This window comes from Nelumbo nucifera, chromosome 6 (assembly GCF_055504915.1).
Source record: "Nelumbo nucifera cultivar China Antique chromosome 6, China Antique-T2T, whole genome shotgun sequence".
NCBI classification, from domain to species: Eukaryota; Viridiplantae; Streptophyta; class Magnoliopsida; order Proteales; family Nelumbonaceae; genus Nelumbo; species Nelumbo nucifera.
In genome coordinates, this window is record NC_142654.1 from 4,252,995 (window position 1) to 4,310,795 (window position 57,801).

The 57,801-nt window shown below is 38.5% G+C and overlaps 4 protein-coding genes across 4 annotated transcripts; 1 reads left to right on the forward strand and 3 right to left on the reverse strand.

The window, feature by feature from the left end:
• Window positions 1-3,990: 3,990 nt before the first annotated feature.
• On the reverse strand, window positions 3,991-10,235 carry LOC104586649 (uncharacterized). Its single transcript, XM_010243942.3, has 3 exons — window positions 9,864-10,235; window positions 4,519-4,615; window positions 3,991-4,429 (listed from the first exon to the last, which is right to left on the reverse strand). Exons 1-3 carry the CDS (start codon window positions 10,123-10,125, stop codon window positions 4,357-4,359), a joined length of 432 nt encoding a protein of 143 aa, XP_010242244.1. The 5' UTR covers window positions 10,126-10,235; the 3' UTR covers window positions 3,991-4,356.
• Window positions 10,236-12,070: 1,835 nt separating this feature from the next.
• On the reverse strand, window positions 12,071-17,835 carry LOC104586648 (uncharacterized). The gene is made up of 11 exons (XM_010243941.3): window positions 17,719-17,835; window positions 17,228-17,541; window positions 17,028-17,122; window positions 16,699-16,766; window positions 16,566-16,609; window positions 16,247-16,324; window positions 15,982-16,135; window positions 13,066-13,209; window positions 12,860-12,970; window positions 12,555-12,620; window positions 12,071-12,444 (listed from the first exon to the last, which is right to left on the reverse strand). Exons 2-11 carry the CDS (start codon window positions 17,512-17,514, stop codon window positions 12,346-12,348), a joined length of 1,146 nt encoding a protein of 381 aa, XP_010242243.1. The 5' UTR covers window positions 17,515-17,541; window positions 17,719-17,835; the 3' UTR covers window positions 12,071-12,345.
• Window positions 17,836-30,850: 13,015 nt separating this feature from the next.
• EMB1789 (CCCH-type zinc finger family protein) lies at window positions 30,851-48,274 on the reverse strand. Its single transcript, XM_010243939.3, has 7 exons — window positions 47,927-48,274; window positions 46,241-47,712; window positions 38,431-38,496; window positions 38,153-38,281; window positions 33,784-33,834; window positions 32,019-32,159; window positions 30,851-31,825 (listed from the first exon to the last, which is right to left on the reverse strand). Exons 1-7 carry the CDS (start codon window positions 48,111-48,113, stop codon window positions 30,998-31,000), a joined length of 2,874 nt encoding a protein of 957 aa, XP_010242241.1. The 5' UTR covers window positions 48,114-48,274; the 3' UTR covers window positions 30,851-30,997.
• A 74-nt stretch (window positions 48,275-48,348) lies between these two features.
• Window positions 48,349-50,504, forward strand: LOC104586646 (uncharacterized). Its single transcript, XM_010243938.2, has 2 exons — window positions 48,349-49,001; window positions 49,711-50,504. The coding sequence occupies exons 1-2, from the start codon at window positions 48,503-48,505 to the stop codon at window positions 50,211-50,213; spliced, it is 1,002 nt and encodes a 333-aa protein (XP_010242240.1). The 5' UTR covers window positions 48,349-48,502; the 3' UTR covers window positions 50,214-50,504.
• Window positions 50,505-57,801: the final 7,297 nt, after the last annotated feature.

The window sequence follows — 57,801 nt, forward strand, 5'->3', positions numbered from 1 at the left end:
AATTGATGAGGGCAGATTTGGCCCTCCAGTGAAGTTGCGACACGTGGCACCTCGTGACAACTAGGCAAGCCCCCAGGCAACAACTTACCAAGTTGGTCCCCCCCCCGGGGAACCGGTCTGGCTGGCCTGGCACGACCTAGCGCGACCTGGCGCGGCCTGCGCGCGACCTGGCACAGCCCGCGCGCGACCTGCGCGACCTGGCCGAATGAGCCTGCCACATGCGCCAACCTGGCAATCTGGCCCGGACGCAGGCGCCAACCTGGCGACCTGGCCCGGACATAGGCGCCGACCTAGCGACCTGACCCGGACACAGGCGCCGACCTGATGACCTGAACCGGACACAGGCGCCGACCTGATGACCTGACCCGGGCACAGGCACCGACCTGGTGACCTGACCCGGACACAGGCGCCGACCTGGCAACCAGGCCCGGACACCGACCCGCCGACAAACAGGCGCCAGCCTGGCGACCTGGCCCGGACACCAACCCGTCGACTGACAGGCGCCGACCTGACGACCTGGCCTAGGCGCCGACCTGGACGCCTGAAACAAGCGCCAGCCTGACAACCTCGAGGAGTTCATCACCGTACCCCGGTTCTGACGGGATATGACGTCTTACCATTTGAAGGCTTTTCACCCACCTAACCCGCGAGGGCACCACTATATAAGGACTCCGACCCCCAAAACCAGGAGGAGAAAAAAAGAGGATGGTAACCCCCGCTCTCTAGCTCTCATTTCTCTCCAAGCCCTCTATAATCAGAATGCTAACTTAGGCATCGGAGAGTCCCCGCCGGGAAAATACCCCCGGGTCCTCTGATTCAGTTCCCGCAGGTCCCTCAGCTCCCGCCGTCTACAAAGGAGAGAAAATCACCTCACGCGGGGGGTAGTCGGGTAGCGCTGCACCAGGGAGCTCTACCATCCTCTGAGTTGCAGACCGCCTAGGAGTAAGTCAAGTGACGAGTTCGCCATCAGGGAGCACTACCATGTAGTTCGCCACCAGGCAGTTCGCCATCAGGCAGTTCGCCACCAGGGAGCACTGCCGGGCAGTTCGCCACCAGGCAGTTCGCCACCAGGCAGTTCGTCACCAGGCAATTCGCCACCAGGCAGTTCGCCATCAGGCAGTTCGTCACCAGGCAGTTCGCCATCAGGTAGTTCGCCATCAGGCAGCGCCACCAGGCAGTTCGTCATCAGGCAGTTCGCCACCAGGCAGTTCGCCACCAGGCAGTTCGCCACCGGGCAGTTCGCCACCAGGTAGTTCGCCACCGGGCAGTTCGCCACCAGGCAGTTCGCCACTAGGCAGTTCGCCACCAGGGAGCATCACCAGGCAGTTCGCCACCGGGAAGTTCGCCACCAAGTAGCTCATCACCAAGGCACGTCACCACCAGGTCAAACACGAGGTACTTAGCCAAAAAATTTTACACATCCCAAAAAATGGTACATGACCAAAAACGGTTACATCAACTCTCTTTCATTAATTTCATTTTGTTAGTGTAAAAACAAAAAATATTAACAATACGAAGCCTAGTCACTAGATTTTAATGCCCATAATTTCGCCACTAAAGTCTAAACCACTCCTATTTGTTTGTTGTAATTATATGCATTTTTTTGTTTTAAATCAATTTTCTCTTCTCTTAGAAGTGGTTATTAATAAATGTTGAAATTAATTTCTAAAGTTTATATACTAATAAATATTAAGATAATTATATTGGTTATTTGAAAATTGATGTATATACATTCACGTTTTAGTTTTTTTTTACATTTTAGTTATTCCATCATTTTTTAATGGTTACTAATTACATCTCGCTATGTCACATTTTATATAAACATTAAATTATGATTTTTACATTTAAATGACTTATTTATAATCATATAAAACTTATAAGTATTATTAATAATATATTTTTTATGATTTATTTAAATTTCTTAACATATTTACGCACATCTTGATTTTTCGTCTGTATGGCTGTATCCATACATATCCAAAACGTACCTGATACATCTCTCTTAAAATTGTCTTCCCTATACACCTTGCATTTTGGATACTTTGGACCTTGGCCTAAAATGTGCTCGTCACATTCACTGGCTAAAATTTTGACAAAAAAAAAGGGGGTAAATTACAAAGACCCCCTTGTACTATAGGGTCAGTGACAAAGACCTCTCTATACTTTAATTTGCGGCAAAGACCCCCTGAACTTTTATATCGTGACAAATACCCTCTCAGCCATATAGTCAAATCATGAAAGACATTAAATTATCAAAATACCCCACTAAACTTTCTCTATTTTCTTTTTCTTGCCATTTTCTCTTAATATCTAACAGGCTTAAAAATACCTTTAATGGTCGCCAAAAACCCAAAAAAAAAACCTTTAATCATCACAGAAAAGGAAACAATCTGCGGCAAATTTATTGGTGACTCAAAAATACTTGTATACTCGTGTTTTTCTTTTAATGATAACGTAAATATAACTGTTGTTGAACTCAGAATTCACATAGACAACCTCAAATCAGTAGGAAAAGTGCAGCTCTGACCCTTTCTCCAGTGGCTTACAAGACTCAAGTGTGAAACAAGTGTAGCTCTGACCCTTTCTCCACTTTCATTTCCCTTCCCATCAAACAGAGGAAAGTTCTGTTCCATCAAATAATCCTCAGTTTCATCTGGTAGCAGCTCACTCTGCTTGGCAAGAAAAGTATGCAGTAGATAATCCGTAATAAATAACAAATGGGAAGGACTCGGTGCATTTTTCTTCGAATTCACAGAAAGAAGCCGCCAGCGTGCCCTCACCCTCGCAAGCTAACCAATTTCATTATGTGATTATGAGCAGAATTAAATGCCACTTTCATAGAATTTGAACCGTCTCCGTCATCCTTGCGTGGCTTGCTGAAAGGTGTGATAACCCAAGGTAAAAGAGGACAGAAAGAGCCCCCCAATACATATTGAGGAACCAAATTGCCCTCACTCAGCTTAGTGGGAGTTCCATTCAACAGTTCCTTGGATTCCTCAACCTACAAAAAGAATTTCGTCTGGCGTAAAATGGTGCATGGATTCATTGAAATTGGCCAACTAGCAGAAATGTCCAAGAACCTACCTTCAGAATCCACCAACACATGTGCAATAATGGCCCCATCCTTCCCTAACCCATTTACATATGAAATTTATTGAAGCCCAGAACGCCACAACAATTGGGGAGAAAAATCCAACTAAAACCTTCAGTAGTTCTCTTAAAACCAGAGGTTAATTCAAGCAAATAAGGAAGCTGATTGCTCACCAACTTACAGACCATGTAGAAAGCACGATAGGAACCAACTGAGTCAAGACCAAATCGCCTCTCAAGAGACTTGAATGGAGCGGCGTGAGCCAACCGGAAAAGATGAGTAGGCGGTGGTGATAGCAGAGGCCATGAGAGAAATGAGTGGGGAGAGATGCTTGTGGTCTCGAATTTTCTTTTTACGTCTTTTGCTGGCGGTGCCTCTCTTCCCTTCCTTGTCGGCCATGCTGAGAGCTGACACCGTTAGTCTTACCAAGCTAATTTGCTGGAAAGGGTAATTTAGGGATTTAAAAAAATTAAAATAACTGAATGAAAATATTTTTTGAAGTTAATTGACGGAATATCAGTGAAAAGGAGTTCTTTGTTGCAAATTAAAGTATAGGAGAGTCTTTGCTATTACAGAGGGTTTTTTGTAATTTACTCAAAAAAATCAGAGTTTTTCATTACCCTTTACCTTTCACTTTCCCCTTTACCCCTTTCTTTTTTCAAAGTGCTGGTCGTGGGATTTGATTCCACGTCGATGTTGGGATAACACAGCCAACACACCAACGAGCCAGTCCTCGATTGGTTGAGAGCGTGCTGTCATGTCAAGTCATTCCTACGACCCAATGTGGTATTGAAGGACACCAAATTCAGACCAGAGCTTATATATCAATATTTGGTGGCACATACAATCGCCACAGACCCAGTCAGGTTGATTACCAACTACCATCCACTAGGAAATCCTGATCGCGAATCAAATTCATCAGCATTCAACCACCCACATTGATATCCAAGTAACAGACTAGGCTCACTATATCAAGATTTTGATGATCCCGGGTAGGGAAAAACTTCCACCAGAATCATAAACGATTAAACATGATGCCCTAGTTATTTGGACAAATTCCAAGGATAAAGGGTAAAGGAATTCTTGCAATGTCTAATCAAACACCCAGGAAAAAAAAAAACAAAAAAAGCAAGGTTATCTTATCTAATTAAGCACATTCCTTGGAAGCATTGAAGTATAAGCTGAGACACTACAAAAAGAAACAGGCTTCTTCTGGCCTTATGAATAGAGAATGTGAATGTGTTGTCAAGAAAGTTGGCTTGTTCTCATGGCGTGATTCTTGCTCGACCTTTTGCAATCCTCCTAGCAATCACTTTCCGTCCACCCTTAGTCTCCTTGCTGTTTATAAACAGCAAGAACATCAGTTACAGGATTGTCATTTTACTTGCAAAGATACATATGATAGAGATGAAAGGAAAAATATTTACCGAGCAAAGAATCCATGGGTTCTCTTACGCTTGATGTGGCTGGGTTGATACGTTCGCTTGGGAAGTAAGAGCATCGGTTCCCTTGAAGGAACATCCCCTAAACAACACAATGTGCACAAACTTAAGCTACAAACACTAATTGAGAACCACAAGATCAGAAGTGTCAAAGGCAACATGAGTAAACATGAAGGGGATGGACAATTGAAGATAGAAACTCTTGATCATTCTGCATAATGTAAACATAAGCAACCAGAATTTTACTTCAACTGGTTGCTTTGTAAGCTGCAAAATATAAAGTTTTGATTTTGCATCAATGTGATTCACCCAGCTTCTGGCCCTTTTGAATGACTTGTTTGCTTCTGTTTAATTCTTGCCTGAAAGCTTGAACCACTGATTTTTAGGTTCAGATCAGTTCAAAATATGAGTATATCCATCAAACCATGATCTATAGTTTAGTCAAGCACTAGTCAGGAAGGACTAACCTACAAGTCTACAACCTTTGTCCTGGTTGCCTTTCTCTGGCCAGAGTATAAAGTAATAATTGAATTAATTTTAAAATAAATGTTTAAAACCTGGCCTTTATAATGCTGTAAAAAACACATCTATCTTGTAAACATTTCAACATCACAGAGCCAGTTTATATCAAGGTTTCCGAACCGTCGTTGACCCGGACAGTCGGACCGTTTGGCCCGGGAACCATCCAGGCAACCGGTTCCGTTTTACCCCAAACCCGGTTTTTGGCCAAAAACCGTTGAAAAAGCAAGCAGTCCATTGACCCGGGCGGTCGACCGATCGAACCGTCGACCCGTCGACCCATTCAACGGTTTTTTACCATTTTTTTAATCTTTTAATTTGTTTGTCAGAATGGGCCATCCATTTGAACCAGATGGTCGGACCGTCGACCCAGAAACCGGTGGCCAGAACGGTTCCGATTCCGGGTTGTTTTTTAAAAAGTTGGTTTATATAATACTAGTTGAGTGGCCTGTGCTTTTGCACATGCAAGAGGTGGGGGAGGGAGGATGAGAGGGGAAATAGATGGAATAAAGTTTTGGGGTGGTTGTCTAGATGTGAGCCCAAGGCATTATGTAGTAAAAGATACTACTAGTACATCTTCTTTTTCTTTCTATAAAGTTACATATATCCATCTTGGGTCTCTGAACTATACTTCAGCTTTTGCCCTTCTTATTTTTGTATTAGTGAAGCCCTTGCATGCTAGGCAAGTGGAGGGCCTCTTGACTTACTTTCTTCAAAATTTATCTTCAATCACAGTTATCCGCTAATAGTAGGTTGAGCAAAAGTGTGGAGCGTCAAAATCTAATAGGTTATGTTAAAAATAAGACAACTTAGTACTTTATTTAATTTGAAGACAAAATCGTAGATACAAAATTTAGGAGAATAATTTAGTCATATCATATGGTGCAATAATTAAATTTAATGTAACATGTACTTTGAGCACAAATTAAATTCAGATGTAATGTAAGAAGGGAATCAAATACAAAACCATTAAATGGGATGGCAAAACAATCCTTAAAAAATAAGGACAGGATGCAACTAACTGCCTCCATTTGTGTCAAATGAAGGAATAGAAAAGCATTTTCAAGGCAGTTCCCTAAGCAAACAAGTACCCTATGGGGACCCAGTTGTGCTATGTCTAGACTTGGAGATTTTAAGTCAAGGAACAAGCTTGCACTTCTGAGATGTTAACTAGGCAATGCCTTGACCACATAGGCACTAAAAACAGGAAAAGGCTTGCTTTAGAATTCTTTATATATAGTGGGCAAAGAGAGTGTATGATGTTGAGCCCAAAAGGTCCAAGCATATTCACCTCTTCACCCTCTATTCATAGCAGAGATTTCAGCTTCAAACTCAAAGCCTTAGCCCTGTTTCCAAAAAGACGTTGACCATTAGGTTAGTTTTCAAATATAAAAAGTTTTAACATTGGGCAGCTAATATCACTTGAAGGCAAAAACAAAGTGAGGTATAGGGTCAACATGGAACAAGGGACTAAATCAAAAGCAAGAAATGCAACTAAAGCAGGAGGGGTTTCTAGAGCCTGAGGCATGATTAACATGCTGAGGCAAATACCTTAATGAAGTGATTTATGGAAAATTAAAATGCAGACCCAAATTCTGAAAGAAATAAAACCTGTAAGTTTAATTGGTTAGTGTAATAAAGGTTGTGGCCATGCAGGTTCTATTCCTACATGGGCTTAATGTTAGACTCTAAAATCAAACTACAACTTATAATATAGTAACTTATCTATTAAAGCATCAAATTCAATTAATCAAAGTATAGCAACATGAAGTGAGGCACACCTAGGTTCAGGTGAAACACCCTACAAATTGAGCCATACCTTTGAGCCTATGCAGGGCAAGGCATGCCTTTCAAAAGCATAGGACTGGGGGATTCGACACTTGGAAAATCCAAACAATCAACAACTTGATGAATAGTTAAGCTCAGTGACACTGTCCTCAGTGTGACAAAAATAGAGATTAGGGAAGTTGCTTGACCTTCTCTTATTGGTAACTGAAAACTTTTATTGATCATTTGATTGTAATACATACTGAGGTACTAATCTATATTGTAGATACCAATTCCATGCCCTTCAAGGGCATATTGCAGATCCCCCCCCACCATGTACCCTTAATTCTTTACCCTGGAAGTGTTATTTCCAAGTACATCCCTTCCCTTGTAACCCCAGACCCTGACAACAAATCTGCCAGATTGTTTGCTGATTCTTTTTTCCTGATCGGTGAGATTGTTTGCTGATCTTCTAATCCAACAAAACAAAAAGTTCCCCAATGCTATTAGTGACCTAGCCTACTTGACCTAATTATCATTACAGTATGTTTGAAGAAGAGAACAAGGAAAAGGAGAGATCAGCAGCATTTACAAAGAAAGGCCAATGGCAGCAAAAGTGTGTTGATGAAAAATATAAAGGAAAACTAAAAGAGGTATATGCTTATGGTTTTCTATCAGTAGGCACATCTAGTTATGTGAACTTACTTTCTTAAATGAGTTAACCAATGACTGAAATTTAAACACAACTGTGACTGGAAAAATCAAACTCTAAGGCCTGACCCCACTGACGACATATAAAATGAACAAAATATGCCTAATAACTGAAAATACATAAAAATTCAGAAATTTCCAGTTTTAACATGCTTGCTCTTGCACCAATTTATCAGTGGGTACAAATCAGACTGCATATTATTATTAGAATTGAATTGTAATTGATTCCTCTTTCTATGCTCCCTTTTGTAAATCACTTGACAGGTTTTATTATGACTCTTAATTGAAACTTATGACACTGGTAACCCAAATCCCTTCCCTCGTACTATAGTAGGGCTTATTTCTAACCAAATAACTCATGTGTATACCTTGAAACATATTCCCCAGGCCAAAGAACTCATATACACATCATTATCATTTCCCGTCCAATCTCCCCATTCAATGAATTCAATGCACCACTCTGATAATGCATCCTTACATCAACCACCTACATTCCTTACCAAGTTACTATTGAGTAAACCTCCTCCATAATGACCAAATTCTTCCATAAACTCTCCGGATGTTTTGTTCAGAGTCACCCCATCAACTTTTGTTAATCAACAAACAAGAAAAGAGTCACCATCATTTAAAACTATTTTGAAATGTTGGTCCAATAGGTAGAGAGTAGAAGCTGCAGCAGCAGTCAAAAACAGAAAACATAAACAATAAGCAAGAAGACAAGAAAACAAAAGCATTTTCAGTCCTCAACATCCTGCAGACCTGGTACAACTTATCACTGAAGCCCCCTGAATTTGATTGTAACACCACCTACCTATCACCACTTCCAGCATGCAGCAACCTCTAGCTTGCATCTGTCTCCTCTGCTCCTCCCAGGGAGTGCTTCCACCAAGTTTCTCACAGTATCACATTCCAAGAGAGGATTCCTTACTGTTATACTCTGTCAACCATCACATTGGGCACAACCCCCTATTTATGCAGATAAGTCACCAGGAATGGTAATTAGCAACCATTAAGATAGTTTTCATATGGCCAATAGTTATCCATGCCTTATCTCAAGCATTCAATTTTTAAGTTTCGTAATGTTCTTCATCTTTTGTATTAACCAGTAAGCTGCAACCCCAACAAATAGTATAGTTGTCTGTCTTTCTTTTTCAAAAATAATGTCACAAATTTTCTGTTCATTAACCAGGATTACAAATCTTTCTTTTTTTGATAGATTATGAAAATTAGGATTATGCCACGGGTTTTTGTTCATTAAGGAGGAAAATTAGGATTATGAATCTTAATTTGGAAAAAGGAAAAGGAAAATGCACTTCAAAAAATATATGCCACAAGATGCTAAATGGCTTACTTAGCTTAGTATGATACAATTTTATAAAACATCGCACATAAAATTATGGTCCAACAACCATGAATCATCACCACTCATCCACAATAGTTCAATACAATGCCATACTGTAAATTCTCAGAAGTCATTTCAACAATGCAATACCCTTGTTTTCCCTCTGTGATATTTTTCAATTTTGTTTGTAATGTTGAGTATTGGAGTTGTGATTTGTGGTGGGTAAAAAGTTTTTTTATTTTTTCTTTTGGGTGACTTCTCGTCACCTTTCTTCTATCTTCTCTTTTCTTTTAATAAATTTTATTTTTATTACTAAAAAATAATCGGTGAGCTTCAAACCCAACAAATAGCATGGTTTCTTCCTTCTTTTTCATAAATAATATAAGAAGTGTCAGTTTATTAAGCAGGAAAGTTAGGATTACGAATCTTAATTTGAACAAAGAAAAGCAAAACACACCTCAAAAATATAGGCAAGAAGATTTAGTATGATACGATTTTATAAAACAATCCACCTAAAATTACTGCCCAAACAATGAATCATCGTTACTCATCCACAACAGTTCAATGCAATGTCATTCTATGAATTCTCATAAGTCTGTTTCAACAATGCTATACCCTTTTTCTCTCTATGATATTATATCAAAACTGCGAAGAAAAAGGTTTCTTTTTTTTCCCTTTCCCTTTCACGATATGCTTCACAGTACTTGAAATTATTGAAGTACAACCCTATGTATTCAACCAACAACTTTAGAAATAAAGAGAATTATTTCCCATCTCTGGAGTCCGGTGCTTCTCAGAACCAACAAAGAGTTGAAATAAAAATCTGGGTTTCGGTAAAAACAGTTAAAACGTAATCGAATCCCACGTCTTGAGGCAAATACCTAATAAAATAAATCGAATGGAGGACAGCAATGTTTCAAATCTCCAAATGAAAAAAAAAAAAAAATCACAGACAGGAAAATAAAAGGCGACAAAGAGAATGAAGGATTACCGTCCGGTAAGAAAAATCGTAGTGAAGGAAGGCCGCATGGATACAAAAAACTTTCAGAAGCTACCTTTTGTGGGGTTGCATCGCTGCTTTCCCGCAAATGGAGAGAGGCCTGGAACTTGGAAAAAGATGGACACAGTTGTGGGCATATTTCAGAGCTCTGGACGACGAGGCTGTGAGTTGAACTTGGTTTCTGGTGAAGCAATGGATTGAGGAAGCGAGTGAACAGAGAAGCGCCAGTCCGAGCTAAGGTTTTGGAAGACATTTTTCTTCAAAATCTGTTGTACCATTAAACCCTAAGGCGGATGAAAGGAAACTGCAGAACCTACGGTCCAGGTCCAACTGCTAGTTTTTGGAGTATTTTTTTAACTGGTTTAACAGACCATAACGGTTCCCGTTGTGGTTGAGAAATAGAAAATACATGGGCCAGCTTGGGCTTTACCTTGTTGTATAGAGATAGATACGTGACAAGCCCAATCCAGTACGTCTTTTGTGACTTGGGCTCAGTAGAAACACAATCCATATGGACGGTGCCAACCGTGAACGATCAGTTGGTATTGGTAAGGTCACTGGCTCACTGGGTGGTTATGCCGTTATGGGTAGGGGGACGGGGTTAGTGTTATCCCCATTGTGTAGTAGTCACTAGTCAGTAACCCCATCAAAGCAAGAAGAAATCTAGTCCCAATACACAGTCTCAATAACGTCCCAACAAGCCATTGCAGCCATACATTGAGAATCCGCATGGACGGTCCCAACAACCGTCCCAAGAGCCGTTGCATCTGTACGTCAGGAACATCTTGCCACGAATGACAAGGGAGATGTTCCCAATGCACAGCTACAATGGTTCTTCAGACCGACCGGTTGTTGGGACTAGATTGCCCATGGATCATGTTCATGGCTATCTTCGTCAGAATTCAAGTACTCTAGTCTAGTTTTGGATGTCGAGTAAAGAAGAGAATATATATAACGTTGTGAATCATGGAATCAATATGATGGAGAGACTGGGTTGAGCTGTGCCTGTGATACATGATAATTCATACAAGAGGTAGCTTTGGCTTATGGGAGATGGGAGTGTTCAGGATTTTGGGTTTACATTACAGGATCTAAGGGCTCCATGGTGGGACTCCCAGTCCCCATACTCCTATCCTATGGCGATAGGCGATAGCACTCGCAAATTCTCAACTTTCGATTTGTAGTTGTTATCTGTAATTTGTATAGCAACCAACAAGAGGAGTTGGGGCTGCCTAATCGTACTGTTGGTGCCAAAGTGAGAACCTTCTGACCCAGACCAGGGTTCTGTAGACCAGAACCAGATCTGACCTGATTAATCCGCCTTCCAACTTCTTTTTATTTCAAAACGAGAAAGTTGAGAACGAAACCAGTTAACAAGTACGAATGCATGAATATGAAAATGACAAGACTACAAGTTCTGGTCAAGGCTCAAAGTATATCAAGAATTTTTGTTGATCCAAACTCCATTTAACTTTTTAATTTCATAATCAGAGGGAAGTCCTGTCACATCTTTTTAACATTTCAAAAGAGTAAAATCACCTAAATCCTCTATTTTTGCATACAGCAGATGACCCTGAAAACCAATACGTACCAAGCATATCATGTTTATACATGAAACCTTGTTACTGCTTCAATTTTACATCAAGTTCATTCTATTTTTTACCCTTAATCCACACTGCAAAGTGCAAACCAATGTAAAAGCTAAATCAATAACAAAATAGAATTCCACACTCCCATGCTTTTGCACCGGTTACGAATGAAATGCAGTGCAAAAAAAAAGGCCTACATATAACAATTTAGGTCATTAGATTGGTAAAGTGATGGATTCAATTACAATGTGATCATGCCCAATAACTAAAACATTGGGATCCATGTCCTGGTCATGAATGATGGTATAAGCCTAAACTCACAAGTAAATGGTATAAGCCTCAGAAGAGAACAGAATGAACAGAACAGAAGAAGCAATTATAAATGCAATGCATTGATCCAGGAAGGAAGAAAACAAAGGAAATGAACGTGGACTCTTTTAGCCCAGCCGTTTGTGAGTTTTAAGAGGAATGAAAGGAACTCGTTTTAAGAAACCAAAGAAGTACACAAAGCATGCCATAAAGGCAACACTTGATTTCAATTCGTTAACACAGACCCCGCCATATCCAAAAAAAAAAACTAGAAAAGCAAACCAACTCAACCCATCCAGATAAAAATAAATAAGATATATAATAAATAAGAAAAAAGTTACACGCTTGTTTCAATTGAAACTGAATAGACCGGGCATGGTGACCACAGCATGCCAACCTTTTTAAGTTAAAATTTAAGAGGAAGCTTCGGCTTCATAAAATACAAAAAAAAAATGAAAAAGAAAAAAAAAAAAAACACAAACCATAACCATTTGCAAGTTGAATTGGTAATTGATCAACAGGGCCGTCCATCTTCAAATGTACACAAATTACGGACCACGTCAATCTGAGGAAGCTCACTGTTCACTCACAGTAGCAGTAGCAATCCAGTCAGAGGCGGATGCTTGAGTTTCAGGCTCAACATGTGATGATAAACACAAGGGAGTAATTGCCACCTATTTTATAAGAAAGAGAGAGAGAGAGAGAGAGAGAGAGAGAGAGACTTAGCTATATCCATTGTGCAAAAAAAGTTAAAAGGAAGAAAAATCGACAGAGTTGAACTCACAAATCCATTTTTAAGCGCTCTACAATCCAGATCTTCATCCATATCTTCTAGCTCCTTGTCCAAGAACTGCATTAACAGAAAGACCTACTCAGCAAACTCCATAGGAACTCCAACTAAAAGTAACAAAAAGAAGGCCCACAAACGCAAGGATTGATATTTATACCAAGCAACGGGAAACAGAGGCATGGAGAAAGAGATCTTCCATGTTTCTAAAATGTTGATATAATAGAAACAATAATCATAAACCAATGTTGATCTTCCCTGTTTCTAAAATGTTCATATAATCATCAAATATGATCATATACCTCTAGACGGAAAAATTTCTTCACTGCTCGTCCTGAATCAGGTTTTCCAGCAACCCCTACTGATTCTATTTCCACATTCTTCTTTTGTGTGTTAACGCGGCGTGCTGCTCCCTGTGAAGGACATAATGATGAGATTTGAAGAGCTGAAAAAAACTAAACTCAGAGGTTCAGTACCATGGCACAATGGTATTCCAGGAAATACTCACAGCTGCAGATGCATCTCGACTGAGCTGTGCGAGCTGCATGCCAAGGCTTTGTTGGTTGGACATGAAGTGCCCAGCTCTGTTTGCTGAGACAGCTTGCCAGGTTGGAACAGACCTCCAGAAACTCTGTCGTGTTACTTTGAAACCCTACAAAAATACAAGCATAATATAGATACGAGAGAACGATGAAAAAGAACCTATTGATTGGCGAACGGAGACCATAGTTCTTTCACAACAATCTCCTTTTTTCATCAGTTACTGCAATTAGATCTCACTAATAAATGGTGAAACCAAATATCTCAAAGGTTTTGGAAAGAGGGGGGGAACTATAACATGGAAACAGCAAAAAGCTGTCATATGAATGATTTTAAACTATAATCATTTTTATATGTTCAACCCTGGGGCTGGAACCCCCCCCCCCAATATAACCATACCATTGTTAACCTCTGTCCCTATGTAATGAGTTAGCAAATCCTTTAGCCAACCTTTGGGTCTTGAACCCACAATTCGTGTTGGAAGCCAATGCTCTTTCTTCTCTAATAAAGTATCTTAGGGTCCAAGGGGCATCAATGCATTAAGATCCAAGGGCCATCAACCCATTAAGATGCAAAATAATTACAACCTAGCAATCACCCTCAGTTACCATATTAGTCCATGAAGCAGAGAAGGCCAATGTAGAGGAGCTCTGCCCTCATGATCCACCATCTGTGGCCTAGAAAAAGAAGAGATTTATATTTTCATGTAGACACTTTTTGTGCCCATTTGGTGGTTTGGGAGGCCTTTGAAACTTTCAACTTTCAAGTAGCAGCTTATGGCTTTACAAGGTGGGCCCTGCCTGGATAGCCTATAAGTCATGTCTGGTGAAAAATCAAAAAAAAAAACCTAAAATAGCTCTCCTAGAGACAAAAAAATGGATTTCTGTCCAAGCTTCTTTTGGTGACTTCTCCAACACAGCTCAATCAAAGCTTCTGCCCTCCCAAATGGACCCTTTCTCCTTTTGAACCAACAGTAGCATCACAAGCCATGTCAGTGACCTTGCTCCTAAATCACAGAAGGGCAAAACTAAACACCACAAGACCCTGTGTATTCGCAACTAGGGCATTATTATTATCAGCAACTAGGGCAGTATTATTATCAGTTCAACAAGGGTTGAGATCGGCTAAATCTTTAAATTTCAGACTTAGAAATAGATTTGTGGGGACTCACATGTACTGTAATTGTAAGGTGATTTGCAAGATACAGGACAGGCTCTGCTCATCAGGGAAAAAAAAAAAAAAAAGATACAGGACAGACTCTTGGAAACATAGACAATGTTATGTTGTTTGCTAATGACAGAACTAATTGATGAAACTAGAGATAGATCAAATACAAAATTAGATTTGTGAGCAACTCCTTAGAAACAAGAGGTTTTAAAATAAGTATGACTAAAACAGAATATATGCAATATAAATTTAATAACAATAGTCTCATTCAAAAAAAATTAATAACAATAGTAGAAATCGAAGTACAATTGGGATTGAACACCAAGAGATGTCTCAAGGTGACCTTGGAGCAGGACAGGCAAAGCGTAGGGGTGTAGCTTGAGTCTTATGTGATAGGAGAATGCCACTTAGGCTAAAAGGAAATTGTTATAAAGCCAGCAATGCTCTATAGAGTAGTGTTGGACAGCCAAGAAATAACATGTCCAAAAAATGAGTGGTGGAGAAAATAAACTAAGATGGTTTGGTCACAGGTCATGTGCATAGAAGACTATCTACAGCACCCATAAGAATAAGTGATCTTTTGCAAGTTGAAGGGATTACAAGGGTTAGAAGTATACCAAAAAGGACATGGATCAAAGTAGTAAAAATTGATTTAAGCATCATAATTTAACAATGGATATGGCATTAAACAGAATGGAATGGCAAAACAGGATTCAGGCATTCAGCTAGCCGACCACCACTAGGTGACAAAATGAGGGGAAGTGAACTAAGATAGTTTTGTCACGTGCAGAAAAGATCGCCTACAGATAGGAGTGGTCATAGGCAGGGCCAGACCAGGCTTAGCACCTATGTTAAGGGCTATAGCCCAGGCCTGGGCCAGGTCAGAACAGACTTTGGGCCTATGACACAAGATCTTAAACAATTATGCTACTACAACCAAAAGCACAGATCTCTCAACCTATCTTGCCTAGAGATCAGGAACAATACACTCATATAACAACTCCCTTACACCTTTTCAATCATATTGGTCACCTTGAGTGGACTCTTATAGCCTCTCCAACACCCTGAACCAAATAACAACAACAAGAATAATGATAATAATAAATAGATATCAACATCATATGTTTCTTCTCAACTTAGACCACATTATCAGCAAAAGCTTTTGAAGCATCACCACTATGATTGAACTGTGTATCCAACTTTTTAACCAAATAAGCTTCGCCAGTAACAATTCAAGATAACATAAAACACTAGGAAGGTTTGTCCACCACATGATTCACAGGGAACATTATAACCTAAACAGAAAATTCAAATATGAGATTCTACTGCCTACACCCTGTCAACTTCATGACACTTCATTACTCCCCACCTCCAATAGAAACTGACTCAATAATCAATACTTGACAATGATGGACAGAAAAGGAGAAAGTGTGCTACTTTTACCTTATTGGATTAAAAGGAGACAAAATTTAATGGGACACTTTATCCACTTTCTCCACTTTTCCACACAACTCTTTACCAATCGTCTTGTTAGATCAGGGCTAGAAAGGGGTTTTTTGTTTAGTGACAACTTGTTACCTTCATAACTTTAGTTTGGAAAAAAAAGGATCTCTAACTTTTTCTATAGCCCTGTAGGGCCTTTACATCCCTTTGTACCCTCTTGCATAAAATACATGCATTTCTTAAAAAAAAAATCAAATGCTTGAGAAAGGCAAACCTTATTTGTCGAAGGAGAAGTGGGAATTTCAATATTCAGTGAGCAACTTTTGGGGAAAGCTCCCTTTTCAACATCTCTTATGGCTGCATGTAGCAAAGGTAAACAGACCTCAACCGCATCTTTGAAATCACTTTCACGGCTCTCATCCTTCTTCCTGGCAAAAGATTACAAGACAACCATGTAATAAATATATGCTGGAATGTAGTAAGGACGACTGTATATTATAATAACAAAAACAAAACGAAGCATCAAAGCATGCACTAACCAGTTTAATGATATAGAGAGGGATGGTACACCACAGATCAAAGCCTCTCTAGCACCAGCAACGGATCCTGAATAGAACCTGTAGGATTTCCCAAAATGAGAATCGTTTATCTATCAATGAAGAACAATGAAGACATGACAAAGAATAAAGGGAAGGTTGTGCTTAATGGATAATAGTGGCCATAGAATTTCATTAAAAAGTGAGATATTAATTAATGAGCAGATTTTAAACGTTGTGCTTAATTTCAGTAAGTAATGTAGTAACGAAGGTAAGAGATCCAATAATTAAATGAAAGGAATTGCATCCTGCATTTACTTACATTTGATGCCCACAGCTTGACCCCCTGTTAATTCCGCTTATGACCTGAACATCAAACAGAAATAACTTATGTGCGGCCTTTGCATAAGACTTGGTGGATACCGAACTACAGCAAAAAACATGTGAATCCATACCAGCGCAGGTTTTGACCACGAAAACAACGCCCCTGAAAGAGCCAAGGAGACACAATCCGCAGGAGTACCTGATTAAATAAATGATAGCCAGAGGATATTGAGATTATAAACATACAATAGGTAGCAAAACCACATTTAGTTACCAAATATTTACGGGCACAAACATAGCAATAAGCACGTAATGATCCAAAATCTCAAAGCCATTAACCAGAAAATTTAGCAATTCTTATCAACAACTGTAACTCTTAAGAAAAACTCCCAAATCCCTGTTCAAGTTAAGAAAGTGCCGAAACAACTTTGAAAGGAAGAAAGCATATATGCAGCATTACCGGAAACTTCGTAAGCTGTAGCCCCGTTAATTTCAGCAGAAGTCACGGCAAGCGTCTCGCAAAATGTGACCGAGTGACCGGAGACAGATTTATCACTAAGCCACCGCAGTACAGAAATGAACAAACTCAGATAACGTCCCAATATGGTCAGATAGAAATAAAATGACAAGAAGAAAAATGGAGAGAAAAAGAGAACCCACGATTGGGGGGCGCAGACATGAACATTGTATTGACCTTGTCGGACCAGAGCCTCAACCAGGAAGGTAAGGCCCGGGGCATCGATTCCATCCGCATTAGTGACTAACACAACAGGTTTGGAGCAATCCTGATCGGAAGAGGAGGGAGGGGAAGAAGAGGAAGAAGGTTCTGTAGATTCGTCGGTCTTCTTGGACTGTTCGTCGCCGCCACCTTTTCTGCTAGTTAGAACGTCTTGTAGATTAGATATTATGGATGGGGGTAAAAAGTTGTTCTTCACAGAAGTCGTCATTGAGATGCTGCGGAAACTAAAAATTATCTGCAACCAGGAATTCAATCACACAGATGACGAAGAAGAAGAAATGGATTTGGTGGTTTTGGGTTAAAAAAAAAAAAAAAAAAAAGAAATGAAAACCAAAAACCCTAGAAATCAGAAAGATAGTACTGAAAAGGAGGGTAATAAAGCGGGCGATAAAAAGGGGTCCCCAGTCCCTACCAGAGACGAGAGAGAGAGACCGAGTCTAATGGCGTTTGTAACGTAATGTTTTCTACAGAAAAAAAAAAAAAAAGGTGAGAGAGAGAGAGAGAGAGAGAGAGAGAGAAGGATTGCTTGTTCCAATCGGAAGGGAAAAGGATAAAATGTTTTTTCTTCTTTCTTTCGTGACTCTCTGATTAGCGTATTCTAAATCTTAATTAATTTTAATTAACTAATTTCTTTTTTTTTCGAAAATGTTTAATTAACTAATTTCATTCCCTTCAATTTTTTTCTCAATGAATTGAATGAATGATGTGTCATGTGTCAAGTAAAGGGTCCACATTTTGGTGGACCCCATCCAGGATCCTCGCAGACGCAGAGAGGACAGACGGAGACGGGCGACTGATCAACGGTCAGTTTGAAATGGAGAAAGAAGAAACAGAATACTGGGCAGCTGCTCAGGTCTCGAACAGTGGGAATTTTGAATAAGGTGTATATTTATTTATTAAAAAAAAAGAAAAAGAAAGAGAAGGGCGATGGATTTGGGAGAGGGGAAGATCTTGGTTCTTGGGTAGGGTAATGGGCCCCCACCCAATTGGCACATGTTACGTACGGTACCACTGTATCATTCTAAAATGAGAGAGCGAAAGAGTGGGTAGGGGTCTGGAGTCTGGACGAATTACTTCCGTCCTTTGCAATCTCACGTGAATTGTTTTAGTAACAAGGTACTGAGTACGACAAATATATATATATATAAGAGAAATAGAGAAAAAGTAATGTGTTAATTGAATTACATCTATTTAGTATGATCTAACTATCTACTGATGTCTGATGTTAATGTACATCATTGTTGATGGGATTTTACGTAAAAATTAAACAAGAGTATATTTTCTTTTTATGAGTCACGAAAATGAATGAGAAATTGAGAATTGAGAAAGAAGTGGTGGTCGGACCATAATGTTTAAGGTACTTGCTTACTTGCAAATTGGTTCATTATTTGTCAATCGGTACATTGTTGAGGCCCAAGCAATGAATTCCAAATAAAGTTGTGTTGGGAGGGTAGATTAGATATGGTATCAACCTTTGACATTTGTTCTTTACAAACTCTTGACATTTGTTTTGCCATTAATCCTTGAATCAATCATCTCGAATATAGTAAATCCAAAACCTCAAACTTAAATTTGAATCAAACAAACTAGGTATTACCGTATTACCTATGGGTAGGACTTAGGAGTAGGACCCAATATAGTAGATCAACCAATGGTGGCACGTTGCAGGATTTCTGATTTGTATTCACATCTGCGTGCGCCCCACAGCACACCCCCAACTGTCTATTGAAAATATCTCCTAATCACAAGTAGGAGAGATGTTCTCAATGTACGCTAAGATGTATATATGGAGTGTTTTTGGGATGCACTGTATGGGAGGCAGATGTGAACTCGTAGCACGTACCTGTGTTGTCATTGGAGTAGGGGAGTTCATGGGATGGGGATGGGTTACCTCCATTGTATTTGTATAGTCCCATCAAGCCAAAAATAGGGTCAAGTTGTGAACTGATTTTGGTTGACCCAATCGACCCCAAACGGGTCAGTGGTCCATTCATTCGGGTCAAGTTGTGATATTAAATTTACAAAATAAGAAACTCCATTGAACAGGATAAATAATGGCCAACGGTTCAGTTGCTGAGGTTGATGGGTCGTTGACAGAGTGAACAATTATTTGTAATATAGTGGGTTAGAGATTAATTGTTCCCTCAACTAAGATTGTGATTGGGTTCACCAGGTCAACAATTTGGTATGTACTTTAAGCGTCTAATTATCAAAAACAATAGTTTTATAGGGCTGGGCTGTTTTTGGGTATGTTAATTAAGTTGGGATTGGTTTTGTGATTAACACCCAAACAAATTATGCAAATATACATACATTACAGCACACAGGTGTATATTAAGTAAGATATTCTCAATATTTTAATCATGTTTCCTGGCTGTGACTTATTAATAATTACTTCATATAAGATGTCTAAAATCATTGCTTTATAGGCATGATCCATAGGATATTTTGAAAAGGGGTATTATATAGCTTTATCACCAAATTACTAAGTTAAGGGCCTACCAATTTTGGGTCTCCTACTTACAAGTCCCAATCCTCCAAATGGGTTAGGCCATGAGAGTGCTAATGTTAAAAATAAGTGTTTATTAAATAAGTGTTTAAAAATAAATGCTTATTTGAATAAGTATTTATTTGCATTTGGCATCTAATTTTTTCAAGTGCCTATTTAAAAAAAAAAAGTACTTATTTTATATCAGACATTTGGTGGTCTTTTTCTCCTATAAGCACTTAAATAAGTAAATGTGAATATAAATCAGAAATCCTACAACGTGAATACAAAAGTGTTGCGGGGCTTTTATGAAAACACTTTTGTAAAAGTGCTTTTATAAAAGTACTTTTATGAAATCCTCTAATAAGTACTTTTGTAAAAGTACTTTTAAGAAAATATAAATCAGAAATCAGAAATCCTCCTATAAGCAGTTTTATAAAAGTACTTTTACAAGTGTTTTCATAAAACTACTCCGGTAAAATACTTTTTATAAAAGTGCTTTCATAAAATTGTTTTTATAAAAGTTCTTTCATAAAAAATACTTTACTTTCGTAAAAATACTTTCCATAAAATTACTTTTATAAAAGTGTCTTTGTAAAATTGTTTTTGTAAAAGGGTATAATTGGTATTCTAAAAATTCACCAAGAACAATTATGGGAGAAAAAAATTGAATAAGTACTTATTGTATGAATACTTAAAATCCTTATTTTTAAAATAAGCACTTATGTCAGATTTATGTCCCAAACACCAATAAGTGCTTAATGGTGTGGTTCCCGCCCAAATAAGCACTTGTTTCCAATAAGCACTCCTAAACATGGTCGTAGTATGGGGATGTTGTATTTTTTCATTGTTATTGTTACAAGATTGGAGATCAAATTAGAAAAACACAATGGCAGTCATTGTGGTTCCCGCCCTAATTGAATGTTGCTCATAAGCAATCAATCTCTCATTCAAGGGCTGTTGGATAACAGCTGAATATGCTGAATTAAAAAGTTTATCTTTTAGCGATCTATAAGCTTTTAGCATGGTTGTGGGGCTTTTTAATGGCTGAACTTGAAGCCGGATACATCACTTTACCCTTGAAAAATTTATTATTTAATTAATTTACCAACTAAAAAAGCAAAGCAATAAGCCTTTTAATTCAAGCGGCGTTCTTTTTCTAGATTTTGAGAGGGGAAAAGTTGGTCAATGGGATTTTGATTCCCTATTGACCAAAAATCCCATGTTCTTTTTTCAGATTTATGTAGGGATCAGGAAAAGTTTATTTTCTTGGGTATCACTTACCTGGGTAAATAATTTTACCACCATGGGGGAAAGTTGCCAACACTTGAATGGGACAAAAATGGCCCTTATAATAATGGATTTTTATGGCTAAAATGGTCATTGCCTTATTTACATAAAAGATAAAAGAATATGGTTAAATACAATTACCCGAGTAACTCTTTCTTAGAAAACATTTACTTGTATAAATGAATCTACTCGAATGAATAATTTATCAAAAAACAAATGGGTCCCAGCAAATATCAACCATTATCAAATAACCCTTAGGATTTATGATTGGCATGGCTGTTTGGGGCATTATCATTGGTCCCACAGCCTACATCATGATCAGTTAATCCAAATTACCAAGATTGGAGCTACTTGATCCAATTTACAATTTTAGAAGTGGTGCACCATTACCATTAGCCAAAAATGCATATATTAATTATACAACGAGGCTCCATTCATTTGAAATGCTACTTGTATTAGTATATATAATGCACCAAGAAACAAATTAAAGGAAAAAAAAATGCAAATTCTGATTCATTAGGCTATGTTTGAAGGAAAAAGTAGGGAAAGAAAAGGAAATAAAGAAAAATTTTTACAAATCTTATATAAGTTTTCCTGCATTTTCCTTCCTTTCTCTACTCTTTCCTTAAAACCAAACATAGCGTAATGGTACAAATTGGTTACTACTTGTCTAAAAAGAAAGAGGAAGAGGATTGAGGAGGGAAAGTAGTAGTAGTCAGGAAAACGTGTACGTAGAACGTACTACTTTGTCTCCTAATGGATTTCATTTTGAGTCCACCCGTACGGCATACGGTAATGGCTGTGCTGGGCCTGCAGCCAGCGTCCAGCGGTGGCCCTTCAGTCCCTATCTTCGTGTTCGTGTGTGGTGTGACAACTGCCAAGTCCCAATAGTGCCCAACACTGTGCTGCCCAAACCCAATGTTTATTATGTTAGTGCCAAATATTGGGCCCATTCCATTGGGCCCCGTCCCGTCTTCTGCAGTGCCTCAATCCCATGACATGAAACTGTCCTTTTTTTTTCTCTCACTGTATGTCTATGAACTCTTCTTTAGATTATTTTAATGAATGATCTCACAGTTTTTTTTTTTAATCTAAAAAAACCAGAAATATGTCAATGGGGAATTCAAATTAGCTGAACGTTTTAGTTGTTCAGCAGGCTATGGAACCAATGATGACGTTTCATGCCAGTATTTATATGCATAGAGCCTGCATTTTTACAGTGGATTCATGAATTTTTATCATTGACATGAAATCTCATCATTGGTTCTACAACTCGTTGAATAGTTAAAGCGTTTAGCTAAACTTTTTTCTCAATAGGGCCCATTGCAGACCTATCAGCCCACTGGGCCAGTGCAGAGTCTTTATTTATTTTCACACGAATAAGTTTATTACTATTGCTTCTTTGCAACCACAAATGTTATCCAAGTAGGTTTCCAAGGATCAATTTTTTGTTTTTTCTTTGACCAGTAATGCTGTGTGATTTGTGATTTGAGTGAAATTAATCCCATCCCAATTGATTAAAAACCAAATATCTCTCTCTATATATACATGCATACATACATACATATTAACACAAGGGCACATGCTATATAAATTGCCCAAAAAAAACAAAAATATCTTTACAAAAAACTAGTTATATGCTCTGTTTCACCAATTACTAGATGTACTTTCTTTATCAAAATTAGGATGTGCCTAAATCAAAACCATTATTATTATATGGAACAAATAGAAGCCATCACAACCAATAATAGAAACAAAATAAAATCAGATTTCACACGGATGTCTGGTGAAATAAAGTTCATATCTTATGTGTCGGCCGGTGAGTTAAAAAAAAAAAGTGTTTATGTAAATATGGTCAATATCGGCATACCTCGTTAGTTCTTATCGTTTGATAGTTTGGAATCTGGATATATCTTAAAAAAGGGTGAAGTTCATGGAGAGAGAATACAAGTCTGAATCTTTGGTCTGTTACCCACAAATATCTCCTCAAGAATGACAATTGAGATATTCCCATTTGTGACTGTAGTGCCTTGTAGATGGTAGATCCAGACTTCAATTTTTCTATGTAAGTCAATTTTATGTAAAAAGTATTGAAAAGAATAACTGGCATATGTAAATATGCCATGGGGTATGTGGAAATATCAAATATGTCAATTTCCACATAGCCCATTAGTTATGATCGTTTGATAGCTTGAGATCTGGACATATTCTTAAAAGGATGAAGTTTATGGAGAGAACAAAAATGTACACAACTCTGAATCTTCCTAATTAGGTCAATAAATACTTAGAAAAACTAACTTTCTATTCTTTATTTTATGTTTTTTTAATAAAAAAGTTACATTTCTTCTAACTTGTGAATGGTTTCACTTTTTGACTTCGGATTGGAATTTACTTAAAATCTCCACCAGGTGGTAAAAGTAGTAATATTCTTTACCTTGCTGTTTGATGAAAGTCTGAAGAAATTTCGGAAATTGTTATTTATTTGGGCTACGTTTGTTTCGGGTGGAAAATCGAATGGGGTAAATTTTATACGCCGGTTCGATTTTATTAGAGTTTGGTAAATATGTAATTTTACACCGAGAATCGATGTAAATTACATTTTAATTTAAATTTACATCAAGAATCGATGTAATAAATACATCGATATTTTATTACATCATCCGCTCGCTCTATCTCTCTCTTCGACATTAAAATATCCATATTTTATTACATCGACATTTTAATTATCGATGTATTTATTACATCATCCGCTCGCTCGCTCGCTCTCTCTCTCTCTCTCTCTTCTCCTTCTCTCTTCTTCTTCTCCTTCTCTCTCTCGCTCGCTCGCTCTCTTTCTCTCTCTTCTTCTCCGGTTGTAAATTACAATAATCGATGTAAATTATTGTTGTTTCTCACAAAACCAGGGCATAGAACGTTTCACAGTTCCCTTCTTCCTATTAATCATCTCCATTGTTTCTTTTGCAGTTAAAAAAGGCTAATGACCTTCCTTCGGCAGTGAATGTGATTCAGCTTCTCAAGCAACGGACTGTTACCTGTTATATTGGTTGCCTCGCCGTCTCCGGTGACCTACTCTATGCCGCCTCGGGTTTCGTTAAGTCTTGCTTTTTCAGAAAGGAAGGTCTTCACCGCTCACCAGGACTCTAAGATCCGAGTCTGGCACCTAACCCTGACCAAATGACATCAACTCGTGGCAATGACATCTACCGAAGAACTACGTCCGCGTCAGATACGGGTATGGATTGAACACACTGACGCTGTCTCTGGCCTCGCCGTCAGCAATGGTTTAATCTACTCCGTTTCCTGGGGCAAGTGCTTGAAAGTATGGCGGGTGTCGGATCTCCGTTGCTTGGAGTCCATGAAACCCAAGGCAGATCTCCGCTACAACCACGCGGAGAAGAGCAGTTGTTCATTCTCTCTCTTCTCCTCCTCCTTTTTCTTCTTCTTCTCTTGCTTCCCTACTCCTCTGTAGATCGTCTTTTCCTCCTTTGCACCATCTCCCGCTGCAACAAACCAGAAAACGTAAACTCCATTTACGTTGATGTAACAAATAGGACGAGTGTAAATCGGCACAATGGCCGGTCCGTATTTTACACTCTTACCGAACCATTGTGTCTCAACTCCACCGGTGTAAAAGAGCATTTATACGGGAAACAAATGCAGCTTTATTTTTATTTGCTGCAAGGAAATTGTTATTAATAAAAGGGAAAAGAAGAGAAATACGCAACAGTCCTCGTAGTGGTAATTCTGTTGTTCAAAGAATGACCCAATATTAGGGCTGCAAGTTGGATCAAGTTAGGTTGAGGCCAACCCTAGTTCAATGTAAGTTCTAAACCCCCAACACTAACCCTAACCCAACTTGACCTTCCCAACCCTAACCCTAATTAAAATCCTTTAACCCTAACCCAACCCAATCTAACCCAAAGTCAACTTTGGGTTGGGCCAACCCAATCTAACCCAACCCAACTTTGGGTTGGGCCAACCCTAATTAATCTTAGATCTTAACTAAATTTCACTACATACTAGGCATGACCCCGTACTAAGTATGGGTTCATGATCTGCATTTTTTCATTTTTTTTTAAATATTTTATATTATAAACTTTGAACCGTGTATTTGTGATACTAATGGGTCCCACCATGTATGCTTCTTATTCGGTTGAGCATGCATCTATTAATTTAAATTTTTTGAAAGAGTGATTTGAATTTTGAATTTTATTTGAAAATGTAACTAACCACTTCTAAAATACTGTTTTCTAGAAAATTAGAGCGCCATGTGTCTAAATGGGGGAGGCTTCAGCATGACTACCTTCCTTTAATATATAGATAACATATATTAATCCTATGTTTTATTAGTATTTGTTTGTTAATATTTTTATTGGTTCTTTAAGTACAATATTCAGAAAAAAAAAGTGTTTGAAATGATTATAGTTTATTATGATGACTTATAATAGATCTTTTATGGGCAGCAAGCTATGGGTAGCAAATAACAAAGAGGAGATAAAGAATAAAATATTCAGAAAACATAAAATATATTATCAAGGTTTTAGTATTTCCAATTAGGATTAAGTGAAGTGATTATCTTAAATGAAATAAATGATAGTGTGTGGTGGTGACTATACAACTATCATGCATCTAAATAAATGATAGTGTATGGGTTGGGTTGGGTTGCCCGAAGCATCAATCCTAACCCAACTCGAAGTAAAGCTGGGTTCATAAACCTTAACTCTAACCTGAGCATTAACTTGACCCAACCCAACCTGACTTTTTCGGCCTTACCCAATATTGCGGGTGGTTATTCCAATTGAACAAGGGACTACGAATCCAAACTCGTTATTTGAATCAATGTTTTCAACCCATTGTTTACTTGGCCGGTCGAACCATTTGAACCGTCACTCAGCTAGGATTATGGGTTTGGTTCAGTTAAGACCCGCTAGATGGTAAAAAATTGTTGACTTGGTCAAGAATTGTTTGACCTGTCTAGTTTGACCATTGACCCATCCAACCCGGTAACCGGGTCACATGTTGCGTACTCAATGTATACAAACTTTCAGAGGCCATAACATTGCACTTCGATGTCCTATTGGGGTGATTTTTTTTGGGTAACTTTTCAATATCTATGCATCCCAATGGCCAAAGGCGCCTTGTGCCGCTATTTTCACGAAAAAACCCTTTTTGCCTCAAATTGTAATTTTTAATATTTTTAAATAAAAAATTTAAAACTTAATTTAAAAACATAAATTAAATATAAAATAATACATATAACATATCTAAAACATATTTATTGCTAAAATATATATTTATAGAGACACACACAGAAATATATATATATATATATATATATATATATATATATATATATATATATGTGCTGACATGGCATGGTCTGAACCGTTCGACCTAGCTAGTTGAACGGGTGACTTGCAACCCAGAGGCAAAAATGGTTCGAACTTTGGGTCGGTTTTAAAATATCAGCACATTGGATACATGAAAACTTTCAAAGGCCATAACTTTGCACTCTGATGTCTGATTGGGGTGTTTTATTTATTTATTTTTTGATTTTGGGTAATTTTTCAAGATCTATGCATCCCAAGGGCATGAGGTGCCTTGCCCCACTATTTTCGTGAAAAAAACCTTTTTTTGGCCTCAAATTACAATTTTAATATTTTTTATAAATAAAAAATTAAAAACTAAATTTAAAAACATATATTAAATATAAAATAAAACACCTAACACATCTAGAACATATTTATACATTATTTATTCCTAAAATATATATTTATACACATATATACATACACACACATAGGGGTGAGCATTATTCGGTTAAAACTGAAAAAACTGAACCAAAAATTTTGGTTTCGATTTTTTTGGTTTTTGGTTATTTTGGTTTTGTAAAATTTCAGTTTTGATTTTGGTTTTCAAGTTTAGAAATTAGTTAACTGAAAAACCAAATTAACCAAACTTTATTATCTATAATATATATCAACATATAATACATATATAATATGTATAAAATATATTATATTGTATTTTATTATGTATTAAAATATATAATTTATCATATACATTGTATAATATATAATATATTAAAATATACACTACAATATATATTAAGGTATATATAGTGTTGAAATTTAGTTCGTATATATATATACATACATACATACATACATACATACATACATACATACATACATACTTAATACATATATATGCTGACATGGCACAGTTTGAACCAGTCAAACCGGTGACTTATGACTTGGAGGCAAAAACAGTTCAGCCTCCAAGTCGGTTTTTAAAACATTGCTTTGAATTTGGATGGAATCATTGGTTTACTCCCACCTATGAAAAGTTGTGACACCTAGGCCACAAGAACTTCTAACAAATCAGAACTTGAGAACCGACAACAACATTCTTAAAAAATCGTGTTGGTGGTAGTAATGTGATGGGTCAATCACACACACATGACACACATAGGGATGCAAACAGATCGGATTGGATTCAAATCAAGGTATATTTGAATCCAATCTGACACTGTTCATGTCAAATCCAACCCGAAGATCTTATAGAATCTGATAGGACTTGATTTGAATTCGAATCCTATCGGGTCGGATCTGATTCAATTCGACTTATTTTCTTTAAAGATTAATAAAATATTAAAAGAAAAAATAAAACATACTAATTTAAATAAAGTAAAAATAAAAAAATACAAGTATTTATTTAATTATTTTCACCATATATATACATGTTTTTTTTGTAAAAAAATAACACAACAAATTTATAAATAAATAAATAACATATATATATGTATTATATATTTATATTTATAAATATATAATATATATCAGATCGGAAAGGAGTGATCTGAATCTGATCGGATCCTATTATATGACTTGATCCGACCCAAAGATCCGAACAGGGGGTGATCCGAATTCAATCAAATAGGATCAAATCTCGGATCAAATCGGATCATGATCCAATCCATTTGCACCCCTAATTAACTAGGCCTCTTATTGTATGATAGAAAGAGAAGGGATAAAAAACTGGATCCCACTTAAGAATCAGCTTCCCACCAAGGAATCCGATCCATCACACTACTGTGTGTACTGCATGCAATTTTGGGAGCTTCCAAAGTTCTTTAACAAATGTTTTTGGTATTTGGGAGATTGAAATGCATTAATTTTTAGGGGTGCAAATGGATTGGATTATGATCCAATCCTATCTTTGTTGGATTCAGATAATCTTTTGTCAAATTTTCGGATCAAATTGAATAATGAAATCAGATTGAAAATTGGATCAAATTTGAATCACCCTTTATTCGACCCAATCTGATACACACACATATATAATAAGTATTCATTATATAAATTATAATCTTTTTTCTTTTAATAATTTATTAAAAATTTTGGGCATTAAATCAGATCAAATCAGATTTGGATATCCAACATCCTTAAAAGATTAGAATTTGAATCACCATTTTTGAGATCCGATCAAATCTTTGGATTGAATTGGATCTGGGATATGTGCTATTGGACTGGATTTGAATATACCCTAATTTGAACCCAACCCAATCTGTTTACATCCCTATTAATTTCTTTGAAAGGAAAAAGGCAAAGTATACGTGATACAGGCAAATGCACCAAGTAACAAACCATGAGGAGCCATTGCACTATCTCAAGCTGATTTTCATCACATCCGGTCTTCATAAGTGAGAAGGTGGTGATGGGACCCTTCTCCTAATGTGAGCAACCAAATCAATTTTCTTGGTATATGAGCATTGAATTAGGGCCTGTTCATTTGCTCTGAATTCTAACATTTGAAAGTGCAATAATTACATTAAGAGGTATATTGGTATTGGTGAACTTTTATTTTCTATGAATTTCAAATGCAGATTCCTCTTAAGAGATAAGAGTTAAGAGGAAACGAACAGGCCCTTAGATTATGAAGTTGAGGTAGTTACAATAAAAAAGGGGAAAATTACACTTCAGTACCCTGAACTTTGTGGGTAGCGTCAAGTTAGTATCCGAACTTTCAAATAGTGTCAAGTTGGTCCCTATCGTTAACCGACCATCGACTATCTGTTGAAGATGTCAAAACTACCCTTCAAAAGAAAACAATGTTCATTGTCTTTTACTTTGAGACTGAACCGATTGAGGTGTTTGAGATTCTAGACTAATGAAGCCATTGTTTTCTACCTTTAAATCTGAAACACATTCTTGTCTAGTTATTTCTTTGCTTTCAGTTATTGTTTCCTTATATCATATTTCATGTTTTTTCTCTCTTTTTTCTTTGAAGATAACTGATTCAGTCTCAAGGTAGAAGACAATGAACAGTACCTTCTTTTGAAGGGTAGTTTTGACATTTTTTAACAATTTTAACAAATGACTGACTGTTAGTTAACAGCAAGGACCCATTTGACACTTTGGGTAGTTTTGACATTTTCAACAAATAATTGACTGTTAATTAACTGCAGGGACCAATTTCACATTTTTTGAAAGTTTAGATATTGTAGTGACATTTGAAAGTTCGGGTACTAACTTAACACTACCCCCCAAAGTTCAGGATACTAAGTGGAATTTTCCGATGCAACGTTTCTGATATTCCAGATTCCGGGGCAAATCCTTTTTTTTCCTCACCTTGGAAATTGGAATGTACTGTACCGTGTAAATTACCCTAATTTAGGGATTTGTATCTGAAAGATATTGGCCTTGACCTTGAGAGGACAACCACAGGCACAGCTGCCCAGTGCCCAGACAAAGATGATTGGAAAAAGTAAGATAAAAGGTTTTTGGTTTGCATTAAAAATCACGGGACGGGGAGATCCATGTGCAGGTAGGGGGGGGGGGGGGTCGTGAGCCCCATCCCCCAAACATTGAGATCCTGCCTTGATTTGTTTTGCTTTTGCTGAGAATGAAAATTGATGATCTATAGTCAACGATACATTTAACAATCCCGAATGGTTAATGAAGTTCACCCTCTTGGATGTACAGTACAGACTACAGAGAAAGAGATCTAAAGAGAACAGTAACATGCAATCACTCATGTACCATCAATATCATACAGGTAAGGTCAACTGCTAGTAGTTGAGAATTGGATATTCATAATCCAAGGACTTGATGAATCTAATAGAACATAATGGTGGGACAAGATTCTCGATTCTTGTAGTTGACCCCCAGTAGTTAGAATTAATGTTGAGTTGAGTTAAACAGAGGCATTGGATAGCAGTTGGATCTGAATTTGATCCGGGGCTACAAATGGATCTATTTAGAGGCTGTCTAGATTAATCAAAGTATGCCTAAGTGGATCTGGTTAACTGTGATGCATTGATGGCCCTCCTAATTACCAATTAGGGTTGCAACTTGGGCTGGATTAGCCCAGATCCAATCTGAACCCTAATACCAAAAAAGTCAGGTTGGTTTGAAAAAATATCTGAACCCTGAATATCATTCTTCCAAGCTTTTCATTTCAAAGTTTCAGAACTCTTAGTCCAAAGGGAGGAGACAATGACCCTTAAATTGAGCTGCGTATGAGACATCCCTCTTGCAAGAGGCAGGGTTTCACGCCCATGTATTGGCAGGTTATTTAGATGAGAAATGCTAGACTGGTTTACACTAGTCTAGGTTGTCTTCCTCACCCACATTCCAAGCAATGTACCAATCAGCCTCTGACTGTGACAGATTTGAAGCTTAACTGGTCTTATCTATCAACCACATAAATGTTGACTGAGGAAGCCTATTAGAAGAGCCAAGTAAAAGGATGTTCAAACATTGGACGGTCTGCAATGGCTGGTGTGAATATTATTCAACCATGATCCATGTATGTCAAAAAACTAAAGCTTAAGAACCACTCTTACTATCTACATCCAAGGAATGCTTACTGGTTACAAATATTTCTATTGTTCTTTCCTTGTTTCTACTCACTGTTTGCTGCTACTGCCAATGCCAAACAAGAATTCCTCTAAAATCTTAGAAGCTTTCATTGATTCATTCTTGCCAGATTCCATGCTTAAAGCAGTGGGACCATTGTGTCGTCTCTCCATCATTTCAGACTCATATTTCGCTGCAAATGCTAATGTGGACAAGAGTGCCTTTTGAGCAGAGTTTGGCGTGTTCTTGTTATTACCATCTACTAATGGGTTTGATTGGTATTTAGAAAGTGGACATGCTGGTACCCTCAGTAACATGTCATTGGAGCTTTCATGCTTGTTTGTTGCACTTTCAATTCCATCATCCCTTTTTGAAGGCAAGATATCTCGTTGCTGCTTACTGAAATCACTTGATGATGCCTTTCCAATTGATAGAAAGCTTATCCCTTTGGGTGTTACTGCATGTTGAGTCATCCTATGCATCACATTCAAGCTCTGGTGCTTCTCTGGTGCAACTTGGTTCTCCCAATTCCATATCTTAGCATCACCAATCCTCTTGGAAGGTGGATCACCTTCTTGATTCCTACTGGAACCATCTGATGGTGTTTTCCCAACTGATAGAAAGTGTATTCCTTCAGGTGCCAGCGCAAGTGGTTTTGGATTCCTCTCCACAATGTTTTGCTGTGTATTCCTTTGAAGGAGAGTCCTCTTGGAGGAAGGCAGCCCTAGGTTTGTTTTTCCATCCATATCCTTAAGGGAGTGATGAGAGGTACTCTTGATGTTCAGTTGCTTCTTTGAATTTGTATCAGGCGGCAGATGTGTAGGCTCTGACTGTGTTTTGTCGACTTTGGACAATGACAGAACTTCTTTTGGGGGCACCTGGGGTGAATAAAATCATTTGGCACAGTTATATTCAAAGCAATGTGAGAAAGAGTGAACTTGGTAGGTATAGAAGGTTAAGTTAAAAGAGAGACAGCAAGAGTCAATAAAATTAGATATCTTTATTTAAAAGTATCTGCAGGATAAAATATCTAATCAAAACTAGTAGCAACTTATTTAGTAGAGGAAGTACCTTGTGTGAAAACATGCATTTATCTCCTCTGATGCAAGAACCTTTGGACACGTAATTGTTACATGGATACTTGGAAAGCTCATGATCAAAAGGACACTCATCCCCTTTCAAGCATGAATTGCGTGCAAAATAACTGCATGGCTGCAATAGGCAAATGAATTAGAAATAGAGAGAAAATACTGATATAGTAACCCTTCAATGAGAATAATAACCAAGAAGCAGGCAGCAGGTTTTAAGAATGTATATTGCAGGGCATAAACAATGCAATATATAGTAAAATGTTGGAAGAAATTGTTCACCAATGAAACAGAAGAGAAGGGGGAAATTATCTTCAGCATTTGTCCATCTTCATTTTATGTTGTTCAAAACTGTTTCAGGGTATGAATCATACTAATTACAGCAGTCTTTAAATGATTAAGCATCTCTTTCCATCCTTTTTGTTTCCTTGTGGTAGTAAACAGGAAATAAAGGGAAATAAAACATGAGGCATCTCAGCCTCAACAATTATGAATCATCTTGAGATACTTTTCTGAATCAGATTATATCATGCAGACAGTATGATACCTATACCATAGTCAAAATCCAGGTAGATCACAATTTCAAAAGTGTTTTTTCACTTGAAACATGATACTCAATGTTTTTGAGATTCAACCTTCTTAAAAATGGTTTATGATTTGAGCTAATCAATATTTATCAGGTGAACCTAACAACCAAGAGATGAGAATTATCTGTCCTTTTAGGAGGAACCTGAATAGAGAACATGTTCTTTACATTCATCTAGCACAACACATCACTGCAACTCTCCAAGCAATGGATCTAGATCTTATTTTTAGTTGAAATAATTCTACCTACCAATCTCATTTTTTTTTTGATAAATTACCTACCAATCTCATTTGCACATGGATAATCACATCATGACTCCCCATGTGAGCTGGGCAGAGTTACACACTACTCCAGGTTTAAGAGTGCACTGTGCAGACATTGATTGCTCCCATTCTGTCTTCAGATCATCACTAATTGCATTCCACAAAAGAGCTATGACTTGCCTACTTGTGCCCCATATTTTTCTTTTCTTTTCTTTTCTTTTTTTCTGACCAGATGAAAGAGGATTTTTGGCACATCCCACCAGAACACTGAGTCACCCCTCAAGTCTACCTGGAAATTTTACAACTAGGTAAAATATGTACTACCATCAGATCACTTTAACTGAACACTTTCTTCAATCTTTACTGCCTCATGAATCCTAACTGATAATTTGACACCTGGGTTTACCCTTACCACTGAGTTCACAGGCAGCCAATATATGTCAAAGATTAATCAGGAAGATGAAGTCACTTATGTTCTGTCTGCAAAAGCTTAAGTTCATTAGGTAAAAATAAAGGTTGGACAATGATTTATTTTATTTTATTTATTTATTTATTTTCATTGGATAACTACTTACAGCTAATTAACCCCACTGAAAATTTATAACTTCACATACCTATTTGAAGCAAAACGAAAGCAAAGCGTATGCAAGGGTATATTCTTGCATATGAATTCAGAAATACAAAACCATGCCATGTACTTAAAATCTATGATTGCAAATCCAATCCAACAATCTATGCTGTAACATCTTAAAAACCTTTCATTAGTGATCAGAAAATAACTAAAAAACCAATGAACAAGCTCAAGTGAGTCATGAGAAATTATTGCCAAACATATTGATCAATGATTACACAAAATGATACCTTTTATCAGATGGGAACATTTAGACAAGTGACCGTACCTGCGATTTTGTTAGAGGAATTATATCATGTGAAAATCTGCAGAGATCACCCTGACAAATAAGTAGACATGTATTAGATGGCATGGAGGAAAGATTCCAAAGGAAATGGACACAATGATATGAAAAGAGCACAATGAATGCATGTCAACAAAAAAAAAATGTTTTCTGCAACCCAGTCAATTTTGATTCTGACACAGAGCAATGTTGCAAAGAACACTTGCTCAAAGTCAATTGCAGAAGAGCTCTCATGCCATGGATTATGGATGAAAGGGTGATGACATGGGACACAATGGGACAGTGTGACCACATAGGATTAAACCATATGAAGGGTCCACAATTAACCCAAGACCACTTATTGTTTTTAACCATAATAGCACCATAACCACTTCCATGTGTTCTAAGTGGGGCTCATCTACTGCCAGCCCCCACCTAGAGCATATCTAAGCCCACAGATGCCATTTGCAACATTACTCTTCAACAAAAATGTATCAGAAAGTTCCAACTAGCCAAATGCTCAGAAAAGGTTATAATAGGAGTTAAGAAGCTTATAGAGCAATATTATAAGGCTCACTGTTGGTCAAAATAATGTAGTACAATCGCAATTCTCTGGTTGCTCAACATTCTTGGATTGGTACACATAAAAATGCTGCTTTCTTATTCTTAGAAAGGCCTCTTCCAGACACTATATCTCAGTTACTGAAGGGGACCAGCAACCCATTAGGTAGAGCAAGAGGTTAGGTGAGGTTCATTGGAACTAATCCATTTGCTCAATGACATTATGCTGCCCTTGTCTTCATGCAGTAATGTTGTTAATAGATGCCGAGGGAAGAGAATGGAACTGCCAATGAGCTGGCATAGTCCAGGGATATGAGAATATTTTGTGGACCCTCCTCAACTGTCTGTAGAGCTTGTACAGATTAAGAATGGGCTGATGTACTATTTCTTTTGTTTAAATCCCAACTCGTGCTTCATTAGATGGTTTTGATTATTTCTAAAACAATGCAGTATATTTTCTGTCTCCTTGAAAGAAATTAGAAAACAAGGCTTCCTCGAGTTTATGCCTGCAGCCATTTTATGCACAGTTGGGACTGAAAGAAACAGAAGAATCTTTCAAAACAAGGCTTCTAATATAGATTGCTTGATTGCCTTTGCTTTTGGCAAGCTCATCTCTTGGGTGGCTGTGGCCAAGGGCCTTCAAGCTTCTGTTCTTTGTTCTCAGTTGAGATCCAGGGACTTCCTCGAGTTATGATGTATTGTAGGAGGTTTAGTGTGTTTGGCTCCTGACCTTGGGGGCCTTGGTTGTAATCTGTTTTTTTTTTCAGGTGTTTCTTGAATAAAATTTTACCTTGCTTTTCCCAAAAAAAAAAAGAAATTAGAAAACAAATAAACAAAACAACTAGAAAGGGACAGTCAATGAGAAACTGTAATGAGACCACAACCACCAATTTGAATGAACACATAATAACAATGGGTTGTCCTCAAATCACCACCATAAAATAACAGACCATCCATTTCTCTGAAATAACCTAAATTTTAATCAATTTAGTCTGGCACAGCCAAAATGACACACTGAGATTCAAGCAATTAAACTTTTCATATGACACTGTGATTTAGTGATTACAATGTTGAAAGAAATAAAATTTGGAAGAAATTCAACAAAGAAGGTATGAAATATCTGGTTAAGGCTGTTTGCTGTTAACAATAGCTTTATAGTTCCCACCAATCTAATCTCTCTCTCTCTCTCTCTCTCTCTCTATATATATATATATATATATATATATAACTTGTACAAATCTTTCCATTTTCCAATTCGATCCAAAGCCGACCTAAAATACTAGAAAACCGAACAACTCGGGTCGAGTTGACTGGGTTGGTTGGTTTCATCAGTTTGATGAATAAACCTAACTGAAATTAATTATTGTTATTTTTGTATTATAAAATATTTATTAAAAGTAGTATATAAAATATGAGTAATTATTAATTATTTAAAAAGATGAAAATATAAAACAATTGTATAGAGTTCACATTTGTGCCCCACAACGTCCCATAGCATATCCCCGTCGTTTATTGGGAACATCTCCTAATGATGACATCATCGATTCTGGTACTATCATCGGGAGATGCTCCCAATACACGGTGGAGATGTGTTGTGGAACATTGTGGGGCGCCCCTTTGTGGGGCACAGATGTGAACTCTACTCTTATGTGTTTCTATTAGAGTCATTTACTATAACACACCTTATAGTTTTACATATTTACTTAAACCTACCTTACAGTTTTCATTTTGCTAAAACATCCCATATATTTTACAACTTATTTAATCAACCTTTCATTAAGGAGTGTTTGTTTTGCCATTAGGCCCATGATTTTTTATTCAAAAAATACCCTTTAACACTTTTTTTGCACATAAAAGAAAATTGACCAAATATAGCCAATAGAGTGGTTGCCCGCAAGGTTCAAAGTATCGATACGTATCGGCCCATATCGGCTGATACGTATCGTGCCGATGGCTTCCCGATACGCCCTTGCAAGGGGTGTATTGGGGTTCTGACCGGTTCAGGGGGTGGAGGAGCCTTAAACTAGCCCCCCTGAACCGGTTTTGAAAAAAAGGCAAAAAAACACTATCGATATCACCCAATACGCCCCTACCGGCATATCAGGTGTATCAGTATTTTGAACCTTGGTTACCCATGTCTTATTAAGGGAAAAAATGGTAATTTAATTTTTATTTTCTTTTGATTAAATTTATTTAAGTGAGCATTAGGGTCAACACTATCATTTTCCATTGTCATCTAATGGAAGATTGATTAAATCCATTGCAAATTATAAGTGGTGTTTTAGTAAAATGCTAACTATAGGGTGGATTTTAGTAAATCCATGAAACTATAAGGGTATTTGAATAAATGACCATTTCTATTATTTAGCTTTGGCTTAATAAATCCTGTGCATCGCATGGGTCCCTGCTAGTATATATTAAAGCTAAGCCCTAAGATGGCTTCCTCATCAGACAAGTAGTCATCCCTCCTTTCAGAAAAAATTATCTATTCTGAGAGCAATTTTAATGGATTGGTAGTTACCACCACTTCAGAAAAACTAGGAGTAGTTACTTCCACTCTCAAGAAGTACTCACTTCAAATGGTGTGAGGCCCATATCAATAATGACCATCCTTTCTAATTGAACTTTATTATAATATAAATCCGAGTGGTGTAGGAACCAACTAATTGAAATTTCACTCAAGTTGAAGTAAATTTTTAAACATATACTCCTCCCAAGACCCCAAATAACTGGGACCAACATTGGATAATAGGTATCCTAACTCGAATAAAAGACCCAACACAAAAGCTTTCAGTTTTAACAAAAAAAGGGCTTTGAATACCTGGTGTGAGCTAGATAAAGTGGGATGTTATTTACAAATAAAACCTGGTTTAATCTCTTAAATCAAATAAAAAAAACCTAACCTAAATTTACCATATGGATAATGGGTGCCAGACAAAAAATATGTCAGAATAGTTGCTCTGTACTAAGTATGTGGTGGTCATTATCTATTATCTATGTAGAACAGATAACAGAGTAGGATTTGTGCCTAGTGCACCCTAGAGAAAAGATATATAGGGTGTTATACCTCCTATTAGGGGTGATCATAGACTGGACCAGTCCATGCTTAGCACCTATGATAAGGGTCATAGCTTTGGCCTGGTCTGCACTGTACCCCAGGCCCAGGCTTCCGACCTACAACCTTAAACACAATCTATATTTGACAACAGGAACATATTGTATTCATTTTCATTACAAGATGAAATCCATAATGTCCAAAAAATACAGCAGGGGCACTAAAAAACAGCAATTAGCCAACCACACGCAAAGAAGACACCTTAAGCAAGCAAATTACAATCAATCCCAAGTTCCAGCATATAAAGTGTGAGAGACTCCTATGTGGGGTGCTGCTTTCTTGGGTCTATGACAGCGGACTTTGAAATTAGATGGTCAAATCCAATGACACTCCCGAATTTAAATCTTTCATCTTTGATACATGTGAGCAACTGTTATTTCCATGAGAAATGATCATCTTAACTCACTAAAATGATAATTGTTTCATCCAGAAGCCTTGTCTTCTCACATTCCGATAATTCAAAATTCACAAAGCTCCCAACCAAAACATGAGCTTAACAATAGAGAAGGAACTTTATATATTCTTTCACAGATTTAAGCTCTAATATATGAGATAAACTGTATCAATGCGTTTATGTAATTAGAATACACAGAACTGCTATAGTTATTGGCATCAATTGCAATCTCTGACTGCTGCTAAAAATCAGGACAAAATGTGTATCTAATTTCCAAAATAATAGATTTTGGGGCATGGTACAACCTTCTGGCATCTTCCCTTTAAGTAGTGATTGCAATACTTGACAGTTTTTGGTTTCGAAATTGGCTGTATTTTCAACCTCTTAATCCCAAGAAGCTTGTTCTTTTCTGCACGTTTCTTTCTACTTCGAAGCTGCAAAACCAGATCACAGTGAATATATTAGATTTCCCATCATGTGCCAAACACTTGTCAATTCAGTGATTTGTTAAATCTATTGGCAACAAAATGTGAGGAATCTCATACTTAGCTTCCAAAGCTCCACACTCTAACAAAGGCAATACCTTTTTCTTTGCTTTCTTTTCCTGAGTCAAAGGACTTCGCTTTCTCTTTTTGTCAGTTTTAACATCCTGTGCCCAATGAACAACACCAAGCTACTCTGGTTAAACAGGGCAAGAAAATCAGACCAAAAATAACACAGACAAGATGACCAATAAATAATAAAGTTTTCAATATAATTTGATTTTCCTTCTAATGCTGTCAAGTGTATGTATATTCAAGTGGATGCAACTATGGTTAGGCCCAGAGTATGTTTGATTTTTCCTTATGGTGGATGCATCTATAATTAGGTCCAGAGTATGTTTGGCACAAAAGGGCAAAAATTCTAGGATTGGCAGAAAACTTCAACACTTAAGGAATCTAGGGTTTTAGGTGGGATTTAGGTGCAATATTTGGAAGGATGACAGGATGTAAGAATATATAGGGGGAGACCAAATATGGGATGGATTAGAGATGGTTTGTCATAAAAAGACAAAAAAGCCAGAATGAGAAATTTTCAAGTTTTGATGGAATTTAAAGAAAAACTTACCTAATTGTAGTCCTTTGAGAATGTGGAATGAATATCTTTTAATGAAAAACTTATGGCTGTTGATGGTAGTAATGGCTTCTTGAAGGATTAAAAGGAAAATAGAGAGTCAAAGGAGATAATTTTTTTTACTATATAATGTAATACCATACTGTACAGTTTCTCAATGTACAGGGGTGCCTTTCGTATTTTTTGATTATATATTGCAATACCATACTTTACAGTTTCCAAAAAGAAAAAAAAAGAAGAGAGAAAAAATTTGAGATCACTAAACAGGGTTTTTAGACTCACTCTAGGGCATAGGAATCACCTACCACAGATAGCATAACCTGTAAAATCTCAAATCAATTTCATTCATTCATCATATCCACATTTTTGCACTTCAGACATGTATATAGGGGGTGCACAGTCCTACTAGAACTAGGAAAGCCAAAATTTATAGACTTGCCAGTTGCCACTATCATAAGAAAATTAAATAACTCCTAAAATACTTAACCAATGAGTCTGAGATTTTAAATACAACTAAAATATGACTAGGCAAATCAAACCACTAGGCTGTACACCCCTAAATATAAAACAACCAAAATATCCCTGCTATCTAAAAATACCAAAACACGTACAATTTCAGAAAAATCCATATTTGGCTCCTTATTCAGGGTATCTTCCATTCCTAATTTCTAAACCTTTTTCTTATGCATGGTCTTATCAAAGCTGCATTTAATGTACTTTATCCTCGTACTACTTATTTTAAGTGCTGGATTCCTAAAACATCCCTTCATGGATCTAGCTTTACTTGATTCTTCTATTAGCTCAAAATAGGATTCATATGTAATATAGTAATTACTTTGGAGTTAGACAAGAGAAGATGACCAATGCTATTTTTACATAAAGCATCAGAGACTCACAATCTGATAAACAACTAAGTAAACATTTAAGTGAACAGAGTAGAATGAGAGGTAAAGTGAACACAGAGGGAAGATGCAAAAGTCGCAAATTTGAAAACTCTTACAAAATCAAGAGAGTTTCAAGAAAGCCTATTATAATGCATACAAGTTGAAAATGGACATGTGGACCAAAATATAAAGGCATTTATAGATGAATCGATGTTATCCTCTATTTGTTAGAATGCACCAAAAACCATACTCTTAAAATTTAATGAATGGAGTTATGAAGATTTTAGGTTCAACTCACAAATCCAGACCATGAAAGTGAATTCACCCAATATGACAGAACTAGCTAATAAGGTACACATCAACATTGAAAGCTGAACCACTGTAGTCGAAGTAGCAGAGAAGAGAAGAGGAGAAGAAGAAGAGATGCTGAAAATGTCGAACTGTACTAGCCAGTCGACCAGTTCTTTATTTACAGATGAATATAGTACAAGGTACAAGAAATTATTGGGATGCCCCTGATTAGTGATGGGACACCCAGATGACTTAAATCATTAAACAGGATTAGGCCCATTAACACAAGCCCAGTTACAAGATAAGTTAAACATAAGAATGGGCTAATAAGAACTCTTATCAGCCGAACATCACTCTAACATTCTAACACTCCCCCTCAAGCTAAGCATAGATATCAATCATGTTTAGCTTGCCAAGTATGTCCCTGAACTTCGTTGATGCCAGCCCTTTAGTTAATACATCTGCAATCTGCATCTCTGATGGAGTATAAGGCACACAGAGTTCTCCTGAAATAATTCTCTCTCTGACAAAGTGTTGATCAATTTCAATATGTTTTGTCCTGTCATGCTGCACAGGATTGTTGGCAATGTTGATAGCAGCTTTATTATCACAATACAGCTTGAGAGGACCCTCTGTCTTGATACCAAGCTCATTAAGGAGAGTCCTGAGCCATAAGAGTTCAGCAACCCCGTGTGCCATAGCCCGGTATTCTGCTTCTGCACTTGATCTAGCCACAACATTCTGCTTCTTACTACGCCATGTGACTAGGTTTCCTCCCAAGAATGTACAGTAACCTGAGGTTGATTTTCTGTCTCCAACAGACCCAGCCCAATCAACATCAGTGTAGGCTTCAATTTCAAGTCTGCTGTTTTTTCTGAATAAAATTCCTTTCCCTGGGCAAGTCTTCAAGTATCTGAGGATTCTTTCCACTGCTCTCATATGAGGGGTCTTTGGTGAGTGCATGAATTGACTGACAACATGCATTGCATAGGCAATGTCTGGCCGAGTAAGGGATAAGTATATCAGTTTTCCTACCAACTTTTGGTACCTTTCCTTATCACAGTATTCCTCACCCATTGATTCTTGTAATCCATGGCTTGGTTCTATTGGAGTGTCTGCTGGCCTACACCCCATCATGCCTGTTTCCTCTAGGAGATCTAGCACATACTTTCTTTGACATATGTAGATTCCTTCTCTTGATCTAGCAACTTCAATTCCAAGAAAGTATCTCAGATTTCCCAGGTCTTTGATCTCAAACTCTGAAGCTAAGAACTCCTTCAGCCTCTTCATCTCTCTCACATCATTTCCAGTAATCACCATATCATCCACATACACAATGAGTGCTGTAAGTTTGTCATCCTGTCTCCTTGTAAACAATGTATGGTCTGCACTGCTCTGAGTGTACCCTACTTTCTTCATGGCCAAACAAAGTCTCTCAAACCATGCCCGGGGAGATTGCTTCAAACCATATAATGCTTTCCTTAGTTTACATACCTTCTTTCCAACATCATATCCAGGTGGGGGTTCCATGAATACCTCTTCATGAAGATCACCATTTAGGAAGGCATTCTTCACATCCAGCTGATGAAGTTCCCAAGAGAATTTTGCTGCTAGTGACAGTAGAACCTTGATTGTGTTGAGCTTTGCTACTGGGGCAAAGGTTTCCTTGTAGTCAATTCCTTCCTTTTGTGTAAACCCCTTTGCCACGAGTCTGGCCTTATACCTCTCAACTGACCCATCTTCCCTGTGCTTTACTGTGAATACCCACTTGCACCCAACAGTGCCTTTCCCTTCTGGCAGGTCCACCAATTCCCATGTCCTTGCTTTCATTAGGGCTTTCATCTCCTCATTCATGGCTTCTTTCCACCTTGGATCAGATGCCGCCTCTGAATACCTGGAAGGGACACATACAGAGGAAAGAGCAGACACAAAGGAATGATAGGCAGGGGATAAGTGTGAGTAAAAAACATAATCGGCTATGGGATGCCGAGTGGTACAAGAACGAACAGGCTTACGGAGAGCAATAGGAAGATCCAAATCTGAATTGAGTGAATCAGAATTACCTTGGATTGCAGAGACAGATTGATCTGAGTTCAACTGGTTGCAATCATGAGGTTGAGGGGCCTTCTTCCTTCTACTGTATGTAAGTATCTCTTTCTCTTGTTTATTGGAACCTTCAGAAGTATCAGCCGAATCTGGAGAAGCAACTGGCACAATGGAAGTCTCACTAGGTTGACCCGGAATGTTATAGCTAGTAGTAGTGGAAGGTGCTGAAATGGGAACAAAAAGGAAGGGAGAATGAGAATCCTCTTCCAACCCACTACTCTCCCCCTGAAGAGGATTCTGAGAAGACTCGAAATAGGGTTGAAACTCAAAAAAGACTACATCCCTGGTGACATATTTTTTCTTGGAGACAGGATCATAACACTTATACCCCTTCTGCGTAGGAGAGTACCCCAAAAATATTCCCTTTGTAGCCTTAGGATCCAGCTTGGTCTTCTTTGGATCTTTCACATGTATGAAGCATGTACAACCAAAAACCCGCGGGGGAAGAGGAAATTCTGGAAGAGTGGGACACAAAACAGAGAAAGGAGTCTTCATACCCAGTACCTTAGATGGCATCTGATTTATCAGGTATGATGCAGTGAGAACAGCTTGAGACCAATATTGCTTGGGCACATTGTGCTGGAAAAGAAGGGCTCGAGCTGTCTCCAATAGATGTCTGTTCTTGCGCTCAGCGACCCCATTTTGCTGAGGGGTGTAAGCACACGATGATTGATGTAACATGCCTGCTTCTTCCATGAATGAGTTCAGGGATCTTTCAAAGTATTCAGCTGCATTGTCTGAACGGAATTGCTTGATCTTTTTATCAAATTGTGTTTCAACCATCTTGCAAAACATCATAGTTATCCGGGGAACTTCATCATGTCCTTTCAATAGATAAATCCAAGTGCACCGAGAATAATGGTCAATAAAACTGATGAAGTAACGGAAGCCATCAATGGAAACAATGGGTGAAGGACCCCAAACATCAGAATGAACCAAGTCAAAAGGGGCTTGAATTTCATTACTAGAAATTGGATACATTGATCTACATTGTTTTGACATTTGACACACATCACAAATTAAACTTTGACTCGAAATGCCCTTACATAATTCGGGAAACAACATTGCTAAGGAAGAAAAGGACAAATGACCTAGCCTAGCATGCCACAAGTGCAGCCTAGCTATTGACTCCACACTCTCCGGACTAGTAGTAGAAGCTTGCATGGCTAAGCTGACATCTTCATCAAAGTAGTAGAGGCCCCCATACTCATGACCACTCCCAATCGTTCTCCTCGTCAATCTGTCCTGGAAGACACAATGAGAAGGAAAGAAAGTTATACTGCAGTTCAAGTTTTTTGTAAGCTTTGAAACAGACAACAGATTTGAGGTAAGACTAGGAACATGTAGGACTGATTTAAGAGAGAGATCCTTGCTTAGGTCGACCACCCCCTTTCCAGAGATGGTGGAGAGGGACCCATCAGCTACTCTCATCTTATCCTGGCCAGACAACAAATGATATGTGGAGAATAAGGAGGACATATGTGTCATATGGTCAGTGGCTCCGGAATCAATCACCCAAGAGGTAGAACTAATGGAACTAGATGCACTAAATGCAGAGGCTGTACCTAATTTGGCAAGAGAGGTGGAAGCTAAAGAATTGTTCTTCAGACGGGCTAATGCCCGACTGAGAATCTCTACCTCACTAGCTGTGAAGCCCAAAGTACTTGGTCCAGAGGAGTCGGCAGCCTGCCTTGCGGTGGAAGATGACACTGTCTGAATACTCTGTGAGTTGTCACTACTGTTGTTGGTGGCAAGATTCCCACTTGCTGTGTGGCCCTTCTGTTGCCTTTTGTCCTTTCTCAGAGCAGCTGGCTTCAGATGAGGGTACAGGACCCAACATTTCTCCTTTGTGTGTTTCTCACCACCACAATGTGTACACTTGAGGGACTTCTTGTCTGAAAATCTATTCCCCTTAGTGGAGACTAAGGCTGAATGCTCTCCAGGTTGTTCTGTTGACTGTGTCTGGGAGTCAACTTGCATCTCCTTTCTCCTTACTTCTTCATTCCTCACCAGGTAGTAGACATGGTGAAGCTCAGGTAATTCATCTCTCCCTAGAATCTGTGACCTTATACCTTCATATACAGGGTCAAGACCCGCCAGAAACTTGAAGGCTCTGCCCTCCTCAATCTGCTTATCATGCCTCCCCTTATCATTAGCATTTTCCCAATCCAAAATCAAATGGTGGTCAAGCTCTTCCCAGAGGCCTTCCAGTGTTGCAAAGTAGGTTGCCACGGACATGTCTCCTTGCCTTAGGGCTGCAATGTCTTGGTTCAGCCTATAGATTCTAGCATTGTTCTTTTTCTGGCCATATGTCTTAGATACTTTCTCCCAAATTTTAGCAGTTGTGGGGAAGTGATGAACAGTTCTAGCCACCCTAGGAGTCATAGAGGCCAGCAACCAAGACATGACTGTGGCATTTTCCTTACGCCACACGGTGTATTCAGGACTGCCAATTTCTGGTTGTTTCTTGTCTCCATCCAAATAGCCAGTGAGGTCACGAGAGGTAATAAACAGTCTTGCTGAGACAGACCACTCTCTAAAGTTATACTCATCCAATAGCACACTTGTAATCTGCAAGCTATGCAGATTAGGGTTCTCCAGGTTTGAAGACCTTATAAGAGGTCTGTTATCTTTAGAAGAAACTTCACTGGATAGTGATGACATCCTAACTTCGGTCAAGGAGTTGTTTACAGTACTGTTGGTGGTTCTGGTTAGGGCTAGCCGAAGTAGTCACAGAGTTCACAGTGCTGATAGCACACAGATAGGCTTCACCTCAGAGTTCACAGTGCTGGTAGCACACCGGATAGGCTTCACTTGGACTAAACCAGTTCGGGTACAGCAGCAAGAAAAAAAAAATTCTGTAACTGAACCAGTTCACAGAGCTAGAGTAGGGCTGGTAACCGACCTGGAAATGATCAGTAACTGAAGTCGCCACAGTCTTGTAAAGGTTTTTTCTGAACCAGTTCTGATGCAGGTTCTGATTAGCTGAAGTAACCTCAGCAGGTCCTGACAGCTCGCAACACAGTTTCAGACTTGTCGAGACTGTCACAGTTCTGAAGCAGCTCTGTTACAGCAGCAAAAAGTGTTCTGGGCTGGTAACCGATCTGTGCTATGTAGACTCCACTTTGCACTTCGAGTACTGCTACTGTAAAGGGAGTTCCCCTCCTTACAGACAACACTAGGACTGCTGAAATCAGTCCTCAACTAGGTCTGTCCTATACTGACCTCTTCTTAGCAGCCGAATAGCTGCTAACTACTAGAAACTAGTAGGACTCCAGCTTCAGGGTCTTACCTCCCTTGCGCCCTACAACCAAGGGAAACCCTAGGTCGAACCTTGTGTTGTTCTCCTGCAACCCTAGGGTTTCACAGCAGCAACCCAGATAAAAAAAAAGGTGAACTACAGCAAGAAAGATGAGATGGCGTCGGCAGTAACCAGGAAAGTGCTCAATGCTCTGATACCATGAAAGCTGAACCACTGTAGTCGAAGTAGCAGAGAAGAGAAGAGGAGAAGAAGAAGAGATGCTGAAAATGTCGAACTGTACTAGCCAGTCGACCAGTTCTTTATTTATAGATGAATATAGTACAAGGTACAAGAAATTACTGGGATGCCCCTGATTAGTGATGGGACACCCAGATGACTTAAATCATTAAACAGGATTAGGCCCATTAACACAAGCCCAGTTACAAGATAAGTTAAACATAAGAATGGGCTAATAAGAACTCTTATCAGCCGAACATCACTCTAACATTCTAACAAACATCATCAAAGAATTACCAAACTGGTATCTTGATTATCTGAATGCATCACAAGAGTGGTTGTAGTATAGCAAAAAAAAAACTGGAAATAGAAAATGAGTGTCTTTTAGGATAGTTCAATTATAAACAGACATACTGATGCAGCTTAAAAACATGACATTCCCTACATCAAGCTAGAAATAGGGAGGAGAATCAACTTATCAAGAGAATCATAGTAAACAGAAACAGTAATTATCACCATACCTTTTCTGTGGATGTTCCTGGATTTCCAGTTATATTTTTCTCATGAATCTTTTCAGGAAGCCCAAAATTGTCAGGATTAGATACTGAATAATTAGAATCTCCATTGGTTACATCACCTTTCATTTTATTTGTTCCACCTCCTAGAACACTACCATCCTTATATGCCTGTTCAACCATTCCATTTCTGTTATTAACCATCATATTAGGGCTATCCTCCTTCCCTAATTTCTTTTGTTCCTTGAAATTCTCTTCATTATAGTTACCCATAGAATCAACCGTGTTCTCAAGATAAGATGTCAAGGGCATATCTATTCCATCAGCTCTTGCATGTTTCTCGGAATTATTGGAGAAATCTTCTTTCTCAGAGGCATCTGCAGAAACATGTTCTTCTTTTCCCTGCATCTCAAACACAGCATCTTCGGCAACTGAATCAATTAACTGGTCAGGAATCTCTGGATCATCAGATATTTCTCCCTCTTCAATTTCTCTATCTGCAACAAAACCATCAATAGTATCTACTGCAGCAATAGAAGGAACCAATGTCTTTAAGTTCGGTTCTTTCCGCTGTATTTCATGCTGAAGTTCTTCCATCATGTTCTTTTCCAAAGAAGAAGTTTTATTCTGTGTGCTGTTGATTGATACAGATTTTTCAGTAGTTGGACTGTTTTCCACAGATAAGTTGGTTGCTCCTAGAACTTCAAAATTTAAATGTCTGTCATTTTCTATTAGCCCTAATTTTTCAATGGCAATCTCTTCAGAAACAACAGGATCACTTTGGTCAGTCACCAAGGGAATATCATCAACCACGCACTTTTCCAAAGAAGTTTTATTCTGAGTGCTGTGGATTGATACAGACTTTTCAGTAGTCAGATTGTTTTCCACAGATAAGTCAGACGCTCCTAGAACTTCAAAATTCAAATGCATGTCATTTTCTATTAGCCCTAATTTATCGATGACAATCTCTTCAGAAACAACACGATCACTTTGGTCACTCACAAAGGGAATATCATCAACCACACTATTTTCCAAAGAAGAAATTTTATTCTGTGCGCTGTTGACTGATACAGATTTTTCAGTAGTCGGACTGTTTTCCATAGATAAGTTAGTCGCTCCTAGAACTTCAAAATTCAAATGTCTGTCATTTTCTATTATCCCTAATTTTTCGATGTCAATCTTTTCAGAAACAACAGGATCACTTTGGTCATTCACCAAGGGAATATCATCAACCATTAGATCTTTTTCCGTTGATACATTTGTAGGTTTGAGAACATTGTCGCAAACAAAATCCTCATTTCCCTCTACTACCATTCTGCGACCCACACCATCTTTTACCACCGTGCTGAAGGTTTCATCATTGGTATCAATAATTTCAGTATTCTCGATCAACAAATTCTCAGGCTCTCGCCTATCCGGATCGACAAGTTCGTGGAGTACCTCTTGAGTTTCCTGCCCTAGTTCAATGGCCTGGCTACCTTCATTGGAAAAATAATAATAAAGAATAAATATCAACATGTAGTTTAAGCCAAAAAGAAAATAAAAATCACCTTATAGTTTAGTTAAAAAGAGAAAAGAAAGAAAATATCATTTGCATTAGTTTTCTTCTCGCAGTAACGGAGATGATGTCAAACAAGAAAAATAATTCCGGTCATTCAATTACGGGAAACAGAAGATTGGTTGAATAGCTACCTGGAGAAACGATTTGGAGCTTGGGAGAACTTTCACATTCGTCAAGACAGTGAGATAGGATCCGAACCAGAGTGCGGAAAGTCTCGCTCTTGAGAGGCCTGCGATGACGAGGGAAAACGAAAGGTGTTCCTTCATGCATCGGTGGCTTTAGAGTCTCAAGTTTTGTTTTTTCCAATCTATTCTCCATCAATAACCGCTATGCTCTTCTTCTTCTTCTTGAATTGAAGCCTTAACTCGTCAAATCCCTGCACTTAGAATTAACCACTGTTCTTCCAGAAAATCTATCTTTTCGAAACCCTAACGTCTGCTAAACCTCACCAACCGTCATTCCCCCACCCCCAAACTCCTTTCGCGCCATGTCAGTTAACGGCTCCGATTGACACTTGAATCGTCCGAGTCAGCGGTCACTCAGCGAACGACATGGACAAATCGAGGGCATTTTAGTCACTGTGGAATATGAAAATCCATTTATTCAAAATACATTTTCCGCCCTCCTCTTCTCCGTCTGTTTCCCTCTCTAAAATCTCTCCATAGAATAAAATGGAGTGTACATCGCTTACTCTTACAGGAAAGTAAATGGAGATCGAAGGACTAGACGGTTCCACAATTCTGGTTAGAAATGGTATCAAGGAAGTGTTTGGAAGGGGTTTAGGGTTTCCTTCAGACGATAGAACTGTTTCTCGTCGCCACGTTTCATTTGAACTTGACAGCACTGCTGAGAAGGATGTCAGCGAAGATTTTGAACCTAGGGTTTCGTTTGAAGTTCTCGGGAAAAATCCTATTTGGGTGTTAAGCCGTGGTAGCGGGGAAGTCAGGACTTTTATGAGGTTCGACAAAGGGAAAATGAGCGTCGGTGATAGGTTCTGTGTCTCTGCAAAGGAGCCCATCGTATTTACTCTGAAGAGAAGTGGGTTCGAAGGACATAAAGAAAAGGAGAAGAAGGTTTCGGAGGCAGTGGAGCGGGGAAAAAAGGAGAAAGAATTGGCAGATAGTATAAGTTGCAATGGAGAGATTAGAGGGGACGAGGATTTTGGGCTCGAGCTTTTTGATGTTACAGATATTGATCCAGTTAAAGGTTTGGTTCCTGGATTCTTTTCTTTTCAATTGATTTGTTTTTTTTGCTTGATGTTCCATTGTTATGTTCAATATTTTGGCTGAAATGAAATCTAACCTAGATTATAAAAAACAATGAATAAGCTTGAGGCTTGGCTAAGATTAGTCAGTTAACCCATCGCCGTTCTGAAATTTGTCCAATTTGGCAATTCTTGTAATTGCATTAATGAGCTAAGTTTTAAAAATTTTACATAGCATAATCATTCTCTCGAGTAAAAAATAGTTCATATCAGTCAAATCCTTTTCTCCTTAAAGGGAATTTCATGATTTGTATAAAATACGCAATTCGTACAAGCCACAGAATGTATTTATCAAGTTCAAGGTCTCCCAACTTAGAGGTAAACTTGCATTTGTATTTCACTAGTTCTAGACTTCTAGTTTTAGTACTATGAGCCATATAATCTCACCGTTTATTATTCTAGCAGCAGCAGGGTTACTGTTCTCTTATATTTGTTAACACATTTATTTTAAAAATTTGGCCATCATAGAGGCATGCATACATACGCAATGCATGCACCTATTTTGCTGTCAATTTTATGCTAGTAGATGCATGTTACACAATATGTCATTCATGCACTTGTATGACTGAATGGATTTCTTACTTCCAAAGCATCATTCTATATAAAATTATCGTTGTGCTTATTTTGACATTCATTGTTTGTCTAACACAGAGTTTGGGTTTGTGGTGATGGGACATGAGTTTGACAATTACCCAAGGCAAAAGATCCGTGATATTGAGTACTGGGACTGGTTCCTTGAAGAACTAGAGGAAGAGAGTGAAGATGAGGAGCTTCTTGAGAAAGATAGTTCAAAGAGGAAGAAGGGTATAGGGAGAAAGAAGAAGAAAAAAGATGAGGAAAATGAGGATGAAGACTGGATGGGTGAGAGCAAGGATGACAAAATGCTAATTGCAAAATTTAGAAAAGCCAAAAGACCTAAATATTCTACAACTAGGTCGAGGAACCATGAGAAAAGCTCAAAGGATGTAGTAAGTAGTAAAATGTTGGTTCAGGAGAAATTAACAAAACCTAGTGAACATGAGGATGATACCCTAGGTGGTTTCATTGTTAATGATGATGAATTAGAAGAAGATTTTGATGAAGAAGAAGAAGAGGAGGAGGAGGAGGAGGAGGAAGATTATGATGAAGATGATATCATTGAGGAAGAGAGATAATATTGAAATGGATACATAAGATGGAATGTGTACTTAACATGATGTATATTTTGTAGGCTACAAATTTGTATAAGAGGAAGATATACTTTGTAGTCCATAAAATAATGTTTTATAGTTTTTCTTTCTTTATCTTAAAGAATAATCATGTAATATGTTCTACTTTTAATTTTAGCTCATCTCTTTTTGTAGGATGAATTTGTTCACAACTTTGTTGGGATAAATGAAGGTGCTTTTAGATTAGCACCTGACAACAATATGTTAGTATAAATTATTTGAGTTATATTGCACTCCTATTACATTCTCTGTGAACATGGATGCACCACATAGATGCCATCAATGGTGGAGTCAGGGCAGAGTGAGTAGATAAACACTTTTATGAGCATATGGATTACTTAGTATAGTGAGCCCCATATATTTGTTATTACAAGCTTGTCCCCCATTTTTTTTCTTGGCTCTGCTTTTGGATGCGTTTGAAAATATTAGAGATATTTTTCACTAAAAAGAGTCTTAACTAGTTCATTGTTAAGGATATAGTGACCACAAATTGATTACCCTTGGTAGATTTACTTGCATAATACCTGAAGCTACAAAATATTAGATAACAACAAAGTGTGGACACATATTTGTGTCAAAGTGCCAAATGAGCTTTTGCAACTTGCACATCAATGTGTGATCATTGTGCACTATCCCTTCTATGCATCAAGGTTCATTTACTTTGCAAAAATGAACATTCAATGTTCATTTCCCATTAGCACCTTCTTAACATACACTAGAAGTTTATGCAACCAGTAAGCAGTGTTCCCAAGACAACTGAAAACTAGTAGTCTAGTTGTGCCAACACTCGGCCCTTGTTGCAGTGGTTCTTCTGACATACTAATACAACTCCAACTAGAGATCTGACAAAAGATGTTATCTCTTTGCATTCTCAAATGATGCATCATTAGAAAGGACATCTAACAAGATGTTAAAAGGGAAAAGGCCATTACATGGATAGGTGATAAGATAATAAAACCAAAGGAGGCATAAGCATAACTAGGGGTGGATTCGAGTCGAGTCGAGCTGAATATTTGGCTATTCGAGCTCGGCTCGCTAAAATTGTGATAGGCTCAAGCTCGAGCTTGAGCTTGATTCGAGCTAGAGACTTGAGCTCGAGCTCGACCCGGTTCAAAGCCCGCAAGTTCGAGCTCGGCTCGAGCTCAATTGCAAGCCATATTTTTTCTAAAAATTAAAAATTATACATATAAAAATATTTTTTTTATTTTACATACAAAAAATTAAGAATTATAAAAATCATTTATTATTATACATATAAAAAGTAAAAAATATACATATAAAAATAATTTTATTTTACATACAAAAAATAAGAATTATAAAAATTATTTATTATTATACATAAAATATAAAAATTATATATATATATTTATATGTATATGTATATGACTATATGTATATGTATATGTATATGTATGTATAAAATAAAAAGATATTTATTATACTAGGCTCGTGAGCCTCACGAGCCGAGCTTGACTCGATTAGCAAATGAGCCTATATATCAGGCTCAAAGCTCGGTTTAAATCGAGTCAAGCCAAGCTTTTCACGAGCCGAGCTCGAATAGCTCATAAGAAGCTTAGCTCGTGGCCACCCCTAGGCATAACCAACAATATAAGTACGTAACCCCCTTCAAAACTGCCTTAAAAGCAACAAGCCCTAAGAAAACCAATGTGATGTTGATGACTCTAATCAGCAATGTGTCCTTGGCAAACATGCATTGGAATCCAACACTGCACAGATTTGTAAAGTTACTTACACATAACATTTCCTTTCTCTCTGGCTTTTCCAATGTAAAAAAAAAAAAATTAGATGTAATGCTGGGTGTTAATGAGTTAATTGAATCTAGAAAGAGAAGCAAACTCTCCAAAGTGATTTGCAACATTGATTTGGAAAAGGCATATGATCATGCTGATTGGAAATCCCTAGATGGCATCTGTACTTTAAAAATGGAGAAATCGAACTGAAGTCTTGGTACCCCTTGCTGCTTATTAATGGTTTTTCTTAAGTTCTACATCTCAAGAGGTCTTAGACAAGGTGAGTAAGAGACCCTCTATCTCCATTTATCTTCACTAGTGTAAGAGCACATGCCTTGCATGTGTGCAAGTAACTATTAACCATATAGTATTTGGATTTAATTTTTATGACCTACATGGAACCCAAGGCAAGAATCCGCTTTATATACTATAGAGATGTGTAAATGAAGTTTTAGGCAGGATGTCTGTGAAGATAGCAAATGGAGTCCTAATTTAAAGTTTGAAGTGGGAGGGGGCTCACTGAAGTTTTTTTTTTTTTTTTTGTGAAAGCTAACAATAAAATTTTGTTATAAACCGGCAATTATATACAAGATTTACAAACAACCCTATTCACTAAAGATTTTTACTAATATTGGATGGCAACACCTTTTTTTAATGCAACATAAGGAAACATGCAGACACCTCATATACATCTTGAGATGGTTTGGGGCGATGTCTGGGTTATACATCGACCAGCCCAATAGTGAACTTATAGAGGTGGGAGAAGTTCCAGGTATGGGCTTACTAGCTGACATATTAGGATGCAACTGATACCTTGTCATTTTTTTAATCAATAGTGATACCTTATGGTCCTTATCAATTAAGTACTCAAATATACCCTTTGGAGACAAGTGTATTTCTAATCTATTTGGGATCCTATCATTTAGCGATGTTCAAAAGACTTGCTTCATTAAAGAAAAGATGAGGTAGGCTGATCAAAAGAAAAAGAAATAAAAGATGAGGTAGGCTGATCAAAAGAATAAGAAAGAAAAGATGAGGTAAGTGAACTCTTGTTCATAGTGTTTTATCTAGCCTTCTTACTTATTTCTTGTCTCCCTTCTTTATGTCAGCTAGTTTAGCAAACTAGCAGGAAAGGTAAATGATGGATTTTCTATGGAGAGCATGGTAGGATACATTCATAATTCATGTAGATTGAAATAAAGTATGCTTCTTGGAAGCTGATGGTGGGTTGGGGATATGGTACCTTAGAACTGTAAGCTAGTTTCTTCAACCTGTTGTTAACTTGGATAGTCAGACTGTGGGTCACTCTAAGCCCTAACCTGTTTAGTTAAAAAAAAAGCTTGACTTCATCAACAAACTGTAGATCTAGACAATTGAACTGTTGATCTGTTCAAAACCATTCATCAGGTAGTTCAATCGGTTATATATAAATAAGAAAACCTAAGTTCTAAGTAATTATAAGAAATCTCTTTATAAGTTATAGCTGATGTGAGATCTGAAATCAAAAGAGAGGAAGGTGGGAGCAATAGCCTACCTGTTTCATGGGAAGAACTGAGAAAATAGAGGGAGAGAAAGAGGACCTATTTTTGTTTCTTATGTTCTGAAGATAGAGAGGCTGCTTCCAAGTTCCAACTACAGCTTTACCTTCTTAATGGGGAAAGAGGGTATCTTTCTATTGATTTGTTGAAATAGTGAATACTTATAGTAGTATATCTGTATATGTAGCAAAGGGTATTTTGCTATTGATTTCTTAAAATGATATCTTTTTATAACTAGATAACACCAGTTATAGTGGTAGCTTTTGTGCATTCCCATTGTACTTGTACATGGGTGCTGATGTATTTTGCCTATATGCTCTCAACACAATATTTTGTCTTTCCAAAAAAACGTGTTGCATATCAGAATGTAAAAGGAGTTATACCCCATACACATTACTCATTCACTGAATAACAATGATCTGCTTACATCATGGTTCAAAACATTTAACCCAGATGGTTAGACCACTGAACCACCACCAGGGGTAAAAGGCAATTCTCTCTCCTGATCAGGCTTTAAAACTTTCGGTAAGCACCACCTTCCTTGGAAAATTATTTTGGAGGTCTAATGAAAAACCAACAAAGTCTTTAGAGTTTAGGGGAATATCATTGTTGCAAAATGCAGAACTAAGAACTTGGATTGGGACTTGGGGAATCAAAGCATTCCTATAGATGTGAGTATGGAGAGGGATACAAAAGTCATATCCTCAATGAATTAAGGGCATCAAATACAAGATTGGGAACCCGTGTAAATTTTGGTGGGATCCTTGGTGTGATAACCTTCTGATTATGGAGCTCTTTCCCTCCCTTTTTGTTGCCCACCCATGAGCAGGACAGTTTGGCATCTGATTTTTTCAGGATCAGTTTAAAGGTGGTATGGAATTCATGGCTGAGAAGAAATCTAAATGATTAGGAAGTTGCAAATTAATGATTAAAACCCAGAGCCACAAGCCAGTGGTTGATAACAGGGATACTAGGACCTAGTCACGGGATCTCTCTGGAATGTTCTTAGCAAAGTCCTTTAGGAAAATAAACTCATCCTCCACTAGCTTGATCCTTTCCCGACCCCAATGGCCAGTGCCTGTCATTGGCAATACCATCTAAAGTGGCTTTTATGGTGTCGTTACAGTGTCACATAAGTGTCCAACAATGATTAGCCTCAACAGATGAGAGAGGTCTGGACAATGTCATTTGCATGCCATGTTATGGGCCCGAGAATAGGATCGCGTCACGGGTTGGTCCATGGGGAAAAGCTCTTGTTTTCCCTTGTTCCTCCCCTTCCTAGTTGAACCTATCTTGGCGTCCTAAAGGGTGATTTGTCCAAGAGATCACCGAACTCTCCTTTTGCTCTCTTTCTTGACTGGAAATTTGATGCTTTATTCCATAATCTCAGCTCCTTAAATAGGAGAGTACAAGAGGTGAGAGTCCTCCTTGTAGGAAGACTCCTTGTTAAACTCGACTGCTATAGATAAGATAGATAAGACTCCTAACTTAAGAAAAGATAAGACTCCTAACTTAAGAAAAGATAAGACTCCCTAAGATAAATCAGACTCCTAGATAAGATACTAATCCTCTACTAATCCTTATAGATAAGACAAGAAACAGATAAGATAAGATAAGCTGTGACTAGCTAGATAATCTGATGAGGACACCACGTCACTGTTGCTGCCAGCGGTGGTACTTCTTCTCGATGAACGTGTCCACAACATTACACCCCTCCTGGACTACGAGCTTGTCCTCAAGCTCGAAATCTGGGTATGTGTCTTGGAGTTTAGTCAGGGGAATCCTGGATAGGTGGAATGATTTTGCCCTCCTGGATTGGGTTCCAATGAAGGGGGTTCATCCTCATCTTCCTCTTGTTCCACCAGGAGGCAGAAAAGTCTCTTGCACTTGTGCCCTGCTGAGTAGAGTTCATCACAATTAAAACACTGTCCCCTCGCCCTGCGTTCCGCCATCTCAGCCCTGGACAAGTGCTTAATAGGGGGTGCAACAACGCTGCTCCCCTCACTGGATGCTGATCTGGAATTGTGGCTCGTCTGTGGTTTCTGTTCTTGGCTGGCTGCGGAAGATGGAGCCATTCCGAGTGGTTCCGGGGATGCCCATGCGGATGGAGGCCGCCCCATACTGAAGGTTCCGCGGCTGAGCTGCATCTTTCGTTCGAAAGCGCGAGCTAGATTCATGGCTGTAATCAGGTTGGGGGGGTGTTGCATCTCCACATCCACCCTCAAGGGTTCTGCTAACCCTGCGGTGAACATGTCTACCTGTTGGTCTGGTCGTACCGAAGCTGCTCTGGCAAGGAGGGTCTGGAATTGGCGCTGGTATTTAGCCATCGTTCCCGTTTGTTTGAGGTTGATCAGTTCACCTAACGGGTTGCTCGTCAATGAGGGCCCAAACCTGAGGAGGCAGTAGGATTTGAATTAGGTCCAACTTATAAAACCAGAGCTGTGCCTCCTCCGTCATGTGGAATGCGGCCAAGCTTACCTTGTCGCTGTCCCCTGTCCGTTGGTTGCGGAAGAACTGTTCGCAGCGATATAACCATCCCAATGGATCTCCGCTGCCGTTGTAAGACGGAAACTCTAGCCGGCTATACTTGGGAACAACTGCGGCTGCCGGGGCGGCGGTCTGTTGTTCGCCGAACGTCTCTGCCCAGTCTGGTCGGCGGCTGTTGGTGGTGGTGGTTCCCTCGGAGTTCTTTTCCTTGTTAGAGAAATACGATTCCAGCAAGCGTCGCAGTTCCTAGACATTGTCTTTGACTTCACGAACCTCCACGCTGGTTTCCACGAGCCTATGCTCCAGTTCGTGGACCCTAGATAAGAGCTGCTCCAGATCTCCCATGACGGTAGGCTCTGATACCAAATTGTTATGGGCCCGGGAATAGGATCGCGTCACGCGGAAAAGCTCCTGTTTTCCCTTGTTCCTCCCCTTCCTAGCCAAACCTATCTTGGCGTCCTAAAGGGTGATTTGTCCAAGAGATCACTGAACTCTCCTTTTGCTCTCTTTCTTGATTGGAAATTTGATGCTTTATTCCATAATCTCAGCTCCTTAAATAGGAGAGTACAAGAGGTGAGAGTCCTCCTTGTAGGAAGACTCCTTGTTAAACTCGACTGCTATAGATAAGACTCCTAACTTAAGAAAAGATAAGACTCCCTAAGATAAATCAGACTCCTAGATAAGATACTAATCCTCTACTAATCCTTATAGATAAGACAAGAAACAGATAAGATAAGATAAGCTGTGACTAGCTAGATAATCTGATGAGGACACCACGTCATTGCTGCTGCCGGCGGTGGTACTTCTTCCCGATGAACGCTTCCACAACATTACACCCATCCTGGACTACGAGCTTGTCCTCAAGCTCGAAATCTGGGTATGTGTCTTGGAGTTCAGTCAGGGGAATCCCGGATAGGTGGAATGATTTTGCCCTCCTGGATTGGGTTCCAATGAAGGGGGTTCATCCTCATCTTCCTCTTGTTCCACTAGGAGGCACAAAAGTCTCTTGCACTTGTGCCTTGCTGAGTAGAGTTCATCACAATTAAAACACTGTCCCTCACCCTGCGTTCTGCCATCTCAGCCTTGGACAAGTGCTTAATAGGGGGTGCAACAACGCTGCTCCCCTCACTGGATGCTGATCTGGAATTGTGGCTCGTCTGTGGTTTTCGTTCTTGGCTGGCTGCTGAAGATGGAGCCATTCCGAGTGGTTCCGGGGATGCCCTTGCGGATGGAGGCCGCCCCATACTGAAGGTTCCGCGGCTGAGCTGCATCTTTCGTTCGAAAGCGCGATCTAGATTCATGGCTGTAATCAGGTTGGGGGGCTGTTGCATCTCCACATCCACCCTCAAGGATTCTGCTAACCCTACGGTGAACATGTCTACCTGCTGGTCCGGTCGTACCGAAGCTGCTCTGGCAAGGAGGGTCTGGAATTGGCGCTGGTATTTAGCCACCGTTCCCGTCTGTTTGAGGCTGATCAGTTCACCTAACGGGTTGCTCGTCAATGGGGGCCCAAACCTGAGGAGGCAGTAGGATTTGAATTAGGTCCAACTTATAAAACCAGAGCTGTGCCTCCTCCGTCATGTGGAATGCGGCCAAGCTTACCTTGTCGCTGTCCCCTGTCCGTTGGTTGCAGAAGAACTGTTCGCAGCGATATAACAATCCCAGTGGATCTCCGTTGCCGTTGTAAGATGGAAACTCTAGCCGGCTATACTTGGGAACAACTGCTGCTGCCGGGGCGGCGGTCTGTTGTTCGTTGGA

Coding starts and splice junctions, on each gene's coding strand:
- LOC104586649 (XM_010243942.3), bottom strand. CDS start 10,125: ATGTCTTCCAAAACCTTAGCTCGGACTGGCGCTTCTCTGTTCACTCGC. Junction 4,616..9,863: donor ACGATTTTTCTTACCGGACG/GTAATCCTTCAT, acceptor TGTGTTGTTTAG/GGGATGTTCCTTCAAGGGAA. Junction 4,430..4,518: donor ACCCATGGATTCTTTGCTCG/GTAAATATTTTT, acceptor GTTTATAAACAG/CAAGGAGACTAAGGGTGGAC.
- LOC104586648 (XM_010243941.3), bottom strand. CDS start 17,514: ATGACGACTTCTGTGAAGAACAACTTTTTACCCCCATCCATAATATCT. Junction 13,210..15,981: donor CTTCTCCTTCGACAAATAAG/GTTTGCCTTTCT, acceptor GTATTTTTGTAG/GGTTTCAAAGTAACACGACA. Junction 12,621..12,859: donor AGAAATTTTTCCGTCTAGAG/GTATATGATCAT, acceptor CTGTTAATGCAG/TTCTTGGACAAGGAGCTAGA.
- EMB1789 (XM_010243939.3), bottom strand. CDS start 48,113: ATGGAGAATAGATTGGAAAAAACAAAACTTGAGACTCTAAAGCCACCG. Junction 38,497..46,240: donor CAGGAACATCCACAGAAAAG/GTATGGTGATAA, acceptor CATTGGGCACAG/GATGTTAAAACTGACAAAAA. Junction 38,282..38,430: donor AAAAGAAAGCAAAGAAAAAG/GTATTGCCTTTG, acceptor CTGGTTTTGCAG/CTTCGAAGTAGAAAGAAACG.
- LOC104586646 (XM_010243938.2), top strand. CDS start 48,503: ATGGAGATCGAAGGACTAGACGGTTCCACAATTCTGGTTAGAAATGGT. Junction 49,002..49,710: donor AGATATTGATCCAGTTAAAG/GTTTGGTTCCTG, acceptor TGTCTAACACAG/AGTTTGGGTTTGTGGTGATG.